General features: G+C 38.3%; 3 protein-coding genes and 1 long non-coding RNA gene across 4 annotated transcripts; 3 read left to right on the top strand and 1 right to left on the bottom strand.

Annotated features, from left to right (window-relative positions):
* The first annotated feature begins 14,415 nt into the window (after window positions 1–14,415).
* On the top strand, window positions 14,416–24,743 carry LOC149843498 (YTH domain-containing protein ECT4-like). The gene is made up of 10 exons (XM_089999864.1): window positions 14,416–14,679; window positions 16,302–16,392; window positions 17,410–17,474; window positions 17,661–17,823; window positions 17,920–17,996; window positions 20,269–20,727; window positions 20,826–21,413; window positions 22,177–22,389; window positions 23,611–23,766; window positions 24,046–24,743. The coding sequence occupies exons 2-10, from the start codon at window positions 16,365–16,367 to the stop codon at window positions 24,187–24,189; spliced, it is 1,893 nt and encodes a 630-aa protein (XP_089855990.1). The 5' UTR covers window positions 14,416–14,679; window positions 16,302–16,364; the 3' UTR covers window positions 24,190–24,743.
* Window positions 24,744–28,275: 3,532 nt separating this feature from the next.
* Window positions 28,276–38,663, top strand: LOC149843497 (YTH domain-containing protein ECT4-like). The gene is made up of 10 exons (XM_089999863.1): window positions 28,276–28,476; window positions 30,730–30,821; window positions 31,858–31,922; window positions 32,098–32,260; window positions 32,349–32,434; window positions 34,080–34,559; window positions 34,640–35,200; window positions 35,786–35,998; window positions 37,508–37,666; window positions 37,937–38,663. The coding sequence occupies exons 2-10, from the start codon at window positions 30,794–30,796 to the stop codon at window positions 38,078–38,080; spliced, it is 1,899 nt and encodes a 632-aa protein (XP_089855989.1). The 5' UTR covers window positions 28,276–28,476; window positions 30,730–30,793; the 3' UTR covers window positions 38,081–38,663.
* Window positions 38,664–44,548: 5,885 nt separating this feature from the next.
* On the top strand, window positions 44,549–45,112 carry LOC149843496 (uncharacterized). Its single transcript, XR_016430898.1, has 3 exons — window positions 44,549–44,657; window positions 44,754–44,815; window positions 45,037–45,112. It is a non-coding gene; the product is annotated as an uncharacterized LOC149843496 (long non-coding RNA).
* Window positions 45,113–66,251: 21,139 nt separating this feature from the next.
* On the bottom strand, window positions 66,252–69,106 carry LOC149843495 (serine/threonine-protein kinase RHS3-like). Its single transcript, XM_090000922.1, has 2 exons — window positions 68,328–69,106; window positions 66,252–67,104 (listed from the first exon to the last, which is right to left on the bottom strand). The coding sequence occupies exons 1-2, from the start codon at window positions 69,104–69,106 to the stop codon at window positions 66,252–66,254; spliced, it is 1,632 nt and encodes a 543-aa protein (XP_089857048.1).
* Between the last annotated feature and the right edge of the window lie 2,983 nt (window positions 69,107–72,089).

Genomic DNA, 72,089 nt, shown 5'->3' with positions numbered 1-72,089 from the left:
AGACATTGTTCCCATGTGCTGGTAGATATGGCTTTGCCAAAATATGGTGTTGCTAAAGTAAAAATATTTGAGAATTCTAAAATAAAAATATATGTGTTGCTAAGATACAGTGTTGGAGATGAAGTTGTCAAAAACATTCTGGATGGTGTTGAAACATGCTATCAAGGGTACCATTTCTATGTCTAAGATAGTGTTTTAGAAATACCACTGCTCTCCCCAAATTGAAACACCATATGGGAGTAGGGATCTAAGTGGGTCAAGTGTTATTCGACATCCAAACTGAATCCAGCAGTGATTAGCCGGAGTGGGAGAGCCAAATCGCCAAATCAAATTTGGATTATGTTCGAGATTTTGTTACTGAATTCGATGAATATCCAGATCTGGCGGATAACCAAATTTGATTACATTCAAAAAGTCAGATTTTAGTATTTCCTTTTTCTATCCCAATCCGAAACTGACTCTGAATCCAAATAACCAATATCCGATTAAGTTGGATTCAGTGAAAGGTACATCTGGTCTGAATTCGAACCATTTACATCCGCACATGGGAGCCACATTCACCAATTCTTACGTATTTGATATCCAAACACTGCTTTTGTGTACTAAAAGGCTTCAAGTGTCGGGTCTAGCATTGTCCAACAACATGGATCTCATGCATTGTTTTATCATTTACATATGTAACATGGTTGGGTGGATCTTATGGTGTAAAACATTACATGATCCTTTTGCCACATGGGAATAAATTCATGCTGCTATTTTCTTGGCCACAGAAATTCCAAATTCCTTTTTTACTTTCTCCTCGAATGCTATTATTAAATTCACATTTTTTAAGTTGAGGAAAGGAAACAATCATTCTCTCATTTTTTTTTTTAAGTAGGGAAAGAAAACAATCCATAACTTTATATGCATATGCTAGATTTCAATTTATCTACCCTATCACAAAGGGTTATTGGTGGATGCACTATTTGTTGGAGGTGGGGGGGGGGTGGATGCATTATTTGTTGGTGTAATTATTTGGACGGTGGGTCCAACAAAAAAAAAAAAAGATCCATAACTAACAATCCATTGAGTTCATGATCCACATTGAGGGAAGAAAGAAAATATGGAAAAGAATGGGTTATGACCATTAAGAGTGGGAGCATGATTGCCCAACAGCATTGTATAACAAAAGTCTTATTTAACAAAGGGCAATTATATACCTAGTGACAGCGGGGTCTTGCAATCGTATTGACAAAAGTTTTAAAATGGTAAAAATATCTTTTTGCAAAAACTAGTGAGAATTTATTTTTTTTTCATAAATTTCATGTTTTTTTGGCAAAATCTCAGCAATAAAAAATAAATTAAAAAGTATAAAAAATATTTTTTATAAGAAAATATTAAAAAATAAAAACACATGATCTTTTCATGATAAATAACAGTTTAAAATGTAAATATCGCATTTAAATTGCAGTATTGTATATCTCATTTTGCAAGGAGTTGAAATCTCGAACTAAACTTTGTCGATGGTGATTCGAGCATCGAAGGTTGAAACCTACTTTTGCTTTACCTTCTCATGGAGAAGGATGGTTAAAGCTTTAAACTAGCATTCCACATCTTTTAAAAGAATAATTCTGGTGAATACCTTTTCTTTGATCGCAAATTTTTTGTTAACAGTTTTTTATGATCACAATGGGACACTATATTTTTTTATTTTGATTTTTCGTAGTTAGAAGTGCATTACCGATAGATTTTAAGTTCTATCGAGCCCAAAACCTTTGTCATCTAATGGCATTGCCATCCGCTGTGAAATGGTGGAAATCTCATTGATTATATATATATATATATATATATATATATATATATATATATATATATATATATATATATATATATATATATATATATATATATATATATATATATATTGGAGAAGAAGGGGGCTAAGCCAAGGAAAACCCACCCATCACAGGCTGCATATTGGCAGGCCATTCTGTTTGTGAAACCCTTTGAGGTCCCCCTGCCCACTAGAGGGTATTTGACACTATGGCTGTTCTGACTCTAACCTTTTTTAACTTAACCAACAAAGAAGGGTTATTGCTGCAGGCCACAAAGGATTGTTTGCATTCTAAATTTTGGAAAAAGTTTGTCAGGATAATCAGAAATAGATAAATAATATTTTGATACTATAACAATAGTATAAATATGGGTAATACATATGTGCTAAATGAAATAGGCTAAATAGTTTTTTGGGCTTTTTCAGTATTTTTTGTTGTTGTTGCTGTTTTGACCCTTATAAATGTGTTTTTGATGAAAAAAAATGACATTTAGAGCTTCAAAAATTTGCAAAGATTTGGACCATTGATTTTTTGAACATTATAAAAACCTACCCAATCTATCGGAAACTCCCTATAAAATCAAGTACATAGACCACATCTGTATGGTCAGAATTTAAAATTAAAACAGAAAATCCTGAAAAACCCATTTAACATATTTCATTTTTATTACATTTATACTATTAAAATATAGAAAATGGAAATTTCAATCAAACCTTTCAGCAACAATTGCAAATATATGAAATATCCCTAATTTTTATTACATTTATACTATTAAAATATACAAATATATGGAAATTTCAATCAATGCTTAAAATTAAATTTTTTTTGTTAAAATGTAACAAAAATTATTAAAAACTAATAAGATATCAAAGTAATGCTCGTTACGTGTTCGAGTCGTGTCAGTGTGTTCGATTCATGTGTCATTTAAAGATGAACCCTAGTAGCATGTCACTGTGACGTAAGCATAAAAATGCAAAACACTAATATGAGTGGTCACAATCATTTGGTCCAAGAAATCGTCTTGTGACTCTTAGGGGTGGCAATCGGGTTGGCAGGCGGTTTCTCGGGTAAACGGGTTGACCCGCTCGCCTAACCCGTTTATTAAACAGGTTGGCATACCCCTAACACGAACCCAACTGGTTTAATAAATGGGTTAGGCGGGTTGACCCATTTACGACACGAACCCGTTTAAGCCAAACCCGAACCCGGCTAAGAAGCGGGTTGGCGGGTCCTGTCAGATTTTGCCACCCCTACTTGTGAGGTGAGATGTGGTTTAAGCTGCTATGTTGTTGTTGCATCTCCTAGATTATGGATGCAAATAGATCAGATTCGGGCTGGATCTCACTAGATGTAATCAGATCCGATGAGGTAAGGTTCTGAAATATACGTGGTAATGCTGGATAATGGAAAAACAGAATAAATTCACGTATCTTGCATGTAAACAACGTGGTAATGTTGGACAACGTGTTGGAATCAAAGAAATTGATTCTCTAACAACAACAAAAACCGACAATTTAGTTCAAAAGGTCATGAGTTTGTGCAAGCTGGCCAATCAATGAGCAAGAACCAAAATAATTTTGGTTTCAAATTTGATCTCAAATCAAATCAAACCAAGGCCTAATCGTGATAGGGGAGTGATTTGCCAAATCTGTAACAAACTAATCATCATGCTATAAACTGTTGGCATATATTTAATCAGACTTTTCAGTATGATGATATCCCTCAAGCTGCCATGAACAGAGAAGTCAAAATCATACTTGGTTCCTGAATTCAGGGGCTTTGACTCAGGTGTAGGTTATAAACTTTCTAAACTAAACTCATAAAATTATGATTGGTGATGGAAGTAAGTTAGACATCATACATGTTTGGTTTGTAAACCTAAAATGTGGTGATAAGTGATTGAAATTAAAAAATGTTCTTGTTGTGAAATTAATTAAAAAATTAAAGAATCCACTTGAGAAAGGCAAAGCCGCTTAGGGAAAAATGCCAAACAAGAGTTTATCTAAATTAATTCAGACAAAACTTGCAACAAAAGAGAGAGTGGTGTAGCAGGGAAGCTCGTTACCTCCTAGGGTTTGATGCAGGTTTAAAACCCACCGTGAGCACATGTGTAGTATAAAGAAAAACATTTTTCCTTTGTACATAAAAGTCGAAAATAGGCCCAAACAGGTTTAAATAAAATAAATTTTGCACTACTCACAATGAAATGCAACATAGCACAGTGGTGGGGCTCGTTGCTTTTTTAGAACGAACCTCAGTTTGAAACCCCTTGTGCACCTCACTTTTTGCATGAATTACTTGCATTTTTACCTTTTTGAAAAAAAAAAGTAAAAACGTGGAGGCTAAAAGAATCCCTATCTTTTAGCCATCTATCCACTAAAAACGTGGAGTTGCTACTCCTCTCACTTTTCCAAAAATTTAGGGGAATCCCATCAAAAAATGAGGGAGGGGTACCAAAAATGAAAAAATGTTAGTTATAAAAGTAAATGTTTAAGTTAGGAAGAGGGGCAACATGGAAAGTGAGAAGAATAATAGAAATCATGCATTTTGAGGGGACGGTTTCACCTTTTCAAAAGGTTTTGAAAACCACCTAATTAGGTGGAGACAAAATATGGGAAATAGCCTTGAAAAACTGTGAATAACGACTTTGGCTTCCATAGCACTCTCTCTCTTTCCTCTCTAAGCCCTCCAAAGATCCACCATTATTGTTGTGTGAGACCTCTTTCCTCAACCTACGTGGATCTCCAACCGAGAAGAAGAACGTCGTTCCATGGGCTCGATGCTCCGAATAAGGTAAGAGCATTTTATCTTTATGCATGTACTTAGTGACATGGAGTACACGTATCCAACATATTGTTTGAAAATTTATATGAAAACATGTAGTTATGCAGTCATGGTTTCTCTAAAGTTTGAAATAATACTTGTCGCTTGAACGTTGAGCCAATCAAATCTTCCGTGAGTTTTGATTGTTTTCTTTTTGTGTTGTAACTCCTGAACCGGATGGGATAGAATTATTTGGCGTATGAGTATCATCTTTTTTTTCTATTGGAAGAGGTTAAAAAAAAATAGGTGTGGCACCATATACACTTTACCATGATGCTAGATACTCACGTCCATTGAATGCGAGTGTGTGTTCATATTAATGGGAAGTTGGTTTTGCATGTGTGTATATACATATACCCGAATGTGTTTTTATACTCGTTGATTGATCTAGTGTTAAGTATGCCGCCCAGTCAAATGGGTCAGAGAGTGGCTGATAGCAAAGTGCATGCCCTTAGCACGCCTATCAAGCGTGTTGGGTGGGTACTATGTGGGTCAAAAAAATTGGAGCATGTAAATAGTGTCTTCATAGCGTACAGTCGTATGTTTATATAGTTTTAAGTACACAACAAATTTTTTTATATAAATCAGAATATGAACCAGTAAATGTGTGTAATGTTAAGTTTCATGCTTATACTAATAACCTCAAGCATGTAATGGTCTGATCACTCCGGTAGATGTAACTACATATTTGTGTGTTCCTATGGGTTTAATTACGTAGTAGACAAAATTTAGGTAGGTAGGTTCATAGAATTATACTTTTGTGGATGCTTATAGATTCTGCCAATGCAGGGGAGTGCAAAGATGAATATGCACAAAGTCACATGAATCTAGTTATTATTTTATGTATGCGAATGTATGCATATTCAAGTTATTCCAATTAAGTTTTTTTTTAATGAAATTGCCATCTATCAGTCCACACGATTGTAAAAAAAAATTGTATTCGTCAATCCAAACCTGGTGGGTTGAACTGCATGCATAGTTGGGGTTTTTACCAACCCCGAACTAGGCACGCTGGGTGCCCTAGTTGCTGCGAGATGCGCAATACCTTACTGGGTGCTGCTGCCACTCATGGCAACATGTCATCGCTGGTTTGGTAAGTGGGTACACGCCATCAACGTGCGGGTTGAGCACGCTAGGTCTGTACCATGCATTGCAAAAAAAAAAAAGGGGCAACATACACATAGCGTCTGATCCATGAAGCACATTCTTTGGTTGACTGATTATAAACAAAATGGAAATATAGTATTTGGATTTGGTATTTTCAAATGTGAACCGGTAGGGGTCTGTCCGACCCTAGTCCATTTATTAGTTATCATCTTATAAGCACCCAACAAACACGTCACCTTGTGGCAGCATAACAGGTTGGGGTATGTCCCATCCCAACCTATTCGATAACAATCTTCCTAGATAGTATGTTTAATTGCTTTTTTGTTCATAACTGGTACAACATGATCCTATTAGTCAACATGCCTAGTTGTGGTTGCTACCGACTATCGGCTTGTCTAGGACTTAGGACAACCCAATTACAGTTTAAAGAGAATATATATAATACAATATTTTGTGAGACAAAGGGTTTAGTGTGATCTTATAAATGATAAAATACTTGAATTCAGAAAATGTCAAGCGTATACATGCTCATGTTCTATTTGACAATCTAAAGAAAAAAAAAATATTGGATGGTTTTGGCCATCATAGTGTACGCAGACACACTTTTGCAAAAGTTACATTTTTACACTGTTTGTTCCTGAAATGAATGTTTATCTCATTCTCGAGTTGTGAAATGCCAATTATACTTGTTATTTTCTCTGCAAATGAAAAATGTGTTACATATGAGATTCACTATTACACACATACCCAAAGTAGGTAGGAAACCCACTAATGTACACATACATTGGTTATGGCAAAAGCTCACTTTAGTGCACATGTTTAAATAGTATGATGATTTTATTATATGCATATGAAAATAATGTTATGTGTCGATGAATATGACAAATGAATGAGATATCCATGACATATTCATGTGGCACATGTTTTTTTGTAACTGATTGACATATAAAGGTTACGGCCAATGTTTTACAGCATGAACCATCTATTGTTAAATGCATATTTCTGTTATAATTGCACAAATAAGAAAAAATACAAGGGCACAATAGTATAAGATTGAAACTGAGTATGCAGAACCCTTATAGTGCCATATGGGCACTTATGATGTTAATTGATTTGCATATAATTGAATCATGATTATATGTAAATATTATGACATATCTTATGTTGGTTGATCTATACTTGTTCTGCAAAAAATTGCATAATAAAGACATTTTCCATGCAATGATTATATAAAAGCTCAAAATTGAGCTTGCGGTTCTGCAGGATTCTGGTAGTGCCATACGAGCACTTATGAAAAGTTATACTTAAGACATGTTGTATAAGTACATGATCAGTGGGGTATGAAACGTTTACCCGAGCTCAAAAATGAAATTTTAAAATACTATAAGTATAAGTACTTGGTTCAGAGTTGAGCCAAAATTTTAAGAAATTATGGTTGGTGCATATTGGGCATTCGATGGGTAATGTGCATACACTGAGATCACTCAAAGTGTGGGTTGAGATTTTGGAAATCCCCAGTGGTGAAATGACTTGCATATAAAAAAAAATAAGGATAAAAAAATATGCACACATAACCTAAATGTGGGATTCTGGGTATACCTGAAAGAGGGTATATGTTACCGGTTTCCCGGGATACTGGGTATACCTGAAAATGGTATATGTTACTGGTTTTTCAGGGCTTTGAGTATACCTGAAAGAAGGTGTATGTTATTAGACCCAAGGTCTACCTTAGAGAGGGAAGATGGTACAAGCTCCGTGGGACAATTATGTTTTTGTGAGAGCTAGGCGTCTCACCCGGTCTCCAGTCCTCGGAGTTAGGGGGCAGGACTACCAATGCGTCCTAGGTGGTAGATCTAAGTCTTCTATAGAAGTTACCAGAGTGCATCCTAATTCTAGTTCTAGCCATTATGGAGTACTCTCTCGGTCACAGACCATCCCCTTTAGACCTCCGTACGGCTAGTCATACGAGGTATTAATGAAAAAAGGCATGACAAACCCCTGTGTGATCTCGGTCTGCTATGATGTTGAATGTCTGTGCGTACCCACAGGGTAATTAACAAGAGAAATATAAAGTCAATACACTTTTGAAAGTCTTTAAGTATACACACAATGCTTGATGTTGCATTTGTTATAGTACGATTGGGATTCACTCATGTGATGCATAACTGAGCAATATTTTCCTTCATATTTAGAATACGATGACCTAAATGTGACTCATTCATATGATGTGTCATTCATTGATATATTTTCTTTATGTAATAAATCATGAAATGTTTGAATTTAGTGAATTGTACATTTAAAACTTGTTTAAATGTTTGTCATTTCTTATATCAATGTGTTGCACATATACTTATACACATGACAATGAGCACATTCATATTGATATTATGCTTCTTACTCAAACGGGGTAGTCTGACCCCTTTTAAATTAATATTTTTAGAAAACATATAAGGATGAGCATTTGCGGTCGTCGCTGCGGACATTGCCATGAGACCATACCTTCTGTGGATGTCCTGAGGAACCTTGATTTTAAGAGATTCATTAAATTTATTATTTATGACTTGTAAGATTCCAAGGTGAGATTTTAATTTGCCTAATGTTATTGAGTTTGTGCTATCACCTGTAACCCGCCCAAATTATTTGACTGAGGGATTACTAAAACATTTTCGCTGTGGTTTTAGGAAAAAAAGAATATTCCAATTTTTTTGAGTTAAATATTTGGGTCGTTATAGTTGACACTGCAAAGTTGTTTATGCAAAATGTAGCGAAATATTAGAGAATCTCAGAGAGCATTGTCAGTAATCGAGATGCTCGCTTCACTGAAAATTTCTAACGTGAGGTATTCATATTATTAGGAACATATTTGCATTTCAGCACCAACTTTCATCCTCAGACTAATGGGCAGACAAAGTGAATTAATGGCATACTGGAGGAGTATCTTTACCACTTTGTGAGTGTTAACCAGAGAGATTAGGTAGACTTCTTGATGTCACTCAATTTTGTTACAACCTGCAAAAGAGTGAGTCATCCGGCCATAGTTCGTTTGAAATTGCAATGGGGCAGCAACCACAGACTTTTCACTCTCTTGCTCCACATGGACATGAAAAAATGCTATACACATACCAGTATGTCAAAAACCCACATGACCAAGCAGAGTTGGCGAAGGTATATCCGAACAGGACTGCAAAGCACATGAAGAAATGGACGGATGAGAAGCGTCAACCTATAGAATTCAGTGTTGGTGAAGGTGTACCCTGAGTGCACTGATATCCTTCGAGGTCACCACCACAACCTCATTCGCAAATATGATGACCCCTTCACCACCATGAAACACGTTGAAAACTTGACTTACAAGTTAGATTTGTCAGCAGACTTTCAAGTACATTCAGTCGTTTATGTATCCAACATGAAGTAGTTTCATGAAGATGGAGGAGATCTCCAATGAAGCACATCTCACCATACTTTGATCCTGCAATGCACACCTTCAACAACCAACATTTTAGATAGAAAACCAGAAGACAACCTTAACTACTCCAACAAATATCTTGGCGAGGTGAAGAAGTACCTAGTGTAATGGAAGGTCTACCAGAGAGTAAAGCTATTTGAGAGAAAATAGTCAGCTTATGAAAACACCATCTACTTGTGAAGGAGTACCACTCATGATTGTCGTCGAGGACGACACCAACTTAGGAAGGAGAGAGTGTTCCAAACCCCCAAGTTTTTTGCTTTTGTTGCTTGATGTAGTTACCTCTTTTGATTTCTTGTAGTGTATCTAATGGTCTTTGGCCTATGAATCCTCGGGTACAAAGTGATTTTGGGGTCATTCTGTACTTGTTAACTTGCTAAGTCTATGCTTTTTTGCCTTCTTCTATGTTTTTTTGTGTCTTGGCTCTCTTTATGTGATTGTGTGCATGCGTGCTTATGCTATTGTGCGCGTGCTTGAGAAGCGACATTTTGCTCAAGCTTTTTTGTGTGCTTAAAAGGTTGTTCCAGTGTTGGGGTACACCGGAGCACGTCACATGAGCCTTAGCTTTTAGCCCGTGACAATATGATTGATTATTCATTTAAGTGCCATAACTTGGCTACAATAATTTAAAAATTATTATAATGACCTTAAATTCTAATAGTCATTGTGATAATTTTTAAGCGTTCAATAGTCATAAGGGCCTGTTTGGAATGTTGGCGCTGAGATGGGCATTTATGCATTTGGTTGTCCTGAGATGAAATTTTGGTCAAACTACATCTTGACACTATAAAGGGCGTTGATGCATTTGGGATGGAAAGTGAGGGCCTTTCTCCTTTGTATTTACACTAAATCATGGATTTGGCAGCTACCACCTCTCAGTGGTGATAACTTCCAAATCCAGGATTTAGGATTTAGCAGCTGCCACTTTGAATGCATAAACGCACATCCCAGCTATAGATTCCAAACACGCCCCAAAAGAAATTAATAAACCATATAAAATTGGTATTTGGTCAAGTTGTTAGGACGTTCTATTTAATCCCATCGATTCTTCAATGTTTTTTAATGCTTATTTCAATGTCGGGATATGCGGCCGACATAGCTTCCTGAATAAGAAGCATCCTTTGACTTGCATCACATTTTTTTTAATATTAAAAATGAATGGTTCATAATATGCTGAAATTTTATGAATAATAAATTAAGATGTTTTATGCGATTATGAATAATAAATGAAGACATTTTATACTAAAAACAGTCAATTGCAAGGAAAAAATATTGGCTGCACTGTTGGCCCGGAACACCTAGCTGAAACTCATATGAGCTTGACCAAATCTTACCCCATAAATGTATTAAATATAGTTTAAATAGTAAAAAATGGACTTTTATATCATGTATTCTTGACGTAAAACGATATATTTTTTAAAGTAAAATTTTGGTATATTATTATAATATATTGATTTTTCAATTTTCGAAAAATCATACATACACGTCAGAAAAAAAATATCTAAAGATAAATCCCAACTAAATTAAACATGTAGAATACATGTAAGGGGTTTGATTTATAAAAAATAAAAGAAAATGTTTTTTCCAGGAGTGCCATAAACTTTTTCCTGATTTCAAGTGTATTTTTTGTTTAACATTAAATGCATTTAAGGGTTAAATTGGGAAACTAAAGCTTGCACTTATGTTTTCTTACTAGATAATACAATAATATGATTAAATTTTATTCTCCCCTTCAGAGAGCCAGAAATCCTAATTAGGGTGGGCACAAATGTATGTGTCTACGTGTGCATATATATATATATATAGTATGAAACTAACTCTTTTCTTTAAAAATTTTTAATTTGATCAAATGTTACGGATGTGCTCTACATGAATTGTTTAGTAGAAAACTTCTTTTGAATAATGTGATTATGACAAGTAATTATATCTTTAAAGGGGTCCAAAAATCAACAGCCCACAAAGTGCCAAATTTTTTAACTTAAAGATCACATTTTTATATAAAAAATGCATGATCTAAGGATTTATCCTTAGCAAACAAACCATGTTGAACACATTTATGTGGTTAGATTGAGTCGATACAACTTGCACCTATGATTTATAGCTCATTAGTTTCTTACTTTCATTAGTAGCTAATATTTACCATATATATATATATATATATATATATATATATATATATATAGAGAGAGAGAGAGAGAGAGAGAGGGTTTGGGATGGGAGAGGCACAAGATGCTCACCCTGACCCAAACTCCATTACTGGGGATTTCAGGGTCAGCATGTGGCTCCCCCACTGCTCCCTGGTACAATATGCATTTGTTATATTTTTTTTATGGCAAAGAAAATTAATTTTATTAGAGAAGCAAATAACCAAATAAAAACAAAAACAAAAAACACGATAATTTGATATGTTTAGATAGATTGGATATATTCTTATGCAAGTTCTCAATGTCTCGTGGTGAACCTTATTGGAGACCTTGTCCCCCGCCCCGCCCCACTGCCATCCCTATTTGAAAGTGAGGAATACGAGTGCCAAACTCTTTTGGGGGCCACGTTTGGAAGACAGAGAAAACTCTCAAAGGAAAAGACAGTTTTGCCTATGAGAGTTCTTGATATGAGAAGTTTTTAAAAAAAAAAGTTTTTGGCTTGTTTGTGTAGAATGAGAAAATGTGTAAAAAATGAGAGGAGGAGGAGGGTAGTGGTGATGGTGATGGGTGGTGACGGTGGTGGTGATGAGATGGGTGGTGGGAGTGTAAAAATAAATTTTCTTGATAGGAAACATTCCTCCACCTCCTCCCATGAAAGAATATTTTTCTATCAAAATTTGTACTTTTTAGAAAAACTCTCTCAGCTAAAAAGTCACTCTCCTTTAAGAGGATCGACATAAGAAATTTTTATTTTGCGTCACTTTTGCTGCGATGGATGCAATTTTCGAAAAAGATGAGTCCGAGGTGGTGTCACCAGTTCCACTTTTCACTTGGTAGTTACCAAATATTACACCAATTCCCACATTGGTGATTGTTCCGACGTCCATCCTCATGCTCTTTGAGTTTTAATTTAAGCTTTAAAGTTGCATTCCAAACAGTAAATCCTGAGCTAAATCATTCCAGTTATCTTAAGGGCCTGTTTGGAATATGGAAACCAGGATAGGAGTTAATGCATTTGGCAAAAAGTTGGTAAAATTACCACCTGGTAGCTGTTTGGAAACTGATAGCTGGGATGGGAGTTAATGCATTTGAGATGGGAAGTGTCATTGTATTTACACTAAAGCATGGAATTGACAGTAGCTGTCAAATCCAGGATTTAGCAGCTGCCACTTCCCACCCCCAGATATTAGTTTCCAAACAGGGCCTAAAAACCATGTGGATTTGTTAAAACCACAAAATTTGGGAGTTCCATAGCTACTGTCATCGACTGTCAGATTCCAAACAAGACCTAAAAAAACATTCAACTGCCTTTCTTTAGTAAAACAAAGCAACTAAAATTTCTTTATTATTGATATATTTAATACAAATCCTAAGTTGGGGTAAAAATGTGTTGTCCTCAAGCAGGCAGGCAGCCAGCCATTTTGGCACGATTCAGAAAGTAAAGATAAAATTCAATTATTGGATTTCAATGCACAATTCCATATTTACTATAATATTTAAAGCGTTATTATCCACAACTCATGAAAGGGTTTTTTTTAACGGGAGCCTTATGAAAAAAAAAATTAAAAGGTCAATTTGGTTTTTTAGGAATATACTTTTTTTTTTACAGCTAACACCTAAAAGATTATGTAAAAAAAACAAAAAACAAAAACAAAAACAAAAACAAAAACAAAAACAAAAACAAAAACAAAAACTTGAAAAAACAAGATATTTAAAAAATAAAAGTGATTTTAAAACACAATATATTATTAGGTTTTTTTACAATTTGTGATTACCTCACATCAAAAGGCCTTCTGTTGGTAAAAACCCATATTCACTAGAGAGTAAGTCTAATTTCAACCTTGCAGCAAGGGATGCTCCTCATGACTTCAATGGGGGGTTGGCACAATGGGGTGGGGGCCTTAGCTTCTAATGGGCCTCTTTGGATTCCATTGTGATCTCACATGGCCACACTCAATCCAATTACCAAGATCCAATAATACTACTGTATACTCGAATCCTACTGACTTGCAACAACTCTATTTGGACTGCTCCAAAATAGCTTGTTGCCGGCCCCTTCCTTTTAGAAAATTTTGAACCTTGGCCACCAAATCTAATCCACGGAATTTTAGGGTGCGAGGACAGTGATCATAAGTAGGGCAGGCAGAGCCAATGCAGCTAGGCCTTCGAGCAAGAGGTTAAGTGTTTGTTTAACTTAGATCCCTATGAATTTGAAAGCTTGTTTGGGTTAAACTTCCAACTATAGTTTCCTTTTCCTCGGAAATCAAAACCTACTCGCTAGAAAACCAGCCAAACCTATCCACTAAGAAAAGGGGGGCCGAGGAGAGGGGATCGAGACCCTCTTAACGTTTTTGAATTTTTTTCTCTTTTTAAGCACAAGTTTTAAGATTTTGGTTTTATATTTTGTTTTATTATAAATTTTTTTGCCCCATTTAAACAAAATATAAAAATTTATATTGCCCATTTTTATAATTTTGTTTTATATTTTATTTTATTATATATATATATTTTCTCGTTTAAACAAAATATAAAAATTTATATTGCACCTCTTTATATTTTATTTTATTATAAAATGTTTTGCTCCCTTTAAGGGAAATCTTAGATCCGTCATTGATAAGAAACATTTTATCGAATTTTCGGTGTTTTTTTTAGATTGTGTGGGTTCTAGGATAGAGATTTTGCAATTTTTGGCTGTTTCGGATCCGAAACATTTGCTTCCCTGGTTTGAACTAGCCTATGGGATAATGGATATGGATCTGGGTGAGGCCTATTATAATAAGGAGGCGGTGCAAGCTCAAATTCGTCTTCTTCCAAGGTCAATGATGCCCCTTATCCAAACAGAATGGGGCCCATAAGGGTAATACAGTAATTTCAGTGAATGGAAATTAAGTTTAAATTTCAAAGGCCGTATTTATTGGGTTACGATGGCTTCCCTTTCTTTCTCCAGCTCATCCAACGGCTAGAACGGTGTCCACACAAATGAGGAGATGAGGGCCGTCCGATACGAGGGATGTCGGTGACGTGGACGCATGACCGTCGTTCCGTCTTTCACCTGTCCTTCTAGTTCCCCGAGGAGACGTGCTTCCCTTTTGTCTCTCTCTCTCTCTTTTGCTTGCTTGGCTGGTTTTCCTCTGAAGTTCTGAACCCTAATTCCGTTTCTTTGTTTCCCGCTTTTCGCTTAACAAAAGTGGTTTCGTCGGAGCTCGGGCGGATTCGGCCTTCCGGGAAGCGGTTTTGGCCCTGCTCTTCCAGGGAAGGAGATTTCCCAGGGCGATTTTAAACCGGATCCGAGGTGGTTTCGTGGTTCCGGAGGTGGTTTTCACTGGTAATAATGGTTCTTCCGAGTGGTTTTCTATCGTTCCTGGCGGTTTTGACTCCTCTTGGTGGTTTACGTATTCTCGCGCGTGTGTTTGCTGATCTGAATAGGTTTCTCGGTTCGTTCGAAGGTGCTTTTTGCTAAAGGGAGCGGTTTTATGGATTTATCCGGTTTTTGAAGGCTATAATGGCGGGTTTAGCTGCCGGTTAGCGGTTTGGTAAATGTTTTGCGACGCTTGATAACGGTTTTAGGTATCGGCTAGCGGTTGGGGTGTTTGATAGAGATTAGGTCCCGGTTAGCGGTTTTCGAAAAGAATTTGCGGCGTTTGATGATTGTTTCAGGTCTTTGTTAGCGGTTTCGTGAAAGATGTTGGGAAGATCTAAAGCGCTTTCGATGAAGGAAGGAGGTTTTGACTCAGTGGAAGTCATTTTTTTGGATTTCTATCTGGATTCGTTTTTTCGAAGACTAATAATTTTATGGAATTTGAAAAGGTTTCTTTGTTTTTTTGTTATCTATCCTAACAAAGGCAGATTTCGTCATAAAAATATCCTTTTTTTTTTGTGTCATCTTATATACTTGGATCCGGACGGTTCAGATTACCGATTTCTTCGCCTCAGATAGCTGAATTGTCTATTTTTTTTATTATGATCTTTCTCTCTTTCTCTTCCATTTCTGATAAATTTTTTCTGATAATTCTTTTATTGTTTTGATTTGTAGACTTCGTGTTTTAAGCAGGGGTCTATGACGATCTTCTTCCGTGATTTCATTTTTTTTCAATAATTTTATATTATTTCACGAACTATTTTGAAATCTGAAGCGTGTTTGCTGTCATTTCGCAGTAGTTTTAGGGTTCGGTTTTTACTGGTTTTTTCTAGTCGGGTCACTGGTGATCTGTAAGACTGCTCCTTTTTGCCTGTGGCGGTTTTGTTTGATGAGAGTATTCTTATTTCGTAAACATTTCCTGGGCGTTTGCTTTGGATTTTGTTGATTTTAGTTTTTTGTCTCATCGTCGTGATCATCGACGTCTTCATCGTCATCACCATCAATTTTCTATCCATGTTTGAACTGTGTGGAGAAGTTCTGTTTTGATTGAAGACTGTTTTTGGTGCCACTTATCTTTGTATAAATTTCCTTTAGGTTCTATGATCTTGTTGTAGATTCGATTCTCTGTGAACTCTTTAATTTGGTAGACATTAATTGACTTGGTATGGCACCAATAGTGACTTCTTAAGTGACCATTTGAGATCCTTCCTCTATGAATAGTACGTAAATGTCCTCTGTCAATTGACAACCCCCTATCTTGTACGACTCGATACCCCTGGTCCCAGGTTCCACCCTTTCTATTCCTTAGGAAGCAGGTATCAAGGTGAAAGGACTCACTCCCACGGCACTCTGTACTCAAAACAGATGCAAATGCAGTTGCTGGAATGAAGCCAGACTACTTCCAGAATCCATTTCTTTTATTTTTCATCAGTGATATATTTTCCTGCTCTATATTTGTTGGAATCTAAATTAGTTTATTTTTAGTGTAAAAAAGGGATAAGTTATTTGTTTGACAGATGGAAGTTTGTGGTGGCGGTTTAGGTTCTGAGCTTGGTGTTTTAATCTTTGCTTTTCTTTGCTGGTTGCAGTTGTGTGTAGAACTGGAGGGAGGTAACAAAGGTTTTTTCTGTGGGGATCTTTGGTGTGACTTAATGGCAACAGAAGTACAAACGGAAAAGTGTATCCTTTATGTTTGTGTTATATTTCTTTTTTGTGTAGTAATTTTTCGACTTTCTAGGATCTAGTATTCTTGTTGTTTAGTTAGCCCTACCTACAATTTGATTTATTTTGGTTCTTTCTTTTATAGATAAGTTTTGCCTATCGAGGGTATGTGAATATCATTTTACCTTTCTCTTCTTTTCTCTTGTAGGAAAATAGGGGTTGTTTGTGCATTTAGGTTTTGGTGAATATGCTACTAATACAGTTTGGATTGTTGTTTTTTCTGTTTCTCTCCATTCTCCTTCTTCTTTAATCTGTAATGAGGCTTCTGCTGTGTCAAGCCACATTTTTCACCAATGATTCGTTAGTTTTTGTGGATTCTATTGTTACATGCATCTGTTGAAAGATCCAGTAATTTTGATTTGCTCCTGTTTGAAGGGAGATTTTTTCACCAATGGTAGCATCAACATTTGTGGTTTGCATTATGTTCCTTGCATCTGTTGAAAGATCCAGCAACTTTGGTTGGCTCATGTTGCAGGTTGGGTTGTTCTCATTTTTCCGTTGGCATCTGTTAACGGCTCGTTTGACTATTTTTTGTGTTAGTGTGGTGTTACCTGGATTCTATGATGGTCTAGTCCTAATGTTTGTGTATTTTCTCCTTCTGACTCAAAATGTTCTATTGTCATATATGAAGAGGTTTGGAATCAGAGTGTCATGAGTTTCCTTGAGAATGGATCAAGTGTGGCTTGTTACTTGGTTTTGACCGTGTCTTTTGTGTCTCATCAAAATTCCCAATGTTATTTAGTCTTTGGTGGACCATGACATCAAGAATGGATTTAGGTGTTTATGTTGGCTATTTTTAGATGCCTGATCATATTAATTTCTACATCAAACTGTGAAATATTCATTTTACCTGGTATCCAATTTGTGAACAACTCTACTTGGCTGGTTCCTTTTTTTTGTGAAGAAGCAATTGGTTACATAGTGTGTTCATCGTTGGCCTTTCTATTGTGGAAACCTTGACCTACTGTTGTCCAGCTTTGGAAGAAATGATCCACAATCTGAAAGTTGACCCATCCTCTAATCTTTCTGATACAAAAATGGTACGAATTCTATACCCTTTGTCTTGTTCACAGTGTATATGCATTATTGGAAATTTTGAACATGTTTTTGTTTTATCTGGTTTGCTTTTAGGCTCTTGATTGTCACCCCATCCTTTACCGCCCTTCTCTTTCTTTCTTAATCCTTATGGAAAGCTTTGTGTGTCTTATGGTTATACATACTCTCAGGTTCCTGCAGAAGATGGGGGTCAATGTGATGCAACCTCTTGTGTATCCTCAACAGGAGATGCTACTAGTGGTGCCAAGGAAAGTGATGCGGATCAGGAGTCTGTAAGTACAGAGAAAGGCATGTATTATCCAGCAAGCGATTACTATGGATATTATTATCCAGGTCAGTGCGAGGAAAATTAATAGGTATCACATTTGCAGTCAATTTCTTTTTGACATGGCTATTCATAATGCTATTCGTATATTCATACATTTTCAGGATTTGATGGCTCTTTTGGGGAGTGGGGTGATCAGGGATATACTTTTGGGGTTGATGGGCTAGATTTACAATATCCCGTAAGTTGATACTGTATCTTCTTTGTCTTTTGGAGTATATACAGATCTACATGCTTTCTTCCTTCTTCCTGAAGTTATACAGTTTTTTTTCTTTTTCTTTATCTTGGTCGCTTCATTTATTTCTCGTAATTTAGGCTCTTTGCCATACCAGTTTCCCTGACAATGTTTTTCCATATCTTTTTTGTACAATTATACTGAGCCACTGGAGCTGTTGAGTTTCTGTTCATCTGTCTAACTGCTTCACATGATATTGATGAAGTTCAAGAAAGGACTTCTGAGTTGAATGATCTTTGCTTCTAAACTTCCAGAATGTGATTTTGTTTCTTTGCTATACAAACAGGAGGTTTATATTATTTTCTGCATGATAGTTTATGTTAACCTTTTATTCTTAGTATGACTGTTCAGTTTATTCTAAATCCTCTGTTGGGTTTGCCATTGATTTGTGGATCTCATTATCTTTCATGGGTAGAAATCTTCAGATGTTGGCCTTATTTGGGTTCTTAAAACAATATGTTGCTAGCTCATTTCCTCAATTCATCTATCTTTTTCTTCCCACTTGCTGCTAATATTTTCTTTTGAGAATGGTAAATGCAAATAATAATCTTAAGATATGGCTGTGTGAAGTTGCCTGGAACAAAGAGGGATAGAAATATGAAAAACTACAAAATTTCAAGTCTATGTTGACCAATCCAAGTAAGGTCATCCCTGGATCATTTCTTCCTTGTGCATGCTTAAATGTCTCTTTGGATGAGAGCATGCACGAAAAAAACTCATACCACTGAATTTCCTTTTTTTTCAACGGTCCAAACATACCACCACGTCCTGAAATTCCACCATTTATAGATTAATTTCCATTTCTGACCTAGTCACTTGGTGTCAATATTTGTGCATATAGCTTTGTCAGTGTCACATTGCACTGTTATAGACCTCACAAACAACCTGTTTCTCTGTCAATGTGATATCTGAACCACCTGATTCTTTGTCTGTGTGGCGTCTGATTCTTGGGCCTCGGCTGCTTTGAGTGTAGCTGTTTACCTTATTGCCCGCGTCCATGGATGACTTGTCTAGGTTTTATGTCATCCTTGTCAGCGGTGTACCTCTTTTAATTGTATGCAAATCATGCATTCAGTTGTATTCTTTGATTCATATTCTGTGAACCGAATAACTGGTATTGTTTGTACGTGAAATCCTGGTTTTGGCCTAATGTACACAATTCTTGCAACTGTCTGATTTTGGAGTTCATTGCTTCTAAAAGGTCCAATCCTGTCACACACAAACTTATCTGAGCACCTATGTGACATGGGTGCTTCTGCACCCCCAAATCCCTGGTATTGCATCCGCACCTGTGTGACAGGTCCAAAATTGTTGCAGGGATTCATTTGGACAATGTTAGGTGCCTGCCAAAAATCTTAGTTGGAGACTTACAGCATTTTTTGTTTAATCTGGACCAGTGTTGTGAAAAGCGTTGAGGCGTAGCGAGGCGCTCCACCATAAACTGAGGCGAGGCGTAAGCCTCAGTTTTTTTTTTTGAAAACTTAAAACTTAAAACTTAAAAAAAACTATCTAAACATACAAATAAATAAAAAATGCTGTATTGATGAAGTAACAACCAATAAGAAATAGAAAATCTCAAATAAATACTAAAAAATATGTGATTAACATATAAAAGTAACTAAGAAACTGATTATATAACTGGAAAACTAATTATATAGCTTGAAAACTGAAAAATATAATGTCCTATGAAGCAACAACCAATAAGAAATAGAAAATCTCAAATAAATACTAAAAATTATGAGAAATATGAAATTAACATATAAAAGAAGCTGATTATCTTCTCCTCCTCCTCCTCTTCTTCTTCTTCTTCTCTAATTGATTGGATAGGCAGATGGTTTTGCTCCCTTACATGCAATGATTGTGAATTTCTGATTTTGATATATAGTTTATCTGAGTCAATGATTGGGTTATCATCTGTGTGTGTGAGTATGTGCGTCATCACTGTTGACAATGAATGAGATTTAAAAGAAAGCTGAAGCATTTAAACGCCTGTTATACTGACTATTTTTTGTTTTGTAACTAGATATTTATTTATTTTAAAGTGCTTTAGCTCCTTGGTTCAGTATATAACTGGTTCCATGGGTTTAAGATAGTTTATTATGAACTGCCTTGAGCCACATTTTTTTGAAATGCAAAAAGCTGTGAAATATTTTTTTTTTGTTTGATGTCTCCTATTGACTGAATTTTGGGTGATCTAACTATATGTCTCTTCGTTCAGGGCATTCAAGTGGAAAATGGATCTGTTTTATACTACCTCCCGGGCTATGGATATGTTCAATCTCCATTGAGTCCATATCTGCCCGCACCTATGGCTGGTGTTGATGGTCAATTTTTAGGTCAACAGCCCTATTTCCCAAGCCCATTTCTCCCCCAACTTGCTCCACCTGGGTATCTTCCACCTCCAGTTCCGTATGGGTCTGAGGTAATGCCAGCTTATTCTTGGGATCCATCTCTTTTCATTGTTGATGGGGCACAAATAAATGGCATCAGTGGAGGTCCTGCGCTTTCTGGTCCAAAGTCAACTCTTCCTCCCTCAAAGCCGACTTCCATTTCGGCTCATTTTAAACCTACACAGACTGTAAAGTTGAGTACACCGTTAGAGGCAAAAGCCTCACCACCATCATCAGTTTCACTACCCAATCAAGGAGGTATTCCTGTTGCCAAGCCTGTGAACAAGGTAATATTTTATTTGAAGGTACTTCTTAAAGCAAGTCATTTCCATCACACCCCTCCCTCCCCCTCTCTCATATAGTCATATTCTCCTTGATTTATCAGGTGACACAGCAGGGAGATGGTTTTCAGCCTACGGCTGTTCTTGCAAAGGGATACTTTCCCATCACCAAGTTCCCAACATATTCCAACCCAAGTAAGGGAGGACTCCTCTATTCAAGTAGCCCGATGGGTTTCAAAGCAAATGGGCAAGGATGGGTTGGAAGTGAAAAGCTCAAAGCAAGAAATAAGACAAGTGGAGTCGGTGATTTTGACCTCTTGAATGAACAGAATCGAGGCCCAAGAACAAATAATGTCAGGAATTCTTGGGTTTCGGATGTGGATGTGGATGTGGATGTGGATGTGGATGTGGTTGAATGTATGGGTTCAGACAATAATAGTAAAGCAAACAATTTTAATGCTGTGATAACGAGGGACCAGTACAATCTTCCAGATTTCCCTGTCAAGTATGAGCAAGCTCTCTTCTTTGTGATCAAGTCTTATAGTGAGGATGACATCCATAAGAGCATTAAATACAACGTCTGGGCAAGCACACCCAATGGGAATAAGAGGCTTGACAGCGCATACCACAATGCTCAGGAACGGTGCAAGGAGAAATTTAACTCAAAGTGCCCTGTGTTCCTTTTTTTCTCGGTATGGTTATTTGTGCATTTATCTTGCTGTTTTTTTTGTTTTGTTTTATAGCCATAAAGTAACATTATGTCAGTCAGAATCATGGTTACCGGAAACTATAAAAGAAAGTAGGAATGTGTTTCCTGGGAAACGGTTTTGGAAACGGGAAACACTGCATTTCCTAAACGTTTGGAAAATGCCAAAAAATTCATGGGGAACACATTTCCCATGCTCTGGGATGCATTTTCCATGCTATGGGAAACCGTTTCCCCTCACGTTTCCCAAGTGTAGGGAATTTATACATGGAATTTACTAGTTGAACTCTGGGATTTTCACAGTAGTAATTATTGCTGGTAAACAAGATGTGCATTTACAAGCAGCCTTAGCTGAGCTTGCGTGCTATGTCATTGGCTTAGGCGATATACCTTTGTGGCAAGTTCCATACACAGACAAGTTAATCATAGGCAACGGTGGACTTTGGCCTATTCTAGCAGTGGCTCAAGGTTATGCATATATTTATTACATATTTATTGAGAATATCAAATGTTTTGTGCTTCTAGAGTTTAGATGGTCTTGAACTGTAAATCAATCTCATCTTGTTGTATAATTTTGTCATGAAACTTGCCACATGAGCTGGTTTATATAGTTTGAGCGAGAGCCAAGTTGATGTGTCTGTTCATTAAGCAAGAAAAGTTTACTAGTCAGGCATGAGTTTTCAGTATGTATTTGGTATTTGCAGATGTGAGATCAGTTACGGATCCTGTTTTTGATTTTGTGATAACAGGTGAATGCTAGCGGTCAATTTTGTGGAGTGGCTGAGATGACTGGGAGGGTGGATTTTAACAAGAATATGGATTTTTGGCAGCAAGACAAGTGGAATGGTTTTTTCCCTGTCAAATGGCATATTATAAAAGATGTCCCAAATCCGCAGTTCCGGCATATTATACTGGAGAATAATGACAACAAGCCTGTAACTAATAGCAGGGACACACAGGAGGTATGCTTCTTTGTTGGTTCTCTGACTTCCTTCATGGGGTCTAAAGGGAACCTTACTTCCAGAGTCTAATTTTCTTAGAAGGATCCTTTTTGTGTTTTATTTTTGAGTAGTGCTCACCAGCTCAGGTGAAGCTCGAGATAGACTTCAGTCAGTTCGGGCCAGATTGAACTAACCGTGTAGTAATGCAATAGCGGCCCGGCGTTTGAACCCCCAACTTCACACGGGAGGGTAACACCTTAATTAGTACCACATGCAACTTCATTTTGTCATTGTCATACACTATAATATGTGCGACCAATAAATAGCTTATTATGTTTAAACAAAAACAATAACTGAGCTTAATGGAGCTTTTATCATCCTGAGTGGTTCTTGGGCTTGGTTTGTTTAAGCTGACAAGCCTAATTGTAGTTCGAGCTCGGCTCGTCTTCAAGTGATCAGTCCCCAGTGGAGATCTCTTGCTTGTGAAAAGCTAGGCTCTTTGTGCACAGGTGATAAGTGCATATTGCAGTCACTGTTATAGATTTGAGAAATGCAAAACCTCTTTTTAAGTACTATTTAGGTTCAATTTATAGTAATACTATCATGGATGTGGTGAGATATTCCACAATAAATTCAGTTTTTAAAAATTTCCATGTTTTAATCGTTTTTATTTAACATTTCCAATGTTTTCATTGTTAAAACACTTTTTAATTGTCCTGGAAATTTGCCTTCGATATTCACCCCCATGAAGTTCTTTTTAATCGTTTGCTAAACATTCCAGGCACCATTTGTTAAGGATACGTAGCATGGTTCCAGTCATTAAGGGATTTTACCCAGTGTCCGTTTTCTAAGAACCTTCATTCTAAGTCCATTTGACCAACGTGAGTCTTGAGTGGGTCAAACTGAGCACAGTTCTTACTCTTAGCTGTGCTATTTATCATTCCTTTAGGGCGTGTTTGAAAATGGGAACTTCTCCGTTTTCAGTGGGGCCCACACCCCTATCAAACACAGGGGAACATCCCTCCTCCTTTTCCCCACTTTGGGGGTAAAATTTCTCCCAAAAATGAGGGGGGGGGGGGAAGTCCTGAGGTCACCCTTGCCACTTTTGCCCCTGGGGAAGTCCCCCCTTGCCACTTTTTCCCCTGGGGAAGTTCCCCCAGCCAGCAAACGCCCTCTTTGGGAAGAAAAAGAAGAATATTTTTCAGTGGGGCCAACAAGTTTAATTCTTGTTCTTTGTTTCAGGTGAAATATCCTCAAGGTATCGAAATGCTGAGAATGTTTAAGAACTATACATCCAAGACGTCCATATTGGATGACTTTGATTTTTATGAAAGTCGGCAGAAAGCATTGCAGGACAAAAGGATTCGGCTGTCTAGTCCTCACTTAGAGCCAGCGCAGGTATTGCAATAACCTTTGTTTTTTTTTACTGTTTTCGTGGTGTAAATTCTAATTCATCTAAAAAAACTAGTTTTTCCCCCTCTTAACACAGAATGTTTGTGAAGCAAACTCTGTATTGGACATCTTGTCTACAATATACTTGCAGATAGTGTTTTCCTGTAATTGACAAAACCCTAATTGTTCAGTTGTGTCGGGCATTAACCTTATTACTGTATTTAGTCGGTATATTACTGCACAGTTGCAGCAGTGGTTTATGTTTGTTTTTTGACTTATACTCAGCAAAAAACCGATGAAGCTGTACTGGCAACAGCGAAGGTGGGAATCTCAAAGCCTATTGTTTTCAACAATAGTCATTTGACGGGCTCAGCTACCTCAAAGAAGAGCAAGAATGGACAACCAGCAGATGTTGATTCCAAAGTATGATCTGAGCTGGTAATGACTGGAGTCCTAATATAAAGCAGCTGGGTGACCGTTCGTCACCGGCTGGTATGGTAGCGGATCATGTGCAGTGCCGGAAAGTTGTATTTTGCTTACTGTAGAGGCGATTGATTACAGAGCCAAGCAGACAAGGAGCATTCTGGCCGTTTTGTGTCTGAAAAATGCGGTGCCTCTGATAGCCTCGTCTTGCTCCTTTTGTTTCAGATCAGGGAGAGCTGCGGGGTGTATTAAGTAACCTGGTCCTTTTGTTTCTGCCTTTCATCTTTTCTCTTGTTTACCATTCTTCTCTCTTTCTGGTGTTTTGGGTGTAAGAATTAACAGGTAGCTCTATGAGTGTGTGGGTGTGGGTGTGGGGTATGACTCGGTGAGTGTTGTGTAGGGTGTGAGCACAAGGGTGGTTTTTGGTTGGGATGCCTGTGCTTTCGAGGGAAGAAGAAGCCTTCTGTATCTGGTGGGTAAGGCCTTTTGTACCAAAAATGATGTAAGAGGTTAAAAAAATGGTTATAAAATGGAGAATGCAATATCCATGGTAAAATAAATGTGTGCACAATGCTTCCTATTTTTTACACCTTTCTGTGTTGTGACTGCTTGCTCAATTTGTCTTGGTGGAGCAGCCTGCGTCCATGGTTGCAAGCCCCCCTTTTAGGTCTCTCTCTCTCTCTCTCTCTATATATATATATATATATATATATATATATATATATGAGTAATGCTCTTGTTCTGCCATGTTTGGCCTTTCAAAAATATAAGCTTTCTCTATTTTTTTCACATCCAACACCAAAATAAGGTTTTGTATTTTTATGAGTCGGAAAAAATTGATGCCTTCGTAGCCATTGATTTTGGTTTACTGGAAAAACTTGTATACAGGTCAGATATTTTAAAAGCCTGTTCCCACTAAACAAAACCTATAAATCACACATCTATGGTGTTAAATGTGAAAAAATACCAAAAACAATGATTGTTTAAGGGGTTTAAAGGACCGAAGTAGATCATTACTTTAGCTCTCTCTTTATATGTATATATGATAATATATTAGGCCCCATTTCTTGTTCTGCCCCATAGATTGTAAGTGTTTTGTGATTGATCTGAACAGTTAGATGTGTTCAGCATGTTCGATAGAGTGGGATTCGACTCTTGGATCATGTTTTTAGAACCTGATCATGTTTTATATATGTATTTATATATGGCGTGGATTTAGGCCTTTTTGAATCTGTTCTTATTGGGTCCTGACTTATTGATTCATTCACATGCATGTTTGTGAAATTTTACACCAGACCTGGGCCCAACTAGAGTTTCGATTAAGACCAGCAATTTTTCAATGTAAAAATGATAAAAAAATATTATTTTACCAGGTATGGCCCAGGTCTGGTTCATGTAGTTCTTATCGGGTCTGGGTATGATTTCTCTTATGGTGGATCTGATTAGACTATGACCTAGACACAAAATCATACCCAAAAATTGGGGTCAGGTCTGGTTTCACCTGGATCCCAACCAAACCGGACCGGTTGACACCACTAATTAAGAGGTGTTCAGACCTCTTTATGTGGATCCACTTTCCCTCTTGAGCGTCACTTTCAAGGGAAAATGACTTTCTTTTCGGTAGGGGTGTCTTCAAATGGATTTTACTTATGCTTTTCACACATGGGATAGCCTTTCCATCATGGGATGCCTTTCCCATTACTGTTGGAATAAAGCAAGCGAACCCTAAAAGTCCTAAAGGAGAGAATCCAATGCGGCAGGTGTGGAAACCAGTCCGGGGAAAAGGTTTCCTTAGCCCATTTGGAACCAGGGTCGATTCGAACCCCACCAAATCGACCGATTTTGGCTCAAACCATATGAATCGATAAAAATCGGTCTATTTAAGAAAGAATCGGTTCAGAATCGGCCAAATTCTGTTATTTTCATGTTTTTTATTATTTAACAAAAAATCTTCGGATTCAAGATGAGTTAATTCTCTGTTTTTTTTAAGAAACCGATTCACCTAGTGAACTGATTTTCACAACATTGGTTGAAACTTCCTTCACACATCACACCTGCGCCCTAGGAAAGTCTCCACGGGAAGAATCCAGAGTGTCAGGATTTCCTCAGGAGACGTGTCTTTCCTATGAAAGGGGCTTCCCTTTCATGGGAATGAAACGAACAGAGCCTTAAAACCGAAGTAAATTGCTATTTTTGGAGAAAAAAAAATGCAATGCACTTTTTGCAAAAAATATTTGCAAAATGAAAGGTTGTATAAAGAAATGCTTCTAACAAAAACTTCAACATGGATCAAGTTTCACCGGATCTCGGGTTTGAAGCATGCTGGATTATTTAAATCCTATTGTTCCTACAAGTAGATTGACTTATAAAACGAGGCAAAAAATCTCATGCTTATGCCCAATTTTGGACATCATTTATAAAGTTAAAACAGAATTAAACCCATAAATATTATTATCAAATTTTTATAATCCAGTTGCTGATGCGATTTTTTTGTCTTGTCTTTTTTTTTTTAATACAAAACAGTTTTGAACGCGTAATGATTTTTTGCCGTTTGTCGTATTGCTGATTATGGGTTGGACACTGCAAACCAAAGCAAAACGAACCATTTTAACTAATCGGATCTAGAAGGGACTTACATTTATTAAAAAACAGATATGGTATGAGTTTCGAATCCAAATACAAATCCATTTAGCCAACGTCTTGTTAGTTGAATCTGGTATTGGCCATATCCAATCTGAATCCGAACCGTTTACGTCCCTAGATATTCTAGCCAGTCGGATCCTGGTTCCAACTCCCAATGACCCACTCTAGTGCGGGACCTGGATGCTAGTCTGGTCCTGAGTCCGGATCCACCCGCCAGTCGCGTCGTGTTCGCTCCATCTTGAAATTGCCGGTACTTTTGAACGGTGTGGACGTCGCCACGTGGGAGGATAAAGATGGACGCGGGAGATGGATGACGTGGCCACCCAACTCTCTCTTTGACTTTACGAAATCTTAGTCCCCAAGCAACTCTCTCCCCTCCGTAAAATTTCACAATAGCCTTTATATTTTTTGCAAATGACTCTTTTATCCTTTACCATTAAAAAAGAAAGAAGAAAATACTAACCACTGTACCGTCCTCTCTAGAAGAAAATCATAAATACATGATTCTTCAGAACTTATCTGATTTTACCGCTGGGTGTGACATAGTTTTTTTTATTTATTAAGCGTTGCACATCCAGCAGATCTGGACATAAAAATATGACTTTTTAAATTTAAAATATATAATATATTCTGAAAAAGGAAAATAAAAAAAATAAAAGCTTGCACTTTTTTTACAAAGGGAAACAAAAATAAAAAAATAAACCTTTTCATTGCTAGTAGTTTACTAAAAAAAATAAGGGTTTTACTGAAAAGTAAAAGGGTAATTTAGTCATTTTAAGGTATTAAGCAGCTAGAAGGTCCTCTAGCTTCGATGGCAAAAGACAAATTCCGAAGAATCCGACCCCTTCCATTTATTTACTAAATGACAATAATACCCCAAAGCATATGATATTATATTTCTCCACCGACGGGTAGACGTGTCAATGGATCAGGTTTGAAGGGGATATCCGATCCGAAACCTCGAAGTCAGTTCTGCCCGAATGTCGATTCCCGATCCAGATGCCTAACTCTTGTCCTGGGTCCGAATATGATCACCCCCACGGGCTCTACTTTCTATTTCATTCTTACTTCCCGGATCGAGTGCTGGGGATAATGGATATAGATCTGGATGTGACCCGACCTCTTCTTCAAAAGAAGCTCAACTTCGTCTTCTTCCAAAGTCAATGGTACCCCTTCAAGTCCGCATTCAGTGTGCCGTACAAGGCTATTTCCGTAATTTCGAAAATAGAATTTACGAAAGGCCATACATATTGGGCTACTACAAACCATACAGTTCGGGTGGTTTCCTTTTTTCTCCGATTCATCGAACGGCTAAGAACGGCGTCCACGCAACACGAAGAGATGTGGACCGTCCAATTAAGGAGTCGTCGGTGACGTGGACGCATGACCGCCGTTCCTTCCTCTCCTCTACCTTCTTGTCTCTCGATGAGTCGTCGTGCTGTCCTCTCTCTCTTCCTTGGCTGGTTTTCCTCCGAACCCTAATTCCGGTTTTTCCCGCTTTTGCTTACCAAAAGTGGTTTCGTGGGAGTTCGGTCGGATTCGGCCAGCGGAGAAGCGGTTTTGGCACTGTTCTTCCAGGAAAGGAGGTTTCCCAGGCGGTTTTAAGCCTGAACTGAGGTGGTTTCGTGGTTCGGAAGGTGGTTTTCACCGGTAATGATGGTTTTTCCAAGAGGTTTTCTATCTTTCTGGTGGTTTTGATACTTCTTCGTGGTTTCCATATCGTTGCGTGTATCGGCTGGATTTGAATAGTTTTTTTTATTCGTTTGAAGGTGGGTTTTACGAAAAATGAGTCGTTTTACGGATTTACCTGGGTTTTTAGGTGTCGGTTGGGGGTTTCGTGAAGGTTTTCCGATGTTTCATGGCGGTTTTATGAATCGGTTAGTGGTTTTCGAGGTGTTGGGGGCGTTTGATAGCGATTTTAGGTATCGGCGAGTGGATTTCGAGGTGGTTTTTTGGCGTTTGATGACGGTTTCAGCGGTTTTTGTGAAGGAGTTTAGGAAGATCTGGAGCGCTTTTGATGACGGAAGTTTTGGCTCAGTAGGAGCGATTTTTTTTTCTGGAAATCGGTTTTACGAAGACTGATAACTTTAGTTAACTGGGAAAGTTTTGTTTTTGTTTTTTATTCTTATAAATTTGCATTTCATGAGAAAAATATCCTTTTCCGTTATTATCTTGTATATTTGGATCTAGTCGGTTCGGATTACCGATTTCTTCTTTGATTCGGAGAGCTGAATTTTCAAATTTTTTTATTGTGATCTCTCTCTCGTTTTCTCTCGTTTCGGATGTTTTTATTTTCTGATATCCTGATATTTCTTTCGTTATTTTCATTGATGGACTTCGTCTTTTAATTTCGGGTTTATGACGAGTTTCTCCCCGGATTTCGTTTAATTCAATGATTTTTTCAAGGTATTTCTAGGGCGGCTTTTACTGGTTTTTCTGGTTGAATTGGGCTCTGTAAGCAGGCTCTTCTTTGCCTATGGGCGGTTTGTTTGGATAAGCTTATTTTTCATTTTAAAAACATTTCCAAGCCGCTTGCTTGAATTTTGTTGATTTTCGTTTTTCATCTTCTTCTTTTAGTTTGAGTCGTTTTTATATTGCTCCTTCTTCTTTATTGTCGACGTGATCAGCGTCATTGTTGTTGTTCTGTTGCAGTCTTCATTGTGATCACCATTTCTCTATCCATTTGTGCTCTGTCTGGAGAAGTTTTGTGTTGATTGAAGGCTGTTTCTGTTGCCACTTTTTTTCTTTTATATAAAATTGCCTTTAGATTCATCTCATTGTAGTTTCATGAGTTCTTTGTTTCCTCTTTTATTCATATATTGTAAATTTTTGTGAACTCTTGTGCTGAAACTGATAATGCAAAAGTTTCACCTTCCTGTAAATTTGAAGAGCCTTGAATGCAATAATTTTGCTGGTTGAAGGCCAATCAAACCACGGATTTTCGATTTTTTTGGTACCGATTTGTTCTGTTGGAAAAAGAAATTATGTTTGATGGGTCTATGGTTCTCGCATTGTCATTGCTATTTGCTTTGGTGGGTTTCTGGTCCTTCCCCTTTGAGCTGTGATCACGGAGAAATATTTGGAGGATGGTTTCAATGGTTTTTTAAAATTTTGACCATGAAAGTTTAATACATCATTTAGAAGAGCTTAGCTAATGAAGAACTTTTTAGATACTAGCTGTGCCCATGAAACGGTCATTGATGCTAACCTTGCTAATAATCAAGGTGTTGGCATTTGATCCTAATGGTCAAAAGGCTGATGCTCAGGGTACTTGCCAATCTGGATAGAAGAATGCCTTGCCGACTGAAAATGAGTTATTCATCATAAGATATCAGTTGGCCCTAAACATTCCGGTTGAATGATGAATGAGCCTTTCAGGAACACAGAGGCAGTCTAAATCTAACAAATTCATTAGAGACTTCTTATGGAGTCATTGGAGCTGCACATTGTTCCGTCTTGCAAGAATCAAGAAGATCATAACTACCACCCTTCCTCTATAAACCGTGCAGGCATCTCCTCTGTCAACCCCACTTGCTTTTCTAGACCCCAACTCACTCTGGCCCAGTAAATCCTTTCTCTTGAGAAGTAGGCATCAAGGTGAAGGGACTCAAACCCATGGCATTCTGTACTTAAACAAATGCCCTGATCAGACTACACCTCACAAATGCATTTTTCTGGAATGAGGCTTGATGACTTCTCAGATTCCATCTCTTGTTATTTTTCTTTTTCATGTGTTATAGTTTCCTGCTCTCATTGTTGGGATTGTTGGAATCTAAATTAGGTTATTTTTGGTGCTTGGTTGTTAGTATAATGGTTGTTTGCTTGACAGATGCAAGTTTGTGTTGGGCGGTTTAGGTTCTACTGTTTGGAGTTTTAACCTTCTTTGTCATTTGTTGGTTGCAGTGGTGTTGTAGAGCTGGAGGGAGGTAACAAAGGCTTTTTCTGTGGGGATCTTTGGTGTAACTTAATGGCAACAGAAATACAAAATGAGAAGCGTATCCTTTCTGTTTGTGGCATATTATTTTCTGTGTACTTCTTTTTCGAGAATCTAAATTCTTGTGGATTTGTTAGCTGTACTTAAAATTTGATTTCTTTTGGTTATTTGTTTCATGGATTTTTTTTCTTACCATGTGTATCTGAATTTCATTTTCATCTTCTAAACTATTTTGGTTTCTCCTGTTTCCTGTTGTAGGAATAGGGTTTGCTTGTGCATTTAGGTTTTGGTTACTATGGTTTGGCTTTTTCTGTTTCTCAACACTGTCCCTCTTTAATCTGTAATTAGGCCTCTGCCATGTTGAGAAACATTTTTGACCACTGATTGGATCAGTTTCTGTGGATTCTATTGTTACATACGTCTGTTGAAAGATCTGTCATTTTTGATTGGCTGATGTATTAAGACGTTTTTTCCACCAGTGGTTGCTTCAGTATTTGTGGATTCCGTTATGTTCCTTGCATCTGTTAGAAGATCTGACAACTTAGGTTGGGCAAGGTATCAGGTTGGGAGGTCGTTTTCATTTTTACCTAGGCACTTGTCAGCAGCTAGTCTGACCAATTGTTTCGGTAGTATGGTGTTACCTTGATTTTGGGATGGTCTAGTCGTCATGTTTGTGTATCTGCTGCCTCAGATTTGGAGATGTTTTATTGTCAAATGTGAAGAGGTTCGGAATCATGGTGTCATGAATTTCCTTGAGAAAGGATCAAGTTGGCTTGTTGTCTGGATTTCTCCAATTTCTTTCGTCTTTTTGATGACTGATCCGAATTTCTGGTGGCATTTAGTTAGGAGACCCTGTTGGCAAGAAAAGATTTGTCATCATTGTGATCAGCATTTAGGTGTTGGCAAATTATAGATATTACAAAAATTTCTGTATCTTTGGTTTCTATTATGAACTATTGAATATCCGTTTGAGCTGGTATCCAAAATGTGAACTGTATTTTGTTTGGTTCTATAGTGTTTTTTTTAAGACGCAGTTGGTTCCATAGTATTGATGGCTGACCTTTCTATTGTGGAAACCTTGACATATTCTTGTCCAGCTTTGGAAGAAATGATCCAAAATCTGAAAGTTGAACCAACCTCAAAAGTTGCTGATTCCAAAATGGTATGAATTTATTCCTTTCATCATGTTCACACTGCATCTGTGGAATTGGTCTCTTGTTTTACTTCTCTGGTTTTCTTTTGGGGCTCTTGATCGTTGCCCCACCCTTTTCTGCTCTTCACTCTTTCTTTATTATTATGATAAGGTTTGTGTTAGTTATCGTTATGCATCCTCTCAGGTTCCTGCAAAAGATGGGAGTCAATGTGATGCAACCTCTTGTGTATCCTCAACAGTAGATGCTACTACTAGTACCAAGGGAAGTGATGCGGATCAGGAGTCCATAAGTACAGAGCAGGGCATGTATTATCCAGCGAGTAATTACTGTGGATATTATTATCCTGGTCAGTGCCATGAAAATTAATAATAGTGGAATTTATGGTTGATTTCTTTTTGGTATAGCTATTCCTAAAATGCTATTCATGTATTCAGGATATGATGGCTCTTTTTGCGAATGGGTTAATCAGGGCTACACTCTTGGGGTTGACAGGCTAGATTTACAATATGATCAATATCCCGTAAGTTGCTATGCCTTCTGCATCTTTTGGAGTATATGAAGATCTACATGTTTTCTTCCTTTTTCCTGCCATATACAGTTCTCTTTTGTGTTATTTGAATTTCTTCATTCTATTTAGGCTATTTGGCATATTATCTTCTCGTGGATATGCTTTTTTCTACTTTTTAGTGAAAATATAAACTGAGTCAGTGAAGTCTGTGATTTTCGATTCAGTCTTGATTAAGTTCAAGAGAGCAGTTGTGGATTGGATGATCCCTTCTCAACTGCAAGAATGTGATTTTGTTTGTTTGGAATATGAATTGGAGCTTTATATTATTTTATGGTGATGGTTTATGTGATTTTTTGATCTTAGTATGACTGTTCAGTATATTGAAGATCGCCTGTTGGTTTTTCCCTGATTTATTCCTTTCAATATCTTTCTTAATTTGTGTAGATGTCTTCATATTTTTGCTTTATTTTGGGTTCTTAAAGTGGTATTTACCTGCTCGTTTACTCAGCATGCTTAAAACGTCTGTATTTACTCAGCTTGCTTAAAACATCAGCTAAATTAAATATGATAATGAAACATTTTAAATGGGCTTTTGGCTTTTCTGGTGTTTTTTTTCTGCGATTCTGACCCCATAGATCTGTTCGGTATGGTTGATTTACTAGTAATTGACACTCAGATCATGTGTTTTTTGATTAAAAAAATGATATTTGAAGTCTAAAAATTTTTCAAAGATTTTGGACTGTTGAGTCTTCGAACCTTATAAAAATCCACCCATTTGTCGGAATGGAGCACTCCAAGAGTTGATCCCTATAAAATCAAGGACATAGATCATATCTGTACAGTCACTAAAAATAGAATAAAAAACCTTGGAAAACCCATTTAGCATGTTTGCATCAAAACAAAATGAAGCATGTCAATCACATCTGTACCGCTGGTTTTAGAAAAAAAAAGAAAAAACTTCTGAAAATGTCCAGTTTGTGCCTGTCTACTCCTATTGCCAAATTTTAGTGCGAAACAGATGTTCATTTTTTCTCTCACTACAGAACACATCTGAGCATAAAAAGGACATAATCTAGTACATGTTTTCTACTGAGTAAACTATGGAAAACACATTTTCTAGTTTTACAAAGCTCTCATGTTGTATGATGCACATTCATGTCATATCCTCTTTCTCATTTCAGTGTTTGTGTGACATGGGGCACAAGTTTGCTGTACAGTAGTGGTTGACGTATATTTCTTGGTGTTCTTTTTTTTATTGGTTCTGTGCATGTCACACTAGTTTGAATGATGAGCTTACATGTGATCATTGCCAAATTTCTGATTTTTATTTATAATTATTTTGAGTTAGTCATTGGGTTTGTTTGTGTGTGTGTGGCCGCATCACTATTGACAACAAATTGGATGAGAAAGAAAGCCAAAGCGTTTAAATTCCATTAAACTGCTTATTTTAGCAGTGACAGGATATTCAGTTTAAAGTGTTTTAGCTCCTTGGTTATTCAGTAGATACTGGTTCCATAAGGTTAAGATGATTTATTATGAACTGCCTGGAACTATGTTTTTGTGAAAAGCAAAAAGCTGTGATCTGTTGATTTGTATTTAAATGTCATCTTCTAGTGTTTGAGTTTTGGGTTATCTAACTATGTATTTCCTCATCCAGGGCATTCAAGTGGAAAATGGATCAGTTGTATACTATATCCCTGGCTATGGATATGTTCAACCTCCATTAAATCCATATTTGTCTCCGCCCGTGGTTGGTGTTGATGGTCATTTTTTGGGCCAACAGTCCTATTTCCCAAGCCCACTGTTCCCCCAAGTTGCTGCACCTGGGTATCTTCCACCTCCAGTACCTTACGGGTCTGAAGTAATGCCAGCTTATTCTTGGGATCCATCTCTTTTCGTTTTTGATGGGGCACAAATAAATGGCACCAGTGGAGGTCCAGTGCCTCCCGGTCCAAAGTCAACTCTTTCTGCCTCAAACCCGACTTCAGTTTCAGCTTATGTAAAACCTACACAGAATATAAAGTCAAGTACACAATTAGAATCTAAAGCCTCACCACCGTCATCCGATTCGACATCCAGTCAAGGAGGTATACCTGTTGCCAGCATTCATAATCAATCTCTGAAGGCTGGGAACAAGGTAATTATTTATTTGAATGTTGTGTAACTTGTGTTATTTCCTCATCACACCCTCTCTCATACTCTCCTTTGATTTTTTAGGTCACACAGCCTGGAGCTGGTTTTCAGCCTACGGCTGTTCTTGCAAAGGGATACTTTCCCATCACCAAATTCCCAGCGTATTCCAACCCAAGTAAGGGAGGGCTGCTTTATTCAAATAGTTCGATGGGTTTCAAAACAAATGGGCAAGGATGGGCTGGGAGTGAAAAACTTAAAGCAAGAAGCAAGTCAATTGGAATCGGTGATTTTGACCTCTTGAATGAACAGAATAAAGGCCCAAGAACAAATAACAGCTGGAATTCTTGGATAGCTGATGTGGATGTGGTTGGTTGTCTGGGTTCTGGGGATAACAGCAAAAGCAACAATTTTAATGTGATAAGGAGGGATCAGTACAATCTTCCAGATTTCCCCATTATGTATGATCAAGCTCTCTTCTTTGTGATCAAGTCCTATAGCGAGGACGACATTCATAAGAGCATTAAGTACAATGTTTGGGCAAGCACACCCAATGGGAATAAGAGGCTTGACAGTGCGTACCAAGATGCTCAGGAACGGACCAAGGAGAAAGCAAACTTGACCTGTCCTGTGTTCCTCTTTTACTCGGTATAGTTACTTCTGCATTTATCTGTTTTGTTTCTTTTAAAGCTATACAATAACATTGTCTCAGTCGAAAGATACACACAATATATGGCATTTGTATGTGTATCTTGTTTGTTAATTCTTTTTTTAGTGGTAATTATTGCTGGTAAGCCAGACGTTCTTTTAAAAAGCAGCTTTAGCTCAGGTTGCTTGCTACCTCTGTGGGCTTAACGAGATGTACACTTGAGCCAAACACCATAAACTGATAAGCCAATCAAAGGAAACGGTGCACTTGGGCTTATCGTAAGTGGCTCAAGGATATGCATATATGCAGTGCGTATTTAATGGGAATATCAAACATTTTGTGCTTCAAGAGTTTAGAACGGTCTTCAACTGTAAATTTATCTCATGTTGTATAATTTTGTTATGGAACGTGCTTGCCACATCTCAGCTGGTTTATATAGTTTGAGTGAGACTGTGAGAGCCAAGTTCATGTGTCTGTTAAGTTAACAATGAAAATTTTACTAGTTAAGCATGTTTTTTTCTATGTACTTGCTAGTAGTTCAAATGTGAGTTTAGTTACCGATCCTGTTAGGTTTGTGGTTACAGGTGAATGCAAGTGGTCAATTTTGTGGAGTGGCTGAGATGACTGGGAGGGTGGATTTTAACAAGAACATGGATTTTTGGCAGCAAGACAAGTGGAATGGGTTTTTCCCTGTCAAGTGGCATATTATAAAAGATATCCCAAATCCACAGTTCCGGCATATTATACTGGAGAATAATGACAACAAGCCTGTAACTAATAGCAGGGACACTCAGGAGGTATGCTTCTTTAATGGCTAGCTAACGACATTCATGGTTTTGTTGGCATGTATCAGTCATGTCCAAAAGACCTTACTTTTTGGAGTTTAATGTTCTTAGAAGAAGCCTTTTTGCATTCCTTTTGACTGTTTGAGTATTCTTGAACCTGATCCCAGCTTGTTGATGAAAAGCTTGGTTCATATGAACCGACTTTCAGCCTTGCTTGAGCTTTAACCTTGCTCGCATGAAGCTTGAGATAGACTCTGCTTGGGCCAGGTTGAACACAGTCTGTATTAATGCAGAGGTAATGTAATAGAAGCGTGGGATTTGAGCCCCCAACTCTACATGAGAGGGTAACAGTAACACCCTAAAGCTTTGTTATCTTCATACACTAATATATATGACCAACAAATAGCATGTGTTTAAACAAAACAAGTTTAAATGATCTTTAACCAGCTTGACTGTGGCACTTAGGCTTAATTTGGTTTAGCTGATGAGCCTATTGTAGGTTCAAGGTTGGCTCATTTATGTAAATGATCGAGCCCCAGTGGAGCTCATGCTTTCCACAAAAAGCTAGGCTCTTTGTGCACCCTTACTTTTGAATGATTGTTCCACTGCTCTTTTTCTTCAATTATTCGTCTGAAGAGACGATATGCCATGTACGTCTTTGGCACGTTAGAGCCAGCTGGTGATGATGAGTGCATATCACAGTGATTGTTTATAGATTTTTGAATTTCTCAAGATGTTTTGAGAAAATACAATGGCCTTCTAGTACCAACTAGTTTATTTCAGTATATCTTAATAGCATTAGCATCATGGCCTTCTTGTAGATTTTTAATGTTTTAACATTTTTGGTTCAATTTTCCAACACTTCCCTTGATAAAAAAGTTTTATATTGTACTGAAAAATTGCCTTTGATATTTGCTAAAGAAAGAGAACTGTTGGCTTAATGTTTGTATGAAGTCCTTCTGGTCAAACACCTATAGGCTTTCTGCGTTGTGATAGAATGTAGTAGCTATAATCTGCACGTAGTCTCATGATTCATCTTTAGTCAACCTTTCCAGGCACCATTTGTTAGGATGAGTTGAGGGCCCATTTTCTTGGAACCCTCCTTTTAAAGTCCTTGTGAAGAGACCAGCCTGCATTTTGAGTCCTGACCGGGTCCAATCAAACACGTTTTTTAGCTTTTGACTGTGCTGCTTACCATTCCTTTAGGGGGCTGTTTGCATGTCATGGAATGGGGTGCCGTGGCACCCCCTTCCATGGATTCCACTGCTGCGGAAATAAAATCTCTCTCCCCCCCCGAACCATTTTCACGGAAAACCCACCTCCAGTGTGTAAAATGGCATGCCTGTCAGGGGCTTTCCGTGAAAATGCATGATTCCACTCTTTGTGTTGTCATGCCCGTCGATACTTTTCCGCGGAAAACAACCCACTTTCCATGACACAAACGTGCCCTTAGGGGAAAAGATATGAGTAAATATCCTTTTGATTGGGGCCAGTAAGTTTTATTCTTGTTCTTTGTTTCAGGTGAAATATCCTCAGGGTATTGAAATGCTCAGAATTTTCAAGAACTATTCATCCAAGACGTCCATATTAGATGACTTTGATTTTTATGAAAGTCGGCAGAAAGCAATGCAGGACAAGAGGATTCGGCTGCCTAATCCTCATTTGGAGCTGGCAGCGCAGGTACATTAATAACTTGTTTTATTCCCGTCAGCCTAAATTTTAATTCCTCTTTGAAATAATCAGTTTTTTCCTCAACACGGCATGTTTCAAAAGCGAACTCTGTGTTGGACATCCTGTCTACAATTAACTTGCAGATAGTGATTCTATGATTGACAAAACCATAATTGTTCAATCGTGTCAATGTTAACCTTACTACCTTATTTAGTCGATATATTAATGTACAGTTGCGGCAATTATTTATTTATGTATATATATTTAACTGATATTCAGCAAAAAGCCGATGAAGCTGTACCAGTAACGGCAAAGGCAGGTATCTCAAAGCCTGTTGTTGCCAACAATGGTCAGTCGACAGGCTCAGCTGCCTCAAAGAATAGCAAGGATGTTCAACCAGCAGATGCTGATGCAAAAGTATGAGCGTAGCTGGTAATGCTGGGACTTCTAATATAAAGCAGTTGGACGAGCGTTCAAAACCGGTTGGAGTGGTAGCCGATCATGTGCACTGCCGGAAATTGTGTTTTGCTTACCGTAGAGGCGATTGATTATATAACCAAGCCGTTCAGGCACGTACTTGGCCCTTTGAATCTGAAGACGCCCGAGTGTATCATAAGAAATCAAGATTCAGTGCCTCTGATCGCGTCTTGTCCCTTGGGGGTGTATCACTGTATCCATTTATCTGGTCTTTTTTTTTTCCTGCGTTCCATCTATTGTTTACAATTCTTCTTTCTGGGTGTAGAAATTAAGTAGCTCGTGGGTGTGGGTATGCGTGGCTGACTGTTGTGTGGGTGTGGGATAGTGTGGGTGAGTGTTGTGTAGGGTGTGAGCACAAGGGTGGTTTTTAGTTGGGATGCCTGTGCTTTGGAGGGAAGAAACACAGCCTTTTGGATCTGGTGAAAGGTCTGTTGTACCAAAAGTCATGTAAGGGCGATAAAATAAAGTGGAAAAAGGTGAATGCAATATTCGTGATAAAATAAAATTGTTCACAAGTTCCTTATTTTTATAGACCTTTTTCTGTCTTTTGGACTTTGTTCATCGAGTCCTTGAGAGAGAGAGAGAGAGAAACTCGTGCTGATGACGCTGTGCATTATAGAGTTGTACGGCTGTGTATTAATTAATGGCATCCAGGTGTATTTTCATTAATATATATATATATATATATATATATATATATATATATATATATATATATATATATATATATATATGAGAACCAAGCATACTGTTCGATTAGTGAGAATCTACTCTTTGATCATTTTTTTTTCGACAATATATTTTTCTGAGCTAGGAAGGACTGATACCTTCATAGCCATTGATTTTGGATCATCAGAAAAACCTGTATATCACATCTACGGTGTTAGATGTGAATAGATGTAAAAAAAGTACTTAAAACCATGGTTTTTGCAGGGGCCTAATGAGACCTAACTAAAAAAGGGGGCCCAAGGAACACCTCTCTCTCTCTCTCTATATATATATATATATTTATATATATATTTCCTGATAATGTTTGCTACTCTGTAAGCGAGGAGCCCCTTAGTTGAAACTATTACTGAGTGGTGGTTTTTAACAAATCTGATCCTCTGGATGTGTTCATCTATCAACTCTTGGATTGTATTTTTTTATATGAAAATATTAATTTTCTATAGTTGAAATTGGATTTATTATAAGCTGTTGATTTTTCAACCCTAAGAAACACATGATTCAGGGATCAGTTTTTGCTAAAACCAAACATGTAGATCACACGAGGGCAGATCAGGTGCAATTACATTGAACACTTTTGAGTGTGCTGCTCCTCCTGACCACCCTCCATCTCTGGGGTATATAGCCTGTCAGCTGCATGGCCCAACAGAAGATGGAGGTCCGATCAGGTGCAGCGGGGCACACTAAAGTCTTCAATGTGATTGCACCCAAGCTGCCCTCCAGGGTCAGATGTTCAAACAATGAATAAATGAATTGGAACTTTTCATCAAGGGTTCTTACAAGGGTAGCAAATATTATCCCTTATTATAAATTAAATACAAACTTGTATGTGGACACGGGCATACACGTGTTGACACGGGTACAGAGGGCAAAATGGAGTGTCTGGGTACCATAGGTGTTTAATTATTTATGTTCTTAAGGCGACACCCTTAGATTCGGCCGACGCTTGGCATCAGTGAACAAGTTCAAGAACTATGTCCAGAATGTTTAATGTTCGGGAACATTTCATGTGTGTTTTGGGATCCAAATCAGAGATGCTGGAGCTTGGGAGCTTGGTCACAAACAGACCCTCTGCAGATTGAGAACTTGGTTATGTATCCAGTGACACCCAAACTTGGTAACAGAGAGATCAGGAACTTTGGGTGCCTTCTCACATGACAATATTTTAGCTTAAAAACATGCCAAGGCCTACCACGTAGGCCAACTGTTGCCAAGTAAAAAATGAGCTGTTTTGTCTTGATTTGTAGCTATTGATCAGGCAATGTTTGGCTGAGCCAATCTCAGAAATTCCAGCTGCAGGTTTCAGAATCTCTCCAAGGACTTCAGAGGGTCAGAATTTGACCAGACTCGGGATAGGTACAACTCTTTTGCAACACGTACGGATAGACAAACTAGACGAACAAATTGCATGTGGACCAAGGTTGGAAGAATACAACCAACCCAGTCCTGGGTTTGTGGCCACTGTTTGGGGGAGGGGCCCTGGCTTAGCCTGTTAAATTGCCAAAGCCTGGTCTTGTTCGAGCAAATTCAATCTGTCCACTGAGACAAACTATGGCAGGTCATGCTTCAGGTCTACAAACTTGGTTTAGGAACCCTAATTTTGGTTAGCCACCTTTATTTTTTTTGTGCTTAGGCCAAGTGGAAAACCCCACAATATCACAAACCGCACATTGGCAAGCCTCCGGTTGGTGGTAACCCACATCAAGGAGTACATGCAGCTTAGACCTTGTGGGAAGGGAACGCCTCCATGGGTTTTGAACTCACAATGTCTCATCAACATTGTGACATTCACAAGCGACCCCTACCAGATGAGTGGAGGCCTTGGGGACTGATTAGCCTGTTTTTACACCATACCAAGTAACAAAACCGAAAAAAGTTGTGACTTATAAGCCAAAATAAGGCATGATCTGCACAAGCTAACATTTCTAACCCAAGCCAAGAACCGGCCTAGGCCAAGCCCAGTCAGATCAAAATTTTTGAGAAACCCAGTGCCTAGCCAGCTTGGTGGTGGCCAAGCATAAACCCCGGATTGACTTCAGCCTAGTCAACACCAGACCACGTTGGTTAGCTTACTGGCCTGTAGAAAATGTGGAGGCTTGTTTCTAAAATTTTCATGGGCTCGAGGGCAAACCGATTCGTTGATTATGACGATTCGATCCAGTTGGATGCCTAACCATAGGCTCATGCACTCGGTTTGACTGAAGGGTTCATAGAAGTCAAGCTAACTTCAGGACTCAGTCAAGCTAATTAATAATGCACTCGGAGTTTGGATTCAATTCGACTGGGTTCCATGGTTCTGCATTATCCATTCTAATGGCTCACTGACTCCCTGTCTACTCTTGTGAATCCTTCACACGTGATGGCCAGTAGATGAAGGAAATGTTGCCATCCTACTCTTAGAAGAAGACAAGCCTATCTTTTGGTCTTTACATGAGGAACTATAGAGATCACAAAATCCACAAACAAACATAATAATCTTAAGAGCTGTAGAACTAACAGAAAAAAAAAGTTGTTTTCTCTTTCAAATGTGTTATTTTTTTAATCCAAGTCAAGGAAAAACCCAGTTCTCATTGGCCACGAACAGGATGGGTGTGAACCCAGACAGTTCAAAAGCAGGCTTTTACCAATAAAACTCCTGAGGTCTACCATGTCCCCATGCAATAAAGGAGGCACACCCTGAGTACCAAACTTTTTTTTTTTATTATTATTATTTTAGATAATCCAAGGAAAACACACGGCCACTCCCTACCATGACTGACTGGCCAAGAATAGAGTCACTTAACGGACCTAGTCTATTCAGACAAACCCCGGTTTGGGCCCACAACCACTCTGCCTTACGTGGCCCATGGGCCACCTGTATCAAACTTGCACCCTCTTTTCAACTTAGAATGCTTTTAAACCAAGACACATCTAGTCAGGTGTACAGAGTCCTTGGGTTTTCATTTTTTTTTTTTAATTTTTAAATAAGTTTGAAAATAGAAATTAAGAAAAAAGGAAGCAAGAAAAACTCTTAACAAGAAAAAAAAAGTTTTTCTTTTCATGAGAAAAACTGAAAAATGTGAAAAAATGAGAGAGGAGGAGATGTGTGGTGGGTGATGGTGAGAAAGTGGATGGCAGTGGTGAGTGTAAAAAAAAAAAATTCTCTTGGTAAGAAACATTACTCCACCCCGTGGAGGAGTGTTTCTTATAAAAAGTACTTTTTAGAAAAACTCTCTCAGCTAAAAAGTCTCTCTGTTTGGAAGAAGGGTCATACGGATTTTCCTGCATTTTCTAGCCTAAAGGAATAAATTCAAATGCAGAACTGGGGAAGAGAATTTCAATGAAACGTTGCGCTAACATGATTTTTTAACAGAATATATATTGCAGATAAGTTCTAGAAATAAAAACTTTGGATTTTCCTCTCTCTCCCTAAAAAAAATTGGATTACCCTCTCTCCCTCTAAATGGTGAAGAGGGGGAGCATTGTACTAAATGGAGGTACAAAGAGGTGTACAGAGTCCTTGGGTTTTCTATTTTTCATTTTTTAAATAAGTTAGAAACTAGGGAAAAAAAACTAAAGGAATAAATTCAAATGCAGAACTGGGGAAGAGAATTTCAATGATACGTTGCACTAACATGAATTTTTAACAGAATATATATTGCAGATAAGTTCTAGAAATAAAAACTTTGGATTACCCTTTATCTCTCTCAAAAAAAAAATTGGATTACCCTCTCTCTCTCTCTCTAAATGGTGAAGAAGGGGAGTATTGCAAGTAAATGGAGGTATATTAGCAGGGCTGACGCAGGGTTTGAAAGTAACCATACAGTGGCATTCGATGAATCGACGTCTGAACACTGTAACCGAACGCGCCTACTGTATCAGGCTCGGCTTCCTAAGCTCCCATCTGCTTATTTACTGCTCACACTTCTCCCTTTTCTTACTCTGTGCCTTACTCTCCCAGCTTCTGTTTAAATATTTGCTTTTCTCCCCATCTGTTAGACAAAATTCTCTTTACATGGTCATAGCAATCAGGGTGCGTTCTTGATTACTTATCCTACAAATTCCGGACTTTGCTCTATTTTTCTTTATTTCTTTATATTTTTAAGTGTAGGTTCCTCGAGAGAATGGTAACTTCTGTGAACATTTTCACTCATTTTTTGCGTTTTCATGTTTTCCATTAACTGCTTCTAATCCATGCAGATCTCCTGTTTGTTTATTCATTTTGTATTTTTCATATTTTTTCTGGGAAGTGCTTTTATTGCGCTTGGTGAAAGTGAATATTTTTTGTTGAAGTATATGCTACTTTTCTATTTCTAAAGATGTTGGTTGGCCTTTTGTGTTTACAGTATCCTGCTATGATTGTATTTCACTTATTTACCTTTACACCTAAAGGATGGATTCTGATAACGGTTGCATTATAAGCATCATTGCTATTTGTACTTTGTGTTGCCATGTAGTTATGCTTTTTTATCCTTAAAAGATAGGAATATAGCTGCCCAATTTTTTTTTGGTTGCTCTTATCTCCAAGTGTTGATTGGAGCTTTTTTTTGCCAACGTTCTTTGCAGTTCATGAAAGTGCTAATCTTTCTGTAATGTTACCCAACTGCTTGTGTTCCTATTTGCCTGTCTCCCAAAATGGAACATGTGGCTTCTTGTGACGGGCTTTCATGTGTAGATACTTTATTCCTTCACTTCATATTCTTCCATGCCAAAACACATGCAATGGTTCATGTAAACTCTCTCTCTCTCTTTTTGTTTTCTATTTTGTTCGGTTCATGGGTTCAACATTTTGTTGATCTTCATGAGTGATAATGTTGGTCCTCTTTTGGCTCTCTCTCTCTCTCTCACACACACACACACATACGCACACACACACACACACACATACGTACACGCATGCACAAAATACACAGAGGTGCACATGTATGTTCATCTTTAATTTAATCACTGTTTCTCTCTCTCTTTGTACTCGAAGACTTGGCGCCCTGTTCCTTTTTCAATGTTAAATTTTGATTTTGTCTTTTATAGTTTGGAGTTGTATTTTTCTAAGCTCTGTGTTAATCTCTGCTGTTAACTTCGCATACCATCTTGAAACTTAGGCAATTCTCATGGAGTTTCTCCCAGTAAGTCTGCAATCCTTTGTAATTATCTTTAATATTCACATGAACTGTTATAGGTCTGGCCTAACTCTTCACGTATTTAGCTCAGCTCTATTATTTCTTTTGAAATTTCCGTTTGGATTCCTTCCTTTCTCCTATTGCCTTAGTATATGTTGAGCACAGTGTTTCATTCATCTTACTGTTGATCAATTAGCTGTTTTGGCTTGTAAAAGTCATGCTTTTTTTCTCAATCTTGGCACTTGCAGGACTAATTCGTGCATCGCGGGCTCGCTTCCATTTTTATCATTCAAGCAGGAGTTTGCACAATTTCTTGAATACACATTCAACATGCAGGGTGAAAAGGCAGGGGATTTCATGTTTGTGAAGGTGAACATGGATGGAGTTCCAATAGGAAGGAAGATCGATCTGAATATCTACAATGATTATGAGCAATTGGCTTGCAGAATTGAAGACATGTTCAAGAAATTTATTGCAGGTTAAAATTCCCTTAAACCGTGATACACTACTATTGCAACCCCTCTCTCTCTTTAGCCCTGAAACTTGTGAGGTGGCTGACTTTCAGCTAGAAACACTGGTGAGAAGCCAACATCTTTGCCAGAGTCCCACACTCCTGAGCTTCTGAGGAGAGGAGCTGATTATGTCCTTGTTTATGAAGACAATGATGGGGATAAGATGTTGGTTGGAGATGTTCCTTGGGAGTAAGTCATGTTCTTTAATCTTTGGCTTTTGCAGAACTTGCTCACTATTTGTCTTAAAACATTTTTGCTTTGTGATTGTAAATCATGTTTTTGCAGATTATTCATTGCTACAGTCAAGAGACTCCGGATAATAAGAGGTTCAGAGGCTTATGAACTTGGTAACTCTTCATTAGAGTCCTTTCTTTTTCATTACTGGTGTATGTAGGCAACCACTTGTTGAGATAAATGGGTTAAGGTGGGATGTTCTATTGTGGACCATAAAGCAATTTCCCAGCTTATCCCATTTATCTGGATAAGTGGGTGCATTGAAACACCACTTTACTGTGCAAAAAACTGGTATGACTAACTGCAAGCAAATGTCATATTTTCATGGTTGCAGCTGGTTCAAGGGTGGATGAAGTCTCAGACATGATTGACCAGTACCGGAGGAATGAGGATAATGGGATTTTAAAAAAGTGAATGCTGTTCAATTTTAGTTGTTATGTAGATGAGTTTACTTGTATGGGCATACGGATGTATTTGAAGTTGCATTCCCATTGCACTCTATTTTGCCTTCATTAGTAAAGCTTTAACATAGAACCACAGAAAGGATGAATCATTGCCCAAGTTGTACTGAGACGTTGTTGATGCTCAAGTGATAACCATATTTTCATCTGTGTCTTGTTCTTACCTTTACAACGCAGCAAATAGGCCACTCAAAACACAAGGCACGTTACCAAGTTTTATCTTTTAGATGCTTGAAATTATATGGAGGAGCCTGATATTTCGTGTAACTGTACAATAAATTTCTAGAAGACAAAATCGACATTTTGATTTTAAAGGATGGTTGCAGATTGATGATGTTTGCAATTTGTTATCCTAATATTATAATTTAGTGGTTGTAATAAAAATATAAATTGCGGGTTTAACAAATAACTAGCTGAACTGGACAACAATCTAAGATTTTTTTATCATGAAACTACAGGTTCGCGCGCACACACAACATTCGATTGTGGTATTTATATTTTATGCTTTATGCCCGTCTTCAATCTAAGTAAATTTAGGCTCTGTTTGCGAGACTTGAATTGAAGGTACATTCCAGTTTCTCCAACACCCTCTGCCGTTTGGGAGCTGCACATTGTCTGTTTCTCCAACACGGACTATTGTTTTAGGGGGAGTAGTGGTGTTGCCAAAACACTGCATTGAGGATAGAGTTGGCGAGTCTAACACCATATTTCAACGCCATTCACAGGAGCATATTTTTTGCAACTTCATCCCCAATACCACATTTTGACAATACCATACTTTGGGAACACCACATTTTGCTAAAAACCTTATTTTGACAGCACATAGAAGCGGTGTTTCCGTCCCCGTTGTAGGGCAGCCCAAACAGAGCCTTAATCACAAAAAGCTTGTATTATCACACTCGTATGGGTACACCAAAGTTGAGCAGATAGTGACTGGTTTGCAGGTAAGCATGTATTGATTTTACTTCAGTTGTTAGTTTCTGCTTTTTCACAGTTCTGAGCCTTATAACTTATTGGTCAGAGTTTTTTTTTTTTTTTGATAGGCAAGCTGGGGTTAGTAATTCAGATCCCACCAGTTATACAACTCATACCATTGGATTTTGAACATGCAACGTCCTGCACTAACTGCTCCTACAAAACAAGGGGAGCACCCCCCCCTCCCCCTCCCCCTTTGATATTGGTCATAGTTGAAACATAAGAAAATCTTTAAATACACTGCATTGAACATATTCCTTTGATGATCCAACTTGAGGCACAGACAAACCTGAAGGTTTACCTGTGCCTGAATTGGATACCCAGTTTTTCACGTTTTTTTTTTGTAGTCAAGCCGGGGTTAGGCAGACCCCTACAATGTATAAAATTAAAGTCACTATACAATCACCCTTTCCGAGATTTGTTCACTCCCCCCCCCCCCCCCCCCCCCCACAGTATTTTCACGTTGATACTGAGCAATCAGCCATAGAGTAAACCCTTGTGGACAAAGTGACAAACAAATTGGAAGGACACCAATTTTTGTCCTCAACAGAACAACCCAAAAGAACACATGCATCCATAGTTCATTTTTTTTTTTAAAACTTCACTAGGCATTATGTCAGCTGACGTTCAATGGGCATTACAAGACAAGGCTGCACAGCAACACATGCTATTGGGAGATGCCCGTCCTCATACGAGTCCCATCTTGTATGACCTAGAATTTGGCTTTTCATAGGCGTGGAGGAATGAGTTCCAAAGGTACTGGTGTACTGGTCCAGTTCAATCCTGTGAGTGGTGTGGTATTACAAATTTGTCCATTGAATAAGATTACGAGTCATGATATTTGGTTTAGGATGAGGCTTTTAATATTGTAGTACTCTATAAAAAAAACTTTAAGCCATTGTTTACCAGTAGGGATGCACAACGAGCCTATCTAGCTCGAGCTTGCCTCATTTAAAGCTTGGCTTGAACTAGTTCAAAAAATAAACAACCCAAGCTTGAACCCAAGTCCAGGCTCGGTGTAGATAAAATGAGCCAAGCTTGATCAAGTCGCCGAGCTCGATAAAGCTCGCATAAGAGTATATATATAATATATTTGCAAAATAAAACAGATCTTCATAGTGGGTAGGGCTTTAGACTCTATATCCCAAGAGGTGCTGAGTTTGAGTTTCAGACCCTGTAACTTTTTCTCCCTTCAATAATCTAGCAGGTTTTTAGTGTATGTAAATTTTCATGGTCATAATAATCCCAAGTCAGAGTCTGGCATAATAGTCAGTCATTTGAGCGTAGTCTGAGAGATTGGGGATTTTATCCCACCTTTGGGGTTTATGGTAAAGTCTTTTTGGAATAACAGTAAGCTCGGAGCTTAGCCGAGTCTGGACAATGCTATTCAAGCTCGGCTAGCTCCGAGCTCGAGCTGAGCTTGAACACATGTATTTTGAAATGAGCTGAGTTTGGCTCAAACTGGGCTTGTGTGCATGCCTAGTTACTAGGATACGAAATGAATATGTGAAGCGGAAGTAAAGAAATGAGTGATAGAAAATAGCAACGTATTGGCAGAAAATCGATACGCTGCAAGCCTGAATTGGCTATTTTTAATAAATGTAAAAAAATATCAAAAAATAATTTTTAATATTAGTTTAGAATTACTTTAATGGTTTTAACATGTGTCATGTTGTGATTGACAACATAATAAATTTTTTATTATTTTTGAGCTGATAAAGAAGATTCACTTGAGTATTCATGCAAGAATCTTGCTCTCTCTCTCTCTCTCTCCATTATTCATGCAAGAATCTTTCAAACTGGGTTTTGCTTTGGGATTCATTTGTATCGGAAAAAAGGAATGGCAGTGGACCGGGGAAAACGGGACTCAGACCCGTCTGGTCTCGTTTGGACTGGGGATGAAGGACATGAAATGAGGATAAAGGCGGGGATGAAAGTTAAAATCAAAACCCATGAGGGGATGGAGGCAGGGATGAACAATTGCTCTTTTTTCCGCCCCACTTTCACTCGGCCAGACATCGCATTCAGTGTGAATTATGTATGTCAGTTTATGCACGCTCCTTCTAAATTCCATTTTTCTCTCATCAAGAGAATTCTTCGATATCTTAAAGGAACCATTCATCTTCGTTTGCGGCTTTTATCTCACAATCCTTTAGTATTGTATGGGTTTTCAGATGCTGATTGGGCTGGATGCTCGATTACTCATCGTTCTACAACCGGTTTTTGCACATATATTGGTGGAAATTGTGTATCTTGGAGTGCCAAGAAGCAGCCTACCGTAGCCCGATCCAGCTCCGAAACTGAGTATAGAGCCATGGCTGTCGAGCTCACTTGGATTTCATTCATCTTAAGGGATCTTGGAGTTTTCTTACATCAGGCCTCAGTTCTATATGGAGATAATCTATCAGCTCTCCACATGACAGTCAATCCTGTTTTCTAAACACATCGAAATTGACTATCACTTTGTGCGAGAGAAGGTCGCTCAACAGCAACTAGTCACAAAATATGTTCCGGCACATCTTCAAATTGCCGATATTTTTACTAAACCCCTTACCAAATCTGCCTTCTGGGACTTGCAGACCAAACTTGGACTTTGGCTTCCTCCCACGCCAAGTTTAAAGGGGGCGTATTAACCATGTTGCACTTACCATACAACGCCATACACTTGTCAAGCAATATGATGAAGATGGGCATGCTGGTTCACGTGGCGACGATAATCACGCTGAACAGATTACCTTATGCAGTGACGATGTTTGTGTTGTTGCCAATAATGCTGAACTGCATGACGGATAAAGCATATTGCTTATATATCAGATAACTATGAAAAGGAAAATAATATCCGAGAAAGATCTTTTTGTAAAGGCAAATCATGATGTATATAAAGGACTGAATATTGGGAAAAAGAAATTAAGTTGATTTTCCCGTAGGCAAGTAAAGGCCGAACCACGTATTTCTAGCCTCTCCTTTTGCTTTCATTTAGATTCCACATCCTGTTCGGAAAGATGGTTCCAAGATTAGCGACAGCGATTTCTTTTCCAAATTATTCACCAAAGATGATGGGTTCAAAGAACTATTAAGCAGATTAGCTTTCCACAGAGTGTCAGTTGAAAACAACAAAGAGCTATTGAGGGTGGTGACAGACCAGGAAATCAAACAAGTGGTTTTTGCACTTGATGGGGAAAGTGCTCCCAGCCCAGACGGTTTCAATGGAGCCTTTTTTCAAATCTTTTGAGTGTGGTGGGGATGGATGTTTGCAGGGCCGTTAAAGATTTTTTTTTTTTTTTTATAAAAGAGAAACTACTACAAAGAGCGAATTACACAAACATAGCTTTAATTCCCAAATCTAAAGGGGCAAAGAGTCTCAACCAATTCAAGACAGTAAGCCTTTGTAACTTTATGTACAAGGTGATTATTAAAATCATGGCAATCAAATTGAAAGGAATCCGAGAGAGAGACTAATCAGATACAATCAAAGGTTTTGCCTTAAGGGCAAGAATATCCATGAGAGTGTGCTCCTCCCCCACGAAATCATTGACTTCCTGGCGGCGAGTAAAAAAAGGAGTGGGATGTTTAAGAGGAACCCCACAAAGGCGTATGACTGTGTGGATTGGATTTTTTTTAGAAGAAAACCTTTTATTTGGCTTTGATGGGGGATGGGTGGAGAAAATCATGACATCCGCTGTCATCATAAATATAAATAGGGAGCTGGCCAGGCAATTTAAGGCCTCTAGAGGTATATAACAATATGATCCACTGTCACCACTTTTGTTTCTCTTGGCTATGGAGAGGCTAATGAGATTTTTGAACTGGGCAGAAAAGGAATAGATCATTCACCCCATCAAAATCAAAGAGTTTGCATGGCATCACACTTTGTACGCAAACAATGCCCTTTTTCCTTTTGGATTGTAGAAGATCCATCAGGAAGAGATTTGAATCATGTTGGCATCGGGCTTGCTCATTTTCATGACCTTTAATATGGATTAGAAGAGAAACTCCACCATTCATAGGGCCAATGGACGGCAACAATCCAAGTTGCCCATGAACTATCTGTTAGGAAAGTTTTAAATTATTAATGGTTACTATCAAAAGTGTTTTGAAAAGTTTAGTCCCATATCTAAGAGAGAAAAGCTTTTCAAGAGGTTTAAATAGAGAGTTTGTAATCTATTCTTTACTTTGGTAAGCCTTGAGTATTTAGGTGGATTGCGGACGTTCGCGCACGCGCTTGAGTCGCGCGTGCGCTTGAGTCGCGCGTGCGCTTGAGGCGCTTGAGGCGCAAATATCCATTTTGATTTTTCTGTTTTGAGACATCTGGCCGTTTGAAAGGTTTTAATAGCATTTATATTGAGTTTAAGGCGCTTTGTGACTGTTGGACGGTTTTGGAGGCCTTTGATTGACAGTCAAAGGTGGGTGACCGTTCAGGTACCTTTCATCCTATTTTCAAACTGTCAGATTTATGGCCTTTAATCTCATTTATCGCAAAACGTTTTGGCCTCTCTAAAAGGTTATAAATATCTTCTATCTTCGTCTTTTGGATATCAAAATTTCTGACTCTCCAGTTTTCTCCTTTCTTTCTTCTCGGTTTGGCTTGCAGAGTTCATGTGTGGGAGAGGTCATCTGTTCTTGCGAAGCAGTGACTCTCTTGAGGTTCAAGCCTAGTTGTATCCTGGGAACTCAGTCGTAACAAAACCCTTTTTCGCATCTTCGGAATTTCCGGAGTGGGGCGATTGAAGTTCTAAAGATAGCGATCTTAAGAACGTGCCTCTAGGCTTGAATTCTCTTTTCTGAAATCCTGTTTTCACTAGGTTGGTATAACACTATCTTGGTCTTCCACTATTTCAGGGACGCCTCCATAAAAGTATGTGTAAACAACTCATTAGTAAGTTTAAATCAAGGGAGGAGGCATGGAGAGGTAGTCTGCTATGGATGGTAGAACAATTGACATTCATTAGGTTTGTGTTGTAGTCATTTTAGATTTATTAGATGACAAGTTTTGAACTCCCTGAGTGTGATAAATTGCATGAAAGCAATTATGAGAAAGTTTGTGGTATGACTGTGATCAACAGACACACATACACTTGATAAGTTGGGATGAAGCATGTAGGTTACGATAGGAGGGAGGGTTGGGGATCAGAAGGTTGGAGGACAAGAACAATGCATGCCTAGCCAAAGCTAGCTTGAACGGTAGAAGCTCAAATTAAAAATCTCTTGTCATAGTTGGTTGCAGCTAAGTATCAGAGTAAGGAATTTATATGGGTCCCTAATACATCTGTGGCAACATCCCACATGCAAGGAAGGGGGTTAGAATTGGTATGGCTAAGCTTTTAGAGGGTGTACCATCTGCGGAAAAATACCCAAGTAATCATGTATGAACAACCCCTTCGCAAATTCAGTCTTAGCAGCATGCTGGACAAGGAGGTTTAGCCCAAGTGTAAGATAGTGCAAGAGGGTCTTAGGCTCCTGAAAGATGTTTATGAAGAGATTCAAAATAGTGAGTGTGACCCGAACAAGATAGATGCTGAGATTTCTCGTTGAAGGGGGTATGGGAGAAGATAAGGAGCACAGGTAACAAGGATCCCATTTATAGTACATAAAACTTGCAACTTTCTCTAGAACTTGTACCACCCTCCTTTCTGTAATTGAATGGAAATTAGTGACTTGAAATACATGGGATTATCTATGGCCAACAGATGCATATGTGTGACCACCTCTTCTTGGAGTGCAGATGGATAAAAGAACTTCGAAACAGGGTCACCACTCTATTTGGGAGGAGGTGGAAGACCAAACAAGAAATCAAGCATTCCCTCAAATCTTGGACCTCTGCTGGGATGCAACCTTTAGCGTAGTTATTGGAAAACATGGAGGGCAAGACATGAGATCACTTTTGGCTTGGGGAAAAGTACTCCTCATTAGCTACTTAAAGAAACGATGCTAGCAGTGAGAGAGCATATAATGCTGGCAATCGGACACTCACCCCATCCTATAGATGTGAGATGGAGACATTTAAATCATTGAATTTCTCTTCAATAGAGATAGACCAAAGTAAGTGTACACAACATTCATCATGAAGAATGGAAGATAGGTTAATATAACCATGACCACTTGGTTCACTTCACCGGAGCAGTGCTTTTTTCTTATTCGGGATCTGTGACAGACAGAGAATATGTTGAAAACTTTGCCTTAACTTTAGGGGGTCGGGTCGAAGGCACACGTAAACGCGTTGTCTTTCAAGCGATAGTTGCCCCTACTTAGAATCAAGTCCTCGGTACAATAGGTATTCATGCCACTAGGCTCCTAAGATAGGACCGAACTTTCACCTACTCTAAAAAATTTAGTCCACGCCGTGCACTGGGTAAGACCGATAACCTCGATACGAACCACCTTGGACAACCTCTTAACTAGGAAGATCTAGGTTCGAAATGGATATGGATCTTGGGTTTGAATATGAGTATGAATCCAAACTGAAAGGGGGTATACATCCAAACAACAACTGGATCAAGAACTTAGTAATGGATTTGGATCTAAATAACAATTGAATATGGATCTGGGTATGGATTCAAATTAGATTTAGATTCACACAATAACTGGATCTAGATTCAAATTGGATCTGGATCTGGATTGGATTTAGATCTAAACTGGATCTAGATCTTAAGTGGATCTGAATTCAAACAATTAGATTTAGATCCGAAGTAGATATGGATCTAGATCTAGATTCAAACAACAACTAGATCTGGATTCGAACTGGATTTGTATCTGGATATGGATCTAAACTAGTTTGGGTCTAAACTGAATTGGATCAGAATTTAAACTAGATCTAGATTCAAACTAGATTAGAATTGGATATGGATCTGAATTAAATCTAGATTCAAACTGGATTTGAATCTAGATCCAAACAATTGGATTTAGATCTGAATTTAATCTAGATCTGGATCCAAACAAATGGATCTAGATTTGAACAACAATTAGATCTAGATTCAAACTAAATTTGGATATAAAATGTATCTGGATCCAAATAGCAAGAAGATCTGGATCCAGGATAAGGATCCGAACAACCAGATATGGATCATGGATAGAAATCCAAACAAGAACTAAAATTAGATATTGAATAGGGATTTAAACATGAATCAGGTCTGGATCTTGGATATGTATCTGAATAAAAACTGGATTTGGATTCCTTGATAGGGATCCGAACACAGCTCCTGGGAGAGCACTTGAGAGAGAGAGAGAGAGAGCTGAGGATGAGATGATAGAAATGGGAGATGACTGAGATTTATATAGGCTCCAGCCTAAGGTCACCCATAAAGGCCATAAAAAACCTTTAAGAGACAAAAATGGCTAGCCATAAAAGCCCAAATTGTTATATATAAAGGGGCATAAAAAAGGATCCAAAATGACCTTTAAAGGAATGACCTTGATTGAGTCAACATGTCAACAATTAAACCAGACGACCGATAAGAGACAACTATGGACCATTTTAAACCTTTAATGCCCATGGACAACCGTTGGGTAAGGTTCAAACATATTCAAATAAGATCCATAAATATCTGAATAGGATTCAATGTTAAGTCAAGGTCCATAAATATACTGGTCAAAGACGGTTTTAGACTTGGGGATTAAATCTGTTCTAAGTACTAAAAAGAAAGTCAAATCCAAGCCAACCTGGACTGAGTCCAAAGTTAAGGGTCAATGATCAAAAGTCAAGATCAAGATCCAAGAATAAAGTGATGCACAAACCCAAGATCTAATGCCCTTGAGGGTTTTGCCCTTTAAGGCACCACCCCTCTATATAAGGACAAGAGTTTTCTCAAAATCCTTCAATGTGGGATTAAACTTTTGTAGAGAACTCATTACCCACAAACTTAGGGAAAATATAAAAATTGAGGAAAAACTTGGATAGTTTTGAGTCAAATTTCAACAATCTCCCATGTGGATCAAAACTATAAAAGCGGACTCAAGAGGTTGTTCATGAAGATTCAGTGCATAATTGAAAGTGTCTTTTGGGTTTGAACCCAGTGTTGTGAGAGGCGTACGCCTCAATACCTGAAGCGCACGCCTCAGAGGCGAAGCGCACGCCTCAGAGGCGAAGCGCACGCTCAAGGTATTGAGGCGTTGCAGTGAGCCATTTCAGGCTTGAAACGCATGCTTCACTCATGTGAAGCGCACGCCTCAAGTCGAAACGCGCTTCGCTTCTGAGGCGTGCACATCATGTTGAATGTCGTCTCCGATTCTCGATTCTGTTTCGAAAGAGATCAGAAGAGGTGAAATTGTTGCAGTGAGGAAGCGATGGCATTCTAGACAATGCTCGTTCCGCTCGCGCCCAGGATGTAGGTCGAAGCCTTGCAGCCGCTCCAGCTTCAGCTCTGGCGGCTCGACGTCCACCAACACCAGGCGTCCCGATTTCTGATCCCGCAGCTCTTCCTCTGATTCCGAGACGAAGCTTGAGCTATCCGAGATCTCGTCGTCGCCTCTCCCTTTCCGACTGGCTCGCAGGCACGACCATCTCCCAGCATCTTCATTCTTCTTCTGGTCTCCAGAAATTTCTGCCACGGCCGCTGCGTCGGCCTTCTTTCTCTTCACCTGGTACCGGTAGATGAAGACCATAGACACGAGGCTCAAAGCCGCAAAGTTTTCGACGATGATAGTTCCGGGAGTTAGGCCGTCTCTCCTCTATTGCGGCTTCTCCGGTTGAGGGCTCCCATTCTCCGTCGGCTGCTCCGGCAGGCTCTCAGGTATGGCCGCGATCGCCGGTGGCGACGTCGTGGTGTTCAGCGACGGGTTGGAGAGAGTCGCCGGGACGTTGCAGAGGCTCTTAAGCAGGCCGCCGCAGAGGTTCGGGTTCCCAAAGAAGCACTGCAACTTCTGGTTCAGGAACGCCCCGACCTCCGGCACTGGCCCAGAGAAGTTGTTGTAGGAGAGGTCGAGCGTCGCATTCTGCGGGATGCTCTGGCCGATCTCCGGTGGTATCGGGCCGAAGAACCTGTTGGACGAGAGGTTGAGGTATCGTACGGTCCCGATCTTTGACAGCAACGAACCATTGAGCAGGTTCGACGACAGATCCATGGCCTCCAGGAGCTGGGAATTGGTCCCGAAACCCTGCGGAATCTTGCCGGAAAAGTAATTATTACTCAACGAGAGGAAGCGCAGCGAGGGAGCGGTGGTGAAATTGTCTATCGGTTTATTTACGTGCTTCAAAGAAGAAATTGTCTATTTATTTTTTTACTTATCTTTTTTGGAGATGTTGGATCGCTTGGCCGGAGGGTTGCCGGCAGTGAAGCACTTGCGCTTGAGGGTGGAGTTCCAGTGGTTCTTGATGGATTTGGAACTTAATTGATCTTGTGAGGACACAATTTATTTTATACTGTCATTTATTATTTATTATTAGTTTTTATTTAAAATTTTCATTATTTTATTAACATTGTATATTTTATTATTTTGATCATGAAGCTTAAACTTCAACGCCTCGAGGCTTACGCCTCACTTCATAACAGGCTCAACGCCTCGCTTCGCCTTCTCGCATTTAACAACCTTGTTTGAACCCCCATGTTAGTGTTACTTAGCTTTAGTCAGTTTGGGATCTTAATAGTGTTAGCTTTGATTTGTGAATCCTAATTGACCTTCCAGACAATGCAACACACACTTTTACTTTAGGTGGTCATAATGTCTCTAACAATATATAGAAGTCGCACATTAAGGGTTCTGTGATGTATCTTAGTTTCATGAGCGCTCTAGAGACAAAGTACAAGCCCATAGAAAGTGACCCTCACTTTCACACTCACATAGGTAAGTTCATAAAGGATGTAAACCTATTTGAAACACCTAAACCATAAGGCCTATAGATCTTATTAAGAGTTTAATTTGAACTCAACCTCTTTACACAGGTTTCGAGCACTTGACATCAGGAATAGAAAAACAGGGTCTTATGTCAAGCTGAAGACCCAGGATCAAATCCCTCTGCCACATGGGGCAACTGTTGTTCTAGTAAAGGTCCACCTAATCCCAGCTTGCCTAACCATACATATTTTCATAAATACTGAAACTACCCCTCAAATTTTTACAATTGATAATTACAAAAACACCCAAAAAGAAGCACACAATGACAAGTATGGTGATCAACACAAGTTACCATGCTCAAGGATTGTTCTCAAGTAAACTTGTTCAAGTTTGAACCTAATTCCATAATTTATCTATCTTAACAATCGAAAGCATTAAAATTTTGAATGGCAAGATGATAGCTTCCTTAATACAAATATGTTTCTTTCATAGAAAGATCTTTTGCTTGCCAAAACTCATATCAAAGGAAATGGTTAGCAACATTTCCCTTTAGACTAAACAAACATGAGAATTATGATGATGGTGGTGATAATGACAAACATGACATTTCCCTCGGTATGCGAATAATGAACTGACATACGTGAAGATTGGATCTCATGTCATGGGGTGTCGATCTGCCCTTAATAGAGAGATTATAGGCATAACTCTGGTAGCCAGATCATGCTAGTAGACATGTATCACATGTGAACATATATATATATATATATATATATATATATATATATATATATATATATATATATATATATATATATATATATATATATATATATATATATAGATGTGTGTGTTTGTTGTTATTATCGCATCACCAATTAAAGGTAGCATGTACATAAAAAAAGAGAGGCATATATGATTCAAGTTTTTTTAATGTGGTATACATGTTGTTTGACCATAGAAACATTCACTCACGACTTGCGCTAACTTGTTTTTGGTTTCTCCCATTTAAGTTTTGAAAAAAAATAACTTAGGTATCAATAAAGTTAAATCCGAATTAAATTTTGTCATTCCATGTTCATGCATTAGTCCCTACCTTGTTGTTGTGTTCATTTACAAATTCAAAAAAACAATAAACTAATTAAGTTGAACATAGTCCCTACCTGGTTGTTGTGTTCATTTACTAATTCAAAAATAAACTAAGTTGAATATAGTTGTGGGTCTATGTATTTCAGTAACATTCTCTGTTTGTGTTAGATTATCGAAAAAAAATACAGTGAGTGCCATGTGATCCGTATTTAGTTTTATGTTCTATTATGAGTAAAAAAAAAAAAGGTTATGCCTATGATATGCGTGGGTGAGTATGGAAATGGGCAGGGGACTGTTTGACCCCAGCCCACTTTTAATTATGGTTTGAGGCCGGTATGTCAGACCAGACCTGTTTGGTCGACCTGGCCCGACCCGACAAGGTTGAAGTTTAGTACTGTCTTTCACCCTCAGACTGACAATCAGTCAGAAAGAACGATTCAGACGTTAGAAGATATGTTGTGAGCTTATATACTCGACTGGCAAGAGGAGTGGGATTTGCACTTGTGTTTAGTCGAATTTGCCTATAATAACAACTTTCACACTAGTATCGGGATGGCTCCGTACGAAGCATTGTACGGAAGATCTTATCGATCACTGTCATATTAGAATGATATTAGTGATAGATCCAATGAATTACCAATTGTTCTTCAACACTACACTCAGCAAGTGCAGAAGATTCAAGAGTGTTTGAAGGCAGCGCAAGATAGACAGAAGAGTTATGCCGATAAGAGATAATGAGAGCTTTTATTTGATGTTAATGATATGGTCTTTTTGAAAGTTTCACCGACCAAGAGCATTTTTTGTTTCGGAAAGAAAGTAAAGTTGAGTCCCAGATACGTCAAACCATTCAAGATTCTTGAGAGAATCAGAGAAGCAGCTTATCGGGTTGAGCTACCACAACAATACGCCCAGATTCATAACATATTTCATGTGTCGATGTTAAGGAAGTACATTTCTGAGCCCTCACATATCATTTGGTATGAAGAAGTAGAAGTTCAGGAAGATTTGACGATAGCTGAAAAGCCTGTCGAGATCGTTGATCGCCGAGATCAAGTTTTGCGTACAAAGACCATTCCATTGGTTAAAGTGCATTGGCAACACCATGGCATCAAAGAATGCACATGAAAGCTTGAAGCAAGCATGAGAGAGAAATACCCTGATCTCTTTGTTGATTGAAGTTTCTGATTTCGTAGACGAAATCCTTTTTAAGGAGGGTAGGTTGTAAGGCCCACGAATTTTCTGAGAAAGAACAATGCATAATAAGAAATTTTAGAATTTTTTTTTTTTGTATATCTACGAGGATTTTTGCATACACCTATATACATACATATATATATATATATATATATATATATATATATATATATATATATATATATATATGAAACCCTAATATGAACATACAAATATATATAAACATATATAAATATGTATTAAAATGAATGCATATGTATGCATATTGTGATGCATTGCTCATCGAAAACCCTAAGTTTTATTCAAATTGCATAAGATCAATCAAATTGCAAATCAAGGAGTTAGACCCCTTTAATTTTACGTAATTCGAAAAAAGAATGCATTTTTAAGAAGTATGGGTCTTACCGAAATTAAAATGGAGCATTTCAAATATATTAACTCTAAGTGAAAATTTCAAATGAAACAAATATTGAATGTCAAATAATTAAATAGCATGTTCAGAAAATTTGGGCAGATTTGGGTTTGACTTGAAGGTCAAAACCCACCATGGCTTGACCTCACTGGGCGACACCCATGTGAGGGAGCCCAGCTGGTCACGTTGACCAAGCTGTGCAGTGGCAAGGGAGTAATAAAAAGTAAGCAATTCAAAAAGAGATTGTGGATTGGCCAAGTGGGCAGCACCCATGGCAATCTTGTAATATTTTTGGGTGTCATCATGAGGGGGGGGGGGGTGTTTCCAAGGAGAGCATGGGGCTGCGCCCCATGGCATTTTCAAAAAAGTGAAAAGAAGTTTTTAAAAAGAAAAAGGTGTATGGCTTCTTTGGGTGGCCATGCAAGAGTATTACACCCTTGCCATTGCCTAGAAGGGCGTGAGTTAATCCCCGACCATTGGATCTCTCTAAGAGATCCTAGCCATCCATTTTGCATGTAGTAGTATAAAAACTTAAAAAAAAAAGAGGGAGCAAAAAACTAGACGTTTTTGGGCTCTCACTCTTCTCTCTTGCTCTCCTCTCATCTTCTTCTCGCTCCACCGATTTTCTCCTTGAGGGTGTGTGTGTTGTGTAGTGTGTGAACCGAAGTCTTGGAAGCCCCTCTATTTCCAAGTGAAGAAGAAGATTCCTATCTCCTCCTTCAACCGAGCAAAAGTGAGATTTTCTATTCTTATGGTATTCCTTTTCAGGATTTAACATTCGGTAAGCATGAAGCCCAAAACTGCCTTGCATTCGTTGTATGCAAGGGGTTTATCGATGAATTAGATGCCTTGCACTTGTTGCATGTTTATGTAAATATTAGAAATGCATGTTCTCTTCTATTTTCACCGTTTTTGGGTGTGATTGCGTTGTTTTGAGTGGAGAGTGCTCAAAATACCAGAACCACCTTCTTCCATTTTGTGGAGTGCAAGGGGGGTTCTCGGTGGTAGCATGATGGATATGGGCTTTCTTCTATGCATGATTGAATCACATTTTCCCTCTTTATTTCATTGGTTTTTCCCCTTTTTGCTTCATTTTTACCTTGTTCCTCCTTTAAGCATGTTGTGGTTTTCCCGTTGTGGGGGTGTGGGCTGCTCGGTTACAACCACTTCCCACGGTGGAGTGTTGGCAGCAAGGCTGCCATGCTCTATGGGGAGCTTGTGTGACAGGACTGGGCTCCTTCGCAGCCCAGCTCTGTCGCCTCTCCCCCTCTCTCTCATTTTATTCGGGCTGCCAAGGCCCTGCTCGTCTTTTGGCCTGACATAGTCTGAACCAGTCTGGTTCAGACTTGTAAGGGGAAACCCCGACCTAAACAAGGGGTTCCTTGTCTTGCCTTGGCCATCAACCGAGTGTTGGACACACTCAGTTTGCTGTGTGCAGGCATCCCAACAAGTGGGCGCTGCCTTCGCCGCCGTTCTGCAAATTTTCCTCTGTCTAGTGTGGCCTGCACTAGGGTAGGTCTGGACACCCCGGTCCAGACTGTGGCTCACGGCCCGAGCTGATGCCTAGATTTGAACCAGACTCAGGCCATTTGTAGCAACACCAGAACCAAGTCTGGTTCAGATGTTGTTGTCGGGTGTGGCAGTCGTGCCCAGACTGGACCCGAGTGTCCAGATCGTGTGCACGATCTGTGCACTCCCTGTCCAGCAGCACAGGCCTGGACCAAATGTCCAGACCTGTGGGTTGTTGGTTTCTTTGGCCGCAGCCTGCACCCGATTAGGGCAGCCTGGAGGTGTCGCACGCAGGCCACATTTGGTTTGTTGTGCTAGCCTTCGGCCTGTTGTGTAGGCCTGATTGTTGCGCTGACCTCCATGGTGTTATCGTGGTGCAACTGTGCTACATTGTCGCGGTAGCAGGGTGGTAAGTGGCATGCTGCCCACCCCATTCGCTTGTTTTCACAACACTTTCTGTGGTCGTGGCCTTGCTGACTATTTTAGCTTTGGGTTGGGTTTCTTAAATCATTGTGACCATGTCCCTTTTTGGTTTTGCCTTTGCTAGCTTCGCAAGCACGATGATGTCGCTTTGGAAATGCTAACATAATTCCCGTATGTATGATGATGTTCCACCTTGCACACTATGACACTTGTGTGCGTTGTTGTCGTGGTTTTGCATGTGAATGATTGTGCCACGAGTTCTGCTCGACAATTATCGTTGTGTATGGTGTCTCAAATGCGAGGCTTGAAATTTGGTATTTTTGGCTCGTGTTCAATATGTATAAATGAGTATACTTGCAAATATTGGTTCAATAGACTCATACACTTGTGCATCGTTGTGAATGATCTTAGCACTGGACACTTGCACATATTTACACATGATGACATGGATGTTATTTGATTGTGTAAATATTGTCATTTACGTTTGACTGATGTGCGAGAGAATATGAAATGTATTGCATGCTAGCACACTCGCACTTGGCACACCATAACACGTGTATTGGACTATCGATTGCTTACCTCGAGTGTTGTATTGAGTATTGTGCATTATCTTATCATAAAATGCACCATGTTACCACATTGTTGCATGTTGCACACTACGCTCTCGATGTATCTCAACAAAGGATTGAGACTTAAACACCGTAGGATATTGGCACAAATACCTTTTGAAGTTTCGCGACTCCACTTGAGTCATTGGGCTATGGTCCCGTGTTCGTGAGTAACCTCACGTATTGTGATACCCTAAAGAATAAAATGGTGTTGTATCGCCTTCACAGGCGATGTGCTTTTTCTTTGGCCGTGTGAGGCTCGAGCATGTGAATGGGCGGGCAAGACCTCATTGTGTGACCCCGCGGGGGGCAGACTTTTGAGACAGGGTGAAGTCCACCGCCTTTGCCCAGCTCCACTGCCATCCCTATCAGAAAATGCAGTCATCAGCGACTTTTTCTTTGTTGGTATCTTTGGTTTTTGGATATGTACAAGATTAAATACTTGACTTTTTCATGACGTGTTTTTTTAGGGTTTGGAAACAAAAAGGAAAAACAGAAAAATGTGTTGCTAATTTGTGGGTTTGTAGTGTTCCCTGTTGACTTTGGAAGAAGAGGCCACGGTGGTGGCATCAATTGGCAAGATTGTGATGGTTCTACATTGTGTGCAGAATAAGGTAGAATGGTCATTTAATGGTGATTTAACGGTTTCGTTAATGCAAGAAACAATAGTTAAGCTGAATGAGAGTTTTGGCAGGGTTAAGGGAAGGTCAGGGATGATTTTGAGAATAGCAATAAGGGAGGAATGATTTTGAGTTAGCCTACAAGGCAAGAATGGAATATAAGAAGCTAAGGTAAAGCAAGTGGATAAAAAAAGAAGAAGAATAAGATCTTGCATGCAATTGTGCAAGATCTTATTTTGGTTATATGAAAACTTATATAACTTGTGTAAATTTGGATATGAGAAAAAACATAAACTTCAGCTCACAAATCAGATTAGGGGTATAAGTCTTGAGTTGGGGTGACATAGTGTATCTTATTCATTTTTTATAGTAGGGTTTCTTGAAGATGATGCCTTTAAAAGATAAACACACTCACGACATTAGTATGAAAAAATCTCCCGAGGATGGACCTGACAGATACCATTGAGCATGCGGCATACATACTTGCAATTAACCATTGTTTCTCTGTCAATTAAGCAATTTGATATGCAGAAGGGCCCTATTGAGATGCAATGGTTGATAACCATAGTCATTAGTAGCGTTCGATATAGGATTTGACTATGCAAACTTTAGTTTTAGACAATCATGTCTATATAGTGGGTTAGCAAATGTTTTTTGATGTTCGTAACGGTGACTAGCATTAGCACATTATATTAAGACCAAACATCTAGTACGTCTTTCAGTGTGATCCTAGTTAGTATACTAATAAATATGCATATATTGAGTAAAAGTTTGATTTTTTAAATAAGTTTTTTTGTTAATCTTGTTTTTAAGACATGTTTGTAATTATTGTATTTGTTAAATTTTATTTTTTGTATATCTACAATATTTAAAACTTTTAGAGTTTTATTTTAATTAAAAATATTACTTAATAATAGATAACCATGTAAATTTAAAAAGTGTGATAGGAGGCTGGAGTCTCCATACTATATAAATAAAAAGTCTCAACCTAGAGGAGCAATGGAAAAATCTTTTTAAGTAGCTTTGTGCTATGTATTCAAGAGATAAAAGCAAGTCCAGCCCATTTAATGTGCTCCTAAACCTATGGTGGACAAAAAACTTGAGCCTGATTCTTTTTCGATGGTGGCTTAAGTTAAAGTAAGTTGATCTAATCCTGTGTCTTATTTTTTCTTTGGTTTTTAATCAATATAGATTTGAGATCTTTGCTCGATGAAATATATACTTTCTTTATTATTAATTTATGTATATTATTTATTCAAATTTGTGTTTGAATTTTGTACATATATTTGAGTTTGATTATAACCTGAAATCATATAACATTTGACATAGTCAGCTTTTAGAAACCATAACTTCACAATCATATTTCATAATTCAGTGATTTTTTATGTGTTAGAAAGCTTATTCAATTCTCTAAAATCCTTTTTTAAGCCAAAGAAAATTCTTCTTCTTTGATATCTGAAATTGCATGGCAATCAAATAATTTTTGTTTTGGCAAATTCGATAGCTTATTTAAATAAACTTGATCTTAACTAAAATCATGTGATGATTGTTGATTACAATTACATGTTTGTTTTTAATTGCAAGTATAAATTATTTGAAATTCGATCCATCTAAATATGTTTAGATATTACAATTGATGATCGTATATGCTAATTTAGAACATTGATTTGTTGATGAAAATTTTATTTGCATATTTAAATTGAAATGTCATATGTATCACATATAAAAATATATAATTTTTCTTATTATCATAATTAGTTGAAGTAAATAAAAATAAAAATAAGATGCAGTTGTTTCTCATAAAAGAAAGCAATGACATTCTCCACTTAGTTGCAATAATATACAGATATGTGTAGTATTTGATTTTTATAAAATTTATAAGTTATTTTTAGTATCCTATCCTACCACGTTCTATAACTTCTCCCGTCTTATAATAAGCCAAGGGCGCATGCTTTTATAAACTTCTAAGAGCTTTCGATAACTATAGCCTAAGCTATTAGCTATTTACAAAAAACTGCCAGCATTTGAGTTATTGCATTCAATCTGACTTTATTTGAACTCATTTCAATTTGCAGCCCTTGAGGTATAAAATGACATTTTTTATCTCTTGTTTATATAAAAGAACTATGATTGTTCTTGGAACGAATAAAAAAGTCACTTTTAATTAACCTATACCACAAAGACATGCTAATTTTTTTTTAAAGGCAAGCTGGGGTTAGGCAGACCCTTAGCAGTTATACAACTACACGATTGGGTTTTGAACCTGCAACGTCCCAACACAAAGAGATGTGCACTAGCTGCTCCTGCCAAACAAGTGGAGCCCATGTTGGTAAGGAGTTGCTATTTTGGCTGTGTCTACAGTGACATGACCCAGGCATGCTACGACCGTGACAAAAGTTAAAACCGGCAAAATATGGCTTGCGAGAATTTGACTTTTCTTAGAATCTCACATTTTTTTTCTACAAAATCTTGGCAATAAAGAAAAAATTAAAATATAAAAATATTTTTTACAAGGAAATATAAATACATTTTTTTTCGATAGCTGATAAAACCATAAACATCACATTTAAAATGTGATATTTATGTTTTTGATGAATAACTCATAAGAAATTGAAAATATCATGAGGAATTACAGTTTTAATTACTTTCGGGTAATTTCTCGCAATATTTTTGTGAGATTTTCATAAATCTCGCGAGATTTGTTACCATGGCTACGACACACTAATGTGGTTTAGACATTATTTTAATAAATTTTAAGTACTAAAAAATATTTTATATATTAAAATACCATAAAATAACTTTTTTATTGACTACAAACTAAAAAAACCATGCCCTCATGTCATGTATATTTAACATGTGCTCGTATCTTTGTGACATAGCTTTCAACCAAATGATTTCGTGACCTAACAACACTGCCAGGTTAGGAGGTTTTTTATAAATAGCTGATAAGTTAGGGTGCTTTTTGTACATTACCCTTAAGCTCTGTTTGGGAGCCGTAGTTGGGAACGATGACAGGGATTCACCAAATCTCAATCCCAAGCATCTCTATTGATTGGAGTCACCGTTTGCTAATTAAATTCCTCCCAAAACAGAGCCTTAATATTGTATAATACATTTAATATTCAAAGTATCAAGATACCAACGGGGGCACCGCTTGTCTGGTAGGAGCAGCTAGTGCACGTTACCTTGTGTTGGGACATTGCAAGTTCAAATCCCAATGGTAACGTTGTATTACTGATAGGGGTCTGCCTAACAACAGCTTGCCTAACAGTCTTGGATAGAGAAGTAAAAGAAGTGGGATGAAAGGGGGCTGAGTTTTGATCTCAGCTCCAAACTTAAACACTAGGGTCTATGTGTCAAAACTGGTTGTTAATTTTCTCAGCTCCTGTAGGCCTGGGCAGAATCTGGATCAGGTCCATATAAGATCCACATTAACAATCCTATAGTGTAAAAAACTGGTTGCAGCTCAGGTCCTATCACTCACAGACCATTTGATTAGGCATGGTTCTACTATACCATAGAACAATTAAGGTCTTGACTTCGAATCAACTTTGTTTGTCTAAGATCTGGATAATCTAGGCATGACTTTGGCCTAGATAAATTCACCCCATTCCATATTAAACAGTGCGAATTTTGAATTAGATTCAACAGGAGAATCCCTTAAAGTATAATTTAGTTTAAATCAGTTTTCCTTATGCAAATGTGGATCTGATTGAGGCCTTGATTAGATGAGTTTCATCTCATTTAGAAACTCGAGTCTAAGGACTCTTACCCACAAGCAAAATTTGCATGCATAAATTTCATATTTACAAACTTTGAATGAATAAAGTTACTGATTATAGTGATTATTTATGACGTTGATACTAAGGGAAATTCAAACAAGTCCAGAAGGTGTCCACACACATGGTTAGGTGGATCAGCGTAAGGTTTCAAGTTGAAGGAGGTTGAGAATTAAGATACTTGGGGTATGCATCCTTTGCCGCAAGGCCGAAGCCAATGGAAAACTATCCCTAGTGGACAGGGAGAGAGTACTTGTGGAGTTTTACATTGCGGACACTGACCGGGTCAATGGTTAATGCAACATCTCTCGTCCAACAATGGGACATTCAAACCATAGCGGTGGTTTCCCCATGTTAAATCTAAAAAGCAGGGAGTCTGAGACCATGCAGTGGAAAGATAAATATACAAGGTTGGTATTGATATGCATTACATTAAGCAATTGTTATGCAAAGACCCATACATTTCTAAACAGCACTAAAAAAGATTGGTTTGAAACTTATGGACAGGGCCAACCATTGGGAATGATCACAAAAATAACATCAACATCATGCCACGGTGCTTCTTAAACTCCTAACCCAATTATTAAACAAGAGTTCCCCAATCAATTCATTCTCCATAGTGTTTTCCTCTCTCTCTCTCTCTCTCTCTCTCTCTCTCTCTCTCTCTCTCTCTCTCTCTCTCTCTCTCTCCATACACCAACAAGAAAACATATCTTAAAAGTATTCAAAATCAAGGTAGGAAGAATCACTGCCATTAGTACTAGCATTATTGTTTGCACTACTATTTCCCATAGGCTTCTTCTCAAGTTGGGGTACCTCCTGACAGCCAAGGCTCGCTAGGTCTGTGGGCTCCGGTATTTGGGGGGGCATAGTGCATCTCACAAGTGCCCAATTCACACCTTCAAAGAAGGGGTGCTGCTTGATCTCTGTGGCACCCCTCTTATAGGCTATGCGCTTTTGTGGGTCTTTGATCAGGAGCCCCCTTATGAGGTCTCTAGCTGCTAGGCTCACCGTCGGCGAATCCAGGAACCTCAGAGGCTGGCCAACCACATTGAACAATGTGGCCCGGTTCCCGGCCCCCTTGAACGGTGTGGTCCCGTGCAAGAGCTCGTATATGAATATGCCAAATGTCCACCAATCAACTGCGCTTCCGTGGCCTTCACCACGTATGATCTCGGGGGCCAGATATTCGTGGGTCCCAACAAACGACATGGATCGGGCATGCGTAGGCTCTGCCTGGAGCTCCGGGAGCGCGCCACCTGCAAAGAGACTCATGTCTGACTTTGATTTGCGGGACTTCCTAGGGAGCAACCGGGGGAAGAAGGCCGAGGGTTGAATGCAGCCTGGCACCAATGACTCGCTTTCTAGGATTCCCACATTGGGGACATGGACCGAGGAGGACTTGACCAGGGTTGGGCTGACTGAGCAGCGTAAGGAGAGGTCAAAGTCAGACAGCATAATGTGGCCCTCTTCTCTCACTAGAACATTTTCTGGCTTGAGGTCCCTGTACACAATGCCCAGCATGTGTAGGTATTCCAAAGCCAGCAACACCTCAGTTGCATAAAACCTGGACCAACAAAGTTCAAGCAAACAGTTGCACTAAAAGGCCCATCATTTTATGCCAATAAAAAGAATGCTTTAACATCAAGCCCTCTGTGGTATGCTGCCATGTGTATGGTCCTAATCTTTTAATTTTTTCCAAATGTTGTATATCTTTTCTGTTAATTTCAAAAAATAAGATACAAAAAAAAGAAACCAACTTGGTACATGCGACATCAATCATTTTAGCTCGATTTAACAAGGTGCCATTCACCATTGTCAAAAAATACCATTCAGTGCCAAACTGCAAAAATTGGTAGATGCATGACATCATATGAATCTTTTAAAGGCAAAACTTGAAGAAATAAATCACTCTATGTGAACCATGTGATGAGTCGTGACTTTTAGGGGCCTTTGGTTGCACCTACCGTTCAAGGGGAAGGTGAGCAGGGATATTCCATTTTGCAGCATAATGCAACATCAGAGGTTATATTACAGTAGGGAGCATGCAAGTACCCCCATCGAATCTAACCATTTGACCTATATTTTAGAGCCCATAATATGGCCTTCTGAATTGTGCTAGTCAAAAGAATATATGCCTCCTGATTGTCAACTACAACCATGAAATGGCTTAACATCAGTGGAGGGGGGAAGTTATCCTCCTATAGTGCCATCAAATCCACCAGTTTTGATCACCTCACCACAGTAAAAAGGTGATATGTATCATAGTTGGGAGAAACGGGTACGGGTATAAGGTACGAGCACATGAGTGCTTAAAAAGTTTCAGGTATGTTTTTCATTTGAAATGCATTGATATAACTGTGAAAAAATATTTGATACGAATTTCTAATAAACATTAATATGGTTTCTAAAAGAATTCGTATGAGTTTTTAAAAAATTAATGTGATGAATACATTTTCATAAAAAATACTTGCAAATTAAAATAGTTAAATATACATATGTAATAGATAATTATTGTATAATACCTTTTTTTATAAATCATAATAATTAAAGTTTTAACCAAGGTAGTGTCGCAGTTATGTTAATAGAAATGAGCTTGATACTCATTTATAATGTAATAGAAATGGGTTTCTACTTTAGATGGTATGCCTTTCTCAAGTAATTGGGACTAGTTTCTTAAACATTTGGGACTTTTATTTGTGGTTTGTGAAACGAGTTTCATGCCGTGATTTGGTACCAGCATACCGAGAGAGAGAGAGAGAGAGAGAGAGAGAGAGAGAGAGAGAGTACCTTGCTGCCTCTTCAGTGAAGTATTTGTTTGGTTGCTTCTGCCTCAGAGAATGAAGATTGCCTCCACTACAGTATTCCATGACCAAGCAATAAAACTTATCTGTCTCAAAATGTGAGTAGAGTGTAGGAAGAAAAGGATGATCCAGCATGCAAAGTATTTCTCTCTCTGTCTGTGCCCTGAGCAGCTTGTTCCTGCTGACCAGTGATGCCTTGTCCATGACTTTCATTGCAAACAGCACGTTGGTGTCCCTAAGCTCAACTAGGTACACACTTCCAATGTCTCCGTAGCCTAGACGCTTCAAAAGCCTGAAATGGCTGAGCCCTAGAGGACCATCTTTGGACTTGGCAAGGTTTATTGCTTCCCAGCGCACATCATTGCCAGTGTGGGGCTTTGTAGATGGATTGCTCGTCGGCGCACTGCTGCCATTCGTCGAAGGATTGCTCGTTGGTGCACTGCCGCCATCGTTAGTAGTATCACTTTGAATGTTGCTGTAATTCGCGGGGTTTGGTGCGGTGCAAGCATCGCTAGTTTTCTCGTCGCATGTGTTAGTACTCCCATCTTCAGTGGTAGTGGCGGTGGTGGTGATGGTGGTGGTTGCGCTGTTGGAGTCACTGCTCTCAGCATCACTTGTTTTTGAAGTCTCTATTGATTTTGTGGTCTCTATTGATTTTGAGGTCTCTATTGGGGTGTTTGTGGTGCATCGCTCACCGGGTTTGGGCGCCTTAGTTTTGCTGCTGCCCTTCACAAAGGATGGAGCTATTTTGGCTAGGGCATCCATGGTTTGTATGAGCAAAATTTCCAAGGTAAGTTAATCCATTCACCTCTCATATGCCTGCATTACATAGAATAAATTCCAGAGTTGATTATTTTAGGACACGTTTGGAAGTGGAAAGATGCTAGGAAAAACACAGGTTGAAAAGGAGAAGTGGCAACTTCCCCAATTCACTCCAAACAATAGCAAACCTTAAAGGAAAGATATTCTACTTTCCTTGATTTTGACAGGAAATTTTCTAATTTTTTCCATATCAAAGATGGAGAAAATTTTCCTATCAAACTTCAGGTTTGAGGTCAGTCCTCACACTAATCCAAACACTTTAATATTTTTCCAACCTGATTTTCTCATGACATGCAAACAAGAGAAAATTTTACAAATAGAAAATTTCTCATAGACAATTTTTTTCTATGAAAATTTTTCCTTCTTTCCTTCTGTGTGTGTGGTCTTCATTTATATGTGCTAGTACTGCATCCTCAGTGGACAGGCTTTGGTAACAACTGATTTATAGGTGAGTTCGATAATAAAATTTTCATTGATAACACAATAGTAATAGAACTACTACTACTTACAAACATTTCATAATCGTAGCATATCATAAAGGGTCTTTTGCAAAATGGTCCCAGCCTTTTCAAAAAAATTCAAATCAGTACCCACCTTATGCGATTTTGCAAATCAGTGCCTACCTTTTTATTAACTACTACAAATTAGTCCTTCAGGTTAACATCTTTTATATTCTCTGACGGTAACCGTTACGAGCACGCAATTGATGGTTCTGCCCCTTACGAAGGACCAATTTGCAAAACATAAATAAGGTAGGAACTGATTTGCAAATCCAAACAAAAAACAAAATATACAAAAACAGAAGAACCATCTCAAAAAATTGAACGTTTTCACATCATAAAAAGGAACAAAATGCATTTAGAAGCAGAAAACTGAAAAAGACAACCATGATGACCAACCTTGAAGCAAGACTTCATGAAAAGAGGGAACACCGTGGGAGTGAGATTGGGACTCAAGATCAAATAGGAATAGTAAAGTACCTTAAATTTTGGGCACCATGTTTTCTTGCTTGAAAGGTTGGAAAGATTAATTTTCCGAACCAGATTCACCCACCACCACCCCTTCCTCCATCTAGCAGTCCCAATTGAAAGGAAGGGCTTAGTGGGTGTGGATATTTTGAGTTAGGTATCAGTTTTTTTGGGGCTTCTTCTTGGTTGACTTGCTGGTTTCAGGCCTTCCACGAGAGAGAGAGAGAGAGAGGGGTTGGGGAGGAAACCCCTACAGGCAAGGAGTGCATAATAGTCATTTTACATGACATTTAACCATGGTCAATGTTTGACCCTAGTTAATTTGACACTATCGTAGCAGAAAGACCATTTTGCACTAATGATGAAAAAGGCAGGAATGATTTGCAAATTTCTTAAAAGGCAGGGACCATTTTGCAAAAAATCCTATCATATCTTATCATATATTATAAAAGTAGAAAGAAGGGTAGTTTTTGCCAAAATTTTGCTTCTTTATAACTATTTTAAATGACATTTCTGATATGTGTTGATGTAATTACAAATCTGTTTGGGCATGTGTATTCAAATAAAGTGTTACTTACAACATACTGACATGCAATTTTTAAACTCCCTCTCTCTCTCACAGTGGTAACATTTTAAAAGTTATCATGGCAATCGCCTAACTAATGTATCCATATTATTTAGGACTCTTACCTCTCATCTTTACATAACTTCTTTACCTATCTTCCATCTTTAGATAAATGCTTATCTTTTCATTTTATTGGTTTACTTAATTCTCATATCTTATCACTCATCTTTATTGTAAAAAAAAAAATTTAATGTGATCCTAACTTATCTTGGGCCTGGCCATTAAGTTTTGTTTTTGTTTTTGTTTTTTTTTATAATCAACCTGGCATTAGTCGGACCTCGACCAGTACATCAATTTAAATAATACATTAATCACAAAACTTCCAAAGACTGGAACCGTTTGTGGTTTGTCTTTCCAAATTCTGTCAACCTGGAGGCTCCCCATCTTCGCCAGATTTTCTGCAATGTAGTTTTGTTAATGCTAACAAGAGAAAGAGAGGTGATGGGCGGTTTGATACAACGCCTTCAACTATGTCACACGGGCACTCCATTTTGGCCGGCATATCATGTCGCCTTATATGCTAGTCATATTGAAAACTTATAAAAATGTCCGGATCCATGTGACATGAGTCTTTTCTGATAAGGATAATGTTGAGCACGCCTCTCTCAAAAAATCAAATACGATAAACTCAAATCCAGCTTAATTTGGAGTCTCATGAGCCAACCGATCATTTGATAATCTGATGAGATTATCAAATATGATAATTCAGTTTATCATGTGTAACCGTTTTTTATAAAGATTATTATAAATGATAATCTAGAAGTATTCTAGAAAGTGTAAACTGGTGTAATTGTTTTTTATAAGAATTATAAAAAAGGATAATCCATAACCGTACATTGTATTGTAAACTATGTTATCATTTTTTTTTATATTATAAATAGTGCTCGACCTCCTCAAGCTTTTCAATATCGTTGAAGTCCTTTCATGGTATCAAAGCCAACAACTTCCAACGAGTTATCAACTAAATCGAGACAACTACCTATTGTGGAGATCCCAACTTAAATCAATTATGATTAGCCAGAACCTCCTCAAGTTTATCGACGACTCCTGTCCTGAACCAGATTTCTTCATTGTCGTGACATATAGAAGTAAGATAGAGAATCCAAATTATCTTATTTAGATTCGCTCTAATCCGTTAACGCTTAGCTGGATCAAAGCTATTGTTTCTGAAGTTGTTCTCGGTTAAATCATGAGAACAAAAATAGCCCATAGAGCCTGGCTTGTTCTGAAAAATGCATATGGATCTCAATCCCCTTTGAGACTCATGCTTTTGAAGAAAGATTTGACTTTTATTAAGAAAAAGAGTATGGATATGTTGTCTTATGTAGACCGT

This window comes from Nuphar pumila, chromosome 3 (assembly GCF_984573655.1).
Source record: "Nuphar pumila chromosome 3, dmNupPumi1.hap1.1, whole genome shotgun sequence".
Taxonomy (NCBI): domain Eukaryota; kingdom Viridiplantae; phylum Streptophyta; class Magnoliopsida; order Nymphaeales; family Nymphaeaceae; genus Nuphar; species Nuphar pumila.
The sequence above is the reverse complement of the archived record's forward strand: the minus strand, read 5'-3'. Positions and strand labels throughout refer to the sequence as shown.

What these genes read in the sequence shown, in the direction of transcription:
- LOC149843498 (XM_089999864.1), top strand. Translation starts at nt 16,365, where the DNA reads ATGGCAACAGAAGTACAAACGGAAAAGT. An exon ending in ATAGCAGGGACACACAGGAG is followed by an intron (nt 22,390 to 23,610) that starts GTATGCTTCTTT and finishes TCTTTGTTTCAG; the next exon opens with GTGAAATATCCTCAAGGTAT. An exon ending in CTCACTTAGAGCCAGCGCAG is followed by an intron (nt 23,767 to 24,045) that starts GTATTGCAATAA and finishes ACTTATACTCAG; the next exon opens with CAAAAAACCGATGAAGCTGT.
- LOC149843497 (XM_089999863.1), top strand. Translation starts at nt 30,794, where the DNA reads ATGGCAACAGAAATACAAAATGAGAAGC. An exon ending in CTCTGAAGGCTGGGAACAAG is followed by an intron (nt 34,560 to 34,639) that starts GTAATTATTTAT and finishes TTGATTTTTTAG; the next exon opens with GTCACACAGCCTGGAGCTGG. An exon ending in CTGTGTTCCTCTTTTACTCG is followed by an intron (nt 35,201 to 35,785) that starts GTATAGTTACTT and finishes TTGTGGTTACAG; the next exon opens with GTGAATGCAAGTGGTCAATT.
- LOC149843495 (XM_090000922.1), bottom strand. Translation starts at nt 69,106, where the DNA reads ATGGATGCCCTAGCCAAAATAGCTCCATCCTTTGTGAAGGGCAGCAGC. An exon ending in TTCACTGAAGAGGCAGCAAG is followed by an intron (nt 67,105 to 68,327) that starts GTACTCTCTCTC and finishes TTGTTGGTCCAG; the next exon opens with GTTTTATGCAACTGAGGTGT.